The following is a 71,233-nucleotide window of genomic DNA, read 5'->3' as shown; positions in this document are numbered from 1 at the left end:
TTTTTAAATGTCTTCTTCAATTTCTTTCATAAGCTTTCTATATAGTTTTCAGTGTATAGATTTTTCACCTATTTGGTTAGGTATTTTCCTAGGTATTTTATGGGTTTTAGTACAATTGTAAATGAGATTGGTTCCTTGATTTCTCTTTCTGATGCTCATTATTGGTGTATAGAAATACAACCAATTTCTGTGCATTGATTTTATATCCCATGAGTTTGCTGAATTCATGGATCAGTTCTAGCAGGTTTTGGTGGAATCTTTTGGGTTTTCCATATAGAGTATCATGTTGTCTGCAAAGGTGTCTGAAAGTTTGACTTCCTCCCTGCCGATTTGGATGCCTTTTATTTCTTTGTGTTGAATGATTGCTGAGGCTAGGACTTCCAATACTGTGTTGAATTACAGTGGCTAGAGTGGTCATCCCTATCGTGTTCCTGACCTTAGAGGAAAAGCTCTCAGCTTTTCCCCATTGAGTATGATATAGCAGTGGATCTCTTGCATATGGCTTTTATGATCTTCACATATGATCCTTCTAGCCCTACTTTCTTGAGTGTTTTTATCAAGAAATGATGCTGTATTTTGTCAAATGATTTCTCTGCATCTATTGAGAGGATCATGTGGTTCTTGTCCTTTCTTTTATTAACGTGATGTCACATTGATTGATTTGAGGATATTGAACCAGCCTTGCATCCCAGGTATAAATCACACTTGATCATGGTGGATTATTCTTTTAATGTATCATCGGATCCAGTTGGATAGTATCTTGTTGAGAATTTTTGCATCCATGTTCATCAGGGAAATTGGTCTATAGTTCTCCTTTTTAGTGGGGTCTTTGTCTGGTTCTGGAATCAATGTAATGCTGGCCTCATAGAATGAGTTTGGAAGTTTTCCTTCCAATTCTATTTTTTTGGAACAGCTTCAAAAGAATAGTGTTAACTCTTCTTTAAATGTTTGGTAGAATTCCCCTAGAAAGCCATCTGGCCCTGGACTCTTGTTTTTTGGGAGATTTTTGATTACTAATTCGATTCCCTTACTGGTTAGGGGTCTGTTAAAATTTTCTATTTCCTACTTGTTTCAGTTTTGGTAGTGTATATGTTTCTAGGAATTTGTCCATTTCTTCCAGATTGCCCATTTTATTGGCATATAATTTCTCATAATATTCTCTTATTATTGTTTTTATTTCTGTTGGTTGTGATCTCTCCTCTTTCATTTGTGATTTTATTTATTTGATTCCTTTACTTTTTCTTGTTGATCATACTGGCTAGGTGTTTATCATTTTTGTTAATTCTTTCAAAGAACCAGCCCCTGGTTTCATTTATCTGTTCTACCTTTTTTTAAAAAAAATTTCCATAGCATTGATTTCTGCTTTAATCTTTATTATTTCCTGCCTTCTGCAGGTTTGGGGTTTTATTTGCTGTCCTTTTTCCAGCTCTTTAAGGTGTAAGGTTAGGTTGTGTCTCAGAGACATTTCTTCCTTCTATAGGAAGGCCTGGATTGCTATATACTTCTCTCTTATGACCGCCTTTGCTGCATCCCAGAGGTTTTGGGCTATTGTGTTATCATTTTCATTGGTTTCCATGTACTTTTTTATTTCCTTTTTAACTTCTTGGTTAAAGAATTACTAAGAACTTCATTTTTTAGTGGGGTGTTCTTTAATTTTCATGTATTCATGGTCTTTCCAAATTTTTTCTTGTGGTTGATTTTGAGTTTTCTAGTGTTGTGGTCTAAAAATATGCGTGGTATGATCTTGATCTTTCTGTACTTGTTGAGGGCTGATTTGTGTCCCAGTATGAGATCTATTCTGGAGAATGTTCCATGTGCACTTGAGAAGAATGTGTATTCCACTGCTTTAGGATGAAATGTTCTGAATATATCTGTTAAGTTCATCTGGTCCAGTGTGTAATTCAAAGCCATTGTTTCCTTGTTGATTTTCTGCTTAGATGATCTGTCCATTGTTGTAAGTGGGTGTTGAAGTCGCCTCCTATTATGGTATTATTATAAACGAGTTTCTTTATGTTTGTGATTAATTGGTTTATATATTTGGGTTCCCTTGCATTGGGGGCATAAATGTTTACAATTGTTAGTCTTCTTGGTGGATAGACCCCTTAATTATGATATAATGCCCTTCTTCATCTCTTGTTTCAGTCTTTATTTTAAAATCTATATTGTCTGATATAAGTATGGCTACTCCAGGTTTCTTTTGGCAGCCATTAGCACGATACATGATTCTCCATCCCCTTACTTTCAATCTGAAGGTGTCTTTAGGTCTAAAGTGGGTCTCTTGTAAACAGCATATAGATGGATCTCATTTTCTTATCCATTCTATTACCCTGTGTCATTTGATTGTAACGTTTAGTCCATTGAAATTTAGAGTACTGAAAGATATGAATTTATTGCCATTGTGTTACCTGTAGAATTGGGAGTTTTTTGTGGTATCCTCTGGTCCTTTCAAAAATCTTTGTTGCTTTTGGTCTTTTTTGCTTTGTTTTGTTTTGTTTTGTCTTTTTTTCCCCTCAGAGAGTCCCCCTTAAAATTTTTTGCAGGGCTAGTTTAGTGGTCATGAACTCCTTTAGTTTTTGTTTGTCTGGGAAACTCTATCTCTCCTATTTTGAATGACAGCCTTGCTGGACAAAGAATTCTTAGCTGCATATTTTTCTGATTCAGCACGTTGAATATATCCTGTCACTCCTTTTTGGCCTGCCAAGTTTCTGTGGATAGGTTTGCTGTGAACCTGATCTGTCTTCCTTTAATCTTAAGGACTTTTTTCCCTTGCTGCTTTCATAATTCTTTCCTTGTCTGTGTATTTTGTGAATTTAACAATGATATGCGTTGTTGATGGTCAGTTTTTGTTGAATCTAATGGGAGTTTTCTGTTCTTGGATTTTGATGTCTGTGTCTTTCCCTAGGGTAAGAAAGATTTCTGCTATGATTTTCTCACATAAACCTTCTACCCCTTTTTCTCTTTCTCATTTTCTGGGACTCCTATGATTTGGATGTTATTCCTTTTTAACTAGTCACTACGTTCTCTAATTCTTGTGCTCTTTTCCTTAGTTTCCTTTTTTTTCTGCTTCATTATTCTCCATAATTTTGTCTTCTATATTGTTGATTCATTGCTCTGCTTCATGCATCCATGCTGCCATGGCGTCTATTTGAGATTGCATCTCAGTTATGGCATTTTTAGTTTCATCCTGATTAGACTTTACTACTTTTATCTCTACAGAAAGGGATTCTATGGTTTTTTCCACCCCAGCTAATATTCTTCTTATCCTGATTCTAAATTCTAGTTAAGACATCTTGCTTATATCTATGTCGACTAAATCCCTGGCTGTCATTTCTTTTGGGGTGGTTCCTTCATTTTGTCATTTTAGAGGAAGAAAAAGAATTAATAAAATAAAAAATTAAAAAATTAAAAACAACATGAAAAATCATAAATGTAGCTAGATTCTAGGTGTGTTTTGGTCTGGTTGTTGAAAGAAGCTTGATAGAATGAAGAGAAATGGAAAAGAAAATAAAAAAGTAAGAAAATGTTTAAAAAATTAAAAAATGTATACAACAAAATAGAATAAAATGAAGAAAGTAAAATAGAATAAAAAATTTTCAAAAAATAAAAAATATAGTAAAAAAATTAAAAAAATTTACAGGGAAAAGAAAAATAAATTTTTCTCTCTCTGTATCCAAGAATAAGAAAAGAAGAAAAGAAAAACAGAAAAAAAAAACCCAGAAAACAAACAAACAAAAAGAAAAAAAACAAAAAATGAATAGATTGACCAATGAGCAGAATGAAATCTGAATGAAATTACATCCAGTTTTCCCTAGAAGTCTATCTATGAGGCAGTTTATAGTCTGTACACTAAGCAGGAGACTTGTGGTGATTCTCTAGCCTGAGCTTGGTTGGCACAGTTGGACAGGGCTTGGTGCAACAGCTCTATTCTCCACTAGGTGGTGCTGCTGAGCTTACTGGGGTGGATTGGTGTGGCATGTGCCATGTATGTGCAGGTGCAGGAGAGGTGAAAATGGTGTCACCCAGCTTCCCAGTCTCTGGCACGAGGGTTACCAGCAATCAAGCACCTCTCCTTTGCCTCTAGCTTCCATCCATTCCCTGCTTCTGCACTGTCCACATCCAAGTATCAGCCTGCCAGGTGGTACCTCCCTCCTGAATTATATCTCATACAGGGCTGTGTTTCCAAACCCCTCACTTCTGAGATCCCTGCAGCTTAGACCCACTCTGACCCTCTGGGAGGGCCTCACCGAGCAATGGCTAGTTGCTGACTTGCCCCTGGGAACATTTGTACAGTTGTGCTGTTGCAGAGCTTCAGAGATTATGGCAAAACACAAACAGCCAGCGCCAGGTTTCACCATACCCTAGCGTCTTTGTTCCAATGCCAGCAAATGTTGCTGGTCTCTGGGGCCCACTGTGATCTTTGCCTGTGGGGAGGCTGTAGGGCCTCTACCAAATGCCCTCTTAGCAGAGGAACCGCTTGTCCCCATGTGGACCCCGGCCCACTTGGACCATGTTGCCTGCTCCTGGGTCTTTGCTCTTCCTACAGAGCACCACCAGGTATCAATCTGTAGAATTTCTGACTCTGCTCTCCCTGTTTATAGAGTCCTAATGGTATTGAAACCCACTCCTTTCTCCCTTCTCCCTTTCTTGTTTAGTCACTTGTGCATTTCCACTTTTTCTCTTTCTCTCCAGCTACTTTCAGGGGGAGTGCTTTTTTCTGTACTCTCCCCCCTTTCTCTGTTCTCTTTCTGCAAAAACAGCCCCCTACCCTCCACAGCTTCTCTCTCCCCCAGCTCACCTCTCCATGCCACTACCTGCTGAGTTCTGTGGCTCAAGTTATGCAGATTGTCGTGTTAATCTTCAGATCAATTTTCTACGTGTGCAAAATGGGTTTGGTGCTGATATAGCTGCATTTCAGGGATGAGAGAAGCGGAGAACTTCCATGCTGCTCTGCCGTCTTGGCCCCTCCCCTAGTTTTACATTTTTTTGAGGTCCGTCCATACCCACACATGTAGCTGCAAATCTGGTACAGTCCAGTAATCCCCCATCACAAACTCTCATTGCCAGCTGTATCATTGTGTGTTTCAGAATTTTTGGATTTGAAATGGTGTGTTCTGCTGTGTATGACTGTCCTAGCTGGTTTTGACACCAAACACACAACATCTTGCAACAGAATGAATGAATATCCACACCATGTGGGACTAGTAAAGACTACTAGTATCATCCTTTCAAGTCACACCAGGTGTTGTGAGCTTGCTGTAAGCTTTTGAAGCCTTTGAAAACCTTTATGTTACTGGAGCTTTTGGGATGTCGGAAGTGCAGATGTCATGGTATTTAGTGGTATTTCTTCTGTATGTTTAAGACTATTTTTTTTAAGTTTATTTTTTATTTATTTTGAGAGAGAGACAGAGAACAAGTCGGGGAGAGGCAAAGAGAGAGGGAGACAGAATCCCAAGCAGGCTCCATGCTGACAGCACAGAGTCCAATACTGGGCTCGAACTCACAAACGTGAGATCATGACCTGAGCTGAAGTCAAGAGCTGGATGTTGAACCGACTGGGCCATCCAGGTGCCCCTAGGACTATTTTTTAAAATCAGTGAAATGTAAGATACTTAGAGAAAACTGCACAGAATGTAAATACGTTGCCCGGTGAACTATTATGGAGCAAACACCTGTGAATCATTTCCCACATCAAGAAGTAGAAGTTCTCCTGCTCTCTGCCAATCACTGCCCTTTTTCCTCCAGGTCAAATAACCACGTTTTCCTAACATTTTGTTATAGTTTTGCCTGGTGATGAACTTTATATAAATAGTATCACATACTCTATTTTTTTTTTTTTTGTCTGATTTCTCTTGCTGAACATCTGGACATTTGTGAGCTTCATCTAGGTTGCCGTGTGCAGCTGTGGTTTGCTAATTTTCATCATTGTAAGATGTTCTATTGTATGTGGATATTAGGCATTGCTCCATCTGCTGTCGAAGGAATATCCAGGCTTTGGCTATTAGGAATAATGATCATTGTCATGTGCCTTCCTTTCTTTTCTCTAAAAACTGCACAATAAAATCGACCATGGTAACCACTTTTTAATTGTATATTTCAGTATTGTTGAGTATACTCACACTGTTGTGCAACAGATTTCTAGAACTTTTTCATCTTGCAAAACTGAAACTCTATACCCACTGTACAAGTGCCCATTTCCCCCACCCCTAGCACCCAGTCTATGAATTTGACTACTTTAGATACCTCATATAAGTAGATTCACACAGTATTTATGTTTTGGTAACTTAGTATAGTCTTAACTTTCATCCATGTTGTAGCATGTGGCAGTATTTCCTTCCTTTCAAGGCTGAATTATAGTCTATTTTATGTGTATGTCACATTTTATTTATCCATTTATCTGTGACTGGACATGTAGGTTGCTTCCATCTCTTGGCTATTGCGAACAATGCTGCTGTCAACACACGAGTGGAGTTATCTCTTCGAGATCCTGATTTCAATTCTCTTGGATATATACCCTGAAGTATAAGATGTTTAGTCATTTTTTTTGTATTTTGGAGAGTGCCTACTTTTTTTTTGTTTGTTTGATTTTTCTGTTGGCTCATTCTTGGTTTTTCTCCATGACTCATTTAACTCTTTAAATATTCTGTATATATAAGTTCCTTATTGATTGTTTGTGTTAAAATTTTTTTCCAGCCTGTTTTCACTCATTTTTAAATCATATTTTAAAAATAATACATGTTTTCCATTTTAATTTGATTGAATTCACCAATATTTTTCTTTTTGTTAGTGCTTATTTCATTTCTGGTTTAAGAAATTCTTTTAAAAAAAATGTTTGTTTATTTATTTATTTTGAGAGGGAGAGAGAGAGCATGAGCAGAGGAGGGGCAGAGAGAAAAGGAGAGAAGGAATCCCAAACAAGCTCTGTGCTGTCAGTGCAGAGCCCAACGTGGGGCTCGATCCCACAAACCATGAGATCATGACCCTGAGCTGAAACCAAAAGGCAGATGCTTAGCTGACTGAGCCACCCAGGCACGCCAAGAATTACTTTCTATCCAAGATCAGGAAGATCTTTTCCAGTGTTCTCTCTTAAAAGCTTTCTCATTTTGCCTTTCACATTTAGGCTTCATCTGGAATTGATTCATCTGGAATTGATTTTTGTGTTGTAAAGTAAGTGTCTAAGTATTTTTTATGTCTAGACGCCAAATTGTCCCAGTATCCATTTGCCAATTCCACACTGTCTTGTAAACTATAGCTTGATACTAAGCCTTTATATCTGGCAGAGAAATTCTTCCCACTTTGTTCTTCTTCAAAAATTTCTTGGCTGTTCCTTTTTTCATTTTATTTCATATGTTTATGCGTGTTTCTTTCCAAACACATATACACACAGACACACAGATACACATACACTTGTTGAATTTTTAAGATGGAACTGAATTTGATGGGGTTTTGGAGTGATGGTGGGGGTCTGGATCTGACCACCAAGGAAGAATTCTTGAGACACTTTTGGTGCAAAAGGGTGATTTTATTAAATCACGGGGACAGGACCCATGGGCTTGCACTGAAATAGCTGCACTGGGGTTGTGAAGGGTGACTGATTATATACTATGGAGTTGGGGGAGGTAAAGGGGAAAGGGAGGCTTCCAGAAGGGCTTTCATATGCTAAAGGGGACTCTTAACATACCCAAGGCCTTGCTAAGATTGTTTTCCCTCTAGTAAGGCATTAACAATAACACAGTAGGGGGTTCCTGGAGAAATATTATACTCTGTATGTATTTGCCTCAAGTATTTGTCAGTGGGCTTCATATTATAAGGAAATTTAATTTTACCTCCCATTTCCTTCTTGCCTTTGTTCCCCATATCACTATGGAGGAGAGGGTGATGTTGGGGCTCCAGGAAACAGAGTCTACAGGTTTCTAGAGATCAGGCTATTGATAAGGTTGCCTTTTTCTTGTGATTTACTAAGACATTTGTCAACTGCTGGTGACTCACGCCCTGTGTGACTGTGATCTCTATCAGTTAACCATTTGTTTTCTCTTTACCTCAGTGCTTCCTGAGGGATGTCACAGGTATCCTACCTGGGGAAAGGGGGGTTTGCTGGGTGTTAGTTTGCCTTATCAAATTGAATCAGATGGATTCAAACAATTTAGAGGGGATGCTCTCATAATTATAGAGATTTCCAATTCATGACCGTTGTATGTCAGTTTATGAAGATCTTTAATAAATGTCAATAATGTTTTATTCATTTATTTTATTTTATTTAAAAATACTTATTTTTGGGAGAGCACAAGTGGGGGAGGGACAGAGGATCTGAAGAGAGAGGGGGACAGAGGATCTGAAGTGGGCTCTGCACTAATAGGCTGACAGCAGCCAGCCCGATGCGGGGCTCGAACCCACGAATCATGAGATCATGACCTGAGCTGAAGTCAGACACTCAGCTGACTGAGCCACCCAGGCGTCTCAATACTGGTTTATTCATTTTTATGTAGTAGTCTTGTATGTATTTTGATGGATTCATTTCTGGGTACTTGGTGTTTTTAAACTATATTTGAAGCAGGAGCTCATAAATACCTTATTTCTTTTTGTTCCTGGTGCATAGACACATATTTAGTTAAGCATAGATTTTGTATTTAGCTGTTTTGCTAATGTTTAAGTCTAACATCGGTAGAAGTTTTTGGAATTTTGATTATACAATCATGCCATCCATAAACCAAAGGAAATTTTGTTTCTCCCTTTATTTCCTTTTGTTACTTCTTTTATCTTTTATTTATTTTTATTTCTTTTCTGCACTGCCTGTGACTTCCAGCACAATGTTAAATAGCAGTGCTAAGAGCTGCTACTTTTGTGTTGTTCCCATTTAGAAAGCAAAGGTTCTAGTGTTTCTTTTGTCTCCATTTGGCTAAGAGAGCTTTACTCTGATTGAATACTTTATTACAGCAAATGCTTTTTCTTCTATCTGTTGAGGTAATCACATGATCTTTGTCCTTTGTTTTGTAAATATGGAGAATTACTCTGATGAATTTTTAGAAGTAGAATCAAAATAGATTTTTCATTAGAGAACAAAGCATTATTTAAAAAAAAATTTGCTTTCTGACTCAGCCTATGCCATCAGCACTTTGCAATGATTTTTTTTTTTGCTCCCCAGTAAGTACTATCAACTGAGTTGTGTACCACCCCCCCTCCCAATTTATATATTGAAGCCCTAACCTCCAATGGGATTGTATCTGGAGACAGGGTCTTTAGGAGGTAATTAAAGTAATATGAGGTTTTAAGAGTGGGGCTCTAGGGGAGCCTGGGTGGCTCAGTTGGTTAAAAGTCCCAACTCTTGATTTCGGCTCAGGTCATGACCTCATGGTGCATGAGTTCAAGCTCTGTGTCAGGCTCTGTGCTGGCAGCACTCTCTCTCCCTTTCTCTCTCTCTCTCTCCCTTTTTTTTTCTCTCTCTCTCCCTTTCTCTCTCTCTCTCTCTCTCTCTCTCTCCCTTTCTCTCTCTCTCTCTCCCTTTCTCTCTCTCTCTCTCCCTTTCTCTCTCTCTCTCTCTCCCTTTCTCTCTCTCTCCCTTTCTCTCTCTCTCCCTTTCTCTCTCTCTCTCTCTTTTTCTCTCTCTCTCTCTCCCTTTCTCTCTCTCTCTCCCTTTCTCTCTCTCTCCCTTTCTTTCTCTCTCCCTTTCTTTCTCTCTCCCTTTCTTTCTCTCTCTGTCCTCTTTCTCTCCTGCTCTCTCCCTCTTTTTCAAAATAAATAAATAAACTTAAAAAAAAAAGAGTGTGGTCTCTAATCCTATAGAAACAAAATCTTGTTCTCTGTCTGCCATGTGAAGGAAGACACAGAAGGTGGCTGCGTGCAAGCCAGGAAAAGAGTTCTTACCAGAAACTGACAGTGCTGGCACCCTGATCCCAGACTTCCAGCCTCCAGAGCAGTGAGAAAAGAAATTTCTGTCGTTTAAGCCACCCAGTCTATGGTATTTTGTTGTGGCAGCCTGAGTTGGCTAAGACTATAAGGAAAGCATTTTTGATCCTGAAACAGACAATTTGGCACACATGGACACACCATAGTTTCTGCTGACCTGTGTGTGTGTGTGCACAGCTTTATAAGAACTTAAGGTCTCATAGAATGACTCAAACCCGGCCTGGCCACATGCCACACGTGGTGCTTTTTCAACCTTCATTGATATAAAGGCAAGTCTATTATAAGGGATTTGGGGCAGTCTAGTTTTGTTAGAGGCTCTACTGTTAGGTAACCTAGATCAATACCTCAAATGCTGAAACCATGTTGAATGCCTCTAGATCTAATCTCTGGAAGAGAAAAATTCTTTGATTAATTATTGAAGTTCAGCCAACCTTGAGTTACTGAGAAAATCCAATGTGGTCATGAAAAATGATCTTTTCTTATGCATTGTTTGATTTGTTTTGTTAATATTTTGTCTGAATGTGAATCTGTATTCATTAAAGGTACCTGATTGCAACTGTCCTTTTGTATGAGGATGGTCAGCTTTTAATATCAAGGTTTGCTCACTTCATAAAGGGGTCTTGTGAATGTCTCTTATTTTTTATTACTTGGAGGAGTTTTTGTAAGGTATAAATTAATTCTTTCTTGGAAGCAATTTTTCACATGAACCCTGTTTTAATCATTTGGTCCAGGAATTTTCTTTTCTTTTCTTTTCTTTTCTTTTCTTTTCTTTTCTTTTCTTTTCTTTTTTCTTTTCTCTTTCTCTTTCTTTCTTTCTTTCCTTCTTTCTTTCTTTCAGTTTATTTATTTTGAGAGAGAAAGAGAGAGAGTGAGAGCGAGCAGGGATGGGACAGAGAGAAAGGGAGAGAGAGGATCCCAAGCAGGCTCCACTCTGCCAGCACAGAGCCCTATGTGGGGCTCGAACTCATGAACCTTGAGATCATGACTTGAGTCAAAACCAAGAGTGAACTCTTAACTGACTGAGCCACCCAGGCCCCTGGGCCAGGAATTTTTTTTTGAGGAAAGACTTTAATGGTTATAGATCTATTCAGATTTTAAATTTCTTCTCATGTCAGGTTTTAGTAAGTTGTATATTTATAGGAGTTTGTCTATTTAATCTAAAATTTCAAATTTATTAGCATGTTATTCATAACATCCTCTTATATTATTGTAATATCTGAAGAGATGTCATTCTGTTTTCCCTGTTATTGGTAATTGGTGAGCTTTTTTTTTCTCAATTAGTTTCATTAGAGGGATATGAATTTTATTGATATTTTCAAAGATTAATCTTTCAGCTTTTGAACTTATCAGTTGTATTTTCTTTCTATTTCAGTATTTTTTGCTCTTTCTTTTACTCTCCTTGCATTGATTTTGCTGTTCTTTTTCTAACTTTTCATGATGGGTGCTTAGCTAATAGTTTGCAGCTTTCTCTGCTTCTTAACCTCTGCATGTAGCATGTATGGCTACAAATTTTCCCTAAATATTTTAAGTGTTTCCCACATGCTCCCAAATACAACATGTTGGTTTTTGTTTGCACGTATTTTTAAATATCCATCACTTTTTATATTTTACTACTAGATTATTTCTAAGTATGCTCCTCAATTCCTAATTATATGGGGAGTAGTCAGGTTATCTTTTTGTTGCTGATGTTTAGTTTAGTTGCATTTGTGGTTTCTATGATTTCGGTCCTTTGAAATTTGGAGATTTGCTTTGTGGCTTAGCTATGGTCAAGTTTTTAAAATATTCCTTGTATACATGAAAAGAATGTGTTCTCCACAAGTATGGGACACAGTGTTTTATACATGTGCATTAGGTTAATATTGTTAATTGTGTTTTCCAAACCTTTCATACATTTACTGATCTCTTTTTGCCTACTTGTTCTATCAATTATTAAGAGAAGTATATTAAAATCTTCCACTGAGTGTGTTTTTGTCTAGTTCTCTTTGTTCTATCAATTTAAAATGCCTATTTAGGGGCACCTGGGTGGCTCAGTCGGTTGAGCGTCCGACTTCAGCTCAGGTCACGATCTCACGGTTCGTGAGTTCGAGCCCCGCGTCAGGCTCTGGGCTGATGGCTCAGAGCCTGGAGCCTGCTTCCGATTCTGTGTCTCCCTCTCTCTCTGCCCCTCCCCCATTCATGCTCTGTCTCTCTCTCTGTCTCAAAAATAAATAAACATTAAAAAAAATTTAAAAAAAAAAAATAAAATGCCTATTTATAGCAATTGTTTTGCTAAAACATTTTAGAACAGTTATATCTTCCTGGTGAGTGAAAGATCTCAGGCTTATAGCATGAACCTTGTATCTGTAATAATGCTCTTTGTCTTAAAGTCTAGTTGTTTGATAATGATATAGCTACATATATATTTTTTTATAGTGTATGTATTTTCAACTTTATATTTTCTTTTTTTTAAATTAAAAAAAAATCTAAGTAAACTCTACTCCACAGATGGGACTCGAACTCACAACCCCAAGAACAAGAGTCACATGCTCTACCAACTGAGCCAATCAGGTGCTCAACTTTCTGTTTTCAATCTTTATGCATTTTTAAGTTTTCAAGTAAATATTTAATTGAGGAATTATTGAAGTATATAGAAAAGTGTACAACACAATAGATGTATGGGTTGATTAATTTTTCCAAAATGCACACACGCACTGAGCCAGCCCTTAGGTCATGAAACAGAACCTGAACAGTAGCCCGGAAACCTCTTGGGTGTCCTTTATTATTATTATTTTTTAAAGTCTGTTTGTTTATTTATTTATTTATTTATTTATTTATTTATTTATTTATGAGAGGGAGGGAGAGAGAGAGAGAGAGTGAATGAGTGGGTAGGAGTAGAGAGAGAGGGAAAGAGAGAGGATCCCAAGCAGGGATTCTCACTGACAGTGGGGGGCCCAGTGGGGGAATGGAACTTACAAATTGGGAGATCACAACCTGAGCCAAACTCACGTGATTAATGGAGTGAGCCACCCGCATGCCCCTTTGGGTGTCCTTTAAATTATCAGTCTTCTCCCTCCTTCCCAAACAACTCAAGTTTTAACTACATTGACTAGTTTTGCCTGCTTTTAAACTTTACACACAAGGAAGCTTCCAGTGTGTACTTTTTTGTCTCAGATTAATCCTACCCAACACTGTGCGAGATGTGTCCATATATTTACATTTAACAGTACTTTATTCATTTTCATTGCTATGTGCCCTCATGAATATCCTAGAATTTATTAGCTGATGTTACCATTGATGGATTTTTGAGTTGTTTCCAGCTTCTGGCTATGACAACACTGCTATGAACATTTTTGTACCTGCCTTTTGATTCCTCTTGGGTATATTGTTACAAATGAAGTTTCTGGCTCATAGGATAATGCATATGTCAACTTTAGTAGATACTGTGAGATAATTCTGTTGTACAAATTTACATTTTTCACTAGCAATGTCTGAAAGATATGACTGCTGCCTATCCTGCCTTTACTTGTCATTTGTCTGTGTTTTCAATTGTAGTCGTCCTGGTAGCTGTTTGCTGGTATTGCACTGTGGCTTTAATGGGCATTTCCCTGATGACTGGTTATATCGAGAACCTTTTTATATTGATTGACCCTCCATCTGTACATTTTTTTTGGTGGCACATCTAGTCTAGCCTTTTGTCCATTTCTTTATGAGCTGCTTTTTTATGTGTATAGATTTGGGGAATTGAGCTTTGAGTTAGAAAGACCTACTTGCCACACTCTGTGTTCAGCTAAGGTCTCGTGCTTGGAGTTGTCTGTGAAGTTGGCACCCAGTCTTGATTGGGTGATAGATACCATCCAAAAGGAGTTATTGTAGTGCTCTGGTAGGTCCCAATTGACATTCGAGAACTACTGGGTGGGGCTCTGAATACATTCTGTGTTTGTTTCTGCATTTCCTGCCATGGTGGGTCTGCTTTTATATTTGCTGTCCTTGGTGACCAGGAAGAAAATACTCACCACTGACCTAGCTTTGCTGCAGTATTTGACATATCTGGATATTTCAGACTCTGTCATTCTATACAGGAAGGACTGAACATTGGTTAATCAACTAATCAACTAACAACTAACAATCAACTAAAAATGGTCCTGCCTGCATAGTTTAACTCCTAAATGTCTCAACAGCTTTAATAAGAAGATGCAAATTACTGGAGCGATCCTTCCCTCCTGATCTCTGTGGCAACAGGACCAGCTACAGGTTGGAGAGGAGGGGGGTCTTTGTTGGCCTGGAGAAAGAGAAGGCACCACAGAGAGGAAAAGCCATGGGGAAAGACGCTGGGGTGGAATGAACCAGGTGTATGTGAGAGAACTAAGCTAAGAGACATTCAGCATTTCTATGTGTTAATAATTGTGTGAAACAAACAACCAAAACCCCAAATCAAAAGAAAAAGAGGAGGGGGAAACTCTTACAGAAAGCAAGAGGAATATGTTCAGAAAGAACTTCTTGAACTATTTGATTTCTTTCTAAATAATATGTAAAAATCATGTACCATGAGAATATGAAAGTGTTACTATTCATATGAACTCTGCACAGAGAATATTTTTCTATTATGTCTCCAAAAGAAGAGCCACCAAGAGGGAAAACTGTCATATGATAATACACAAATTCAAAGTTTGTTTACATAAAAAAGGTCATGAAATTTTAAAAGATGAAGAGTTAACTGGGAATATCAGAAAATCAAAGTAGACAAGGGTATAACATTACAAAATGGTTTTTTTATGTTTATTTATTTTTGAGAGAGCATGAGCAGGAGAGGGGCAAAGAGAGAGGGAGACACAGAATTCAAAGCAGGCTCCGGGTTCTGAGCTGTCAGCTTAGAGTCTGACACGGGGCTCAAACCCTCGAACCATGAGTTCATGACCTGGGCTGAAGTTGGATGCTTAACCGACTGAGCCACCCCGGCGCCCCGAGTATAACATTTTTAATATACAAAAAGATGCTCTCCTGAGACTGTTAGATTCTCATAAGGGAAACTCACTGCTCCCTGTCCCCTGCCCCAGCCATCCCAAGTGCTATGTTCCCAGTGAGCGGCACCTTCTCTCCCAGGGAAACACATCTACCTGTGCTCCCCTCTTCTGGGGCTGACAGAGTTCTCATGGATGAAGAACATATCCTGTTCTGCTCTACCCAGCTTTCCTGTTAATTTCTCTCCCACTGACACCATACCTATATTTTTATGATTACCTTCCTCCTCAAATAAGCTTCCTTTCCTCAGAGTTTTTCTCGGGAAAAGAGCAATCATATTGCCTAATGTTCCCTCAGTATTACTGCACACACACACAAAAAGATATATGGAAGTCAAAGGGAGACAACTCATGTTATAAGTTAAGTAAAAAAGAATGTATATTGTACATACAGCATTTCCTCATAAAAGCAGAAACAAGATCATTTTGAAAAAGAAAGTAATGATGTACAATATTAGTATTGGTGGGTTTTAAATGAAGGGATGGTGGGTGATTTCTTCTTTTCTCCTACTACTTTATGTTTTATATTCTTATTATAGTGTTTATTGCGAAAAACATATTCTTTTGCTTGGAGGGAAACAAAATAAATTAGAGATTAAAAACTAAGGAATTGGGGTGCCTGGGTGGCTCAGTTGATTAAGTGTTTGACTCCTGATTTTGGCCTGGGTCATGATCTCATGGTTCCTAGGTTCAAGCCCCCCATCAGGCTCTGCCCAGTCAGAGGCATTCTTTCTCCCTCTCTCTCTCTCTCTCTCTTTGCCTCCTCTCTCTGCCCCTCCCCAGCTCCGTCATTCATGCGCACGTGCTCTCTCTCAAATAAATAAACATTTAAAAACCCCAAAGAATCACGAACTTGTCCCATTAAATAATAACCACTCAGTTATTGGAGTCTTAAATCCAGTCTCCGTTGTGTGATTTGGGGCCAGGCTTCTGATGTATCTGTGCCTAGTTTCTTCTTTTAGGATTATTCTTGTCCTCTTAGTCCCAGCGAATTCTTTCTCTGCTTCTTTGAGATGTAAATCTTTGAAAAAGCCTCTTGCAGTTTTACAACTCAGGAATGTCCCAACTCAATAGATGGGAGCCATGCCTTTGAAATGCAATGAACAAGAAAGGAAGCCACCATTTCCCCCTCTTTGTGAGAGGGTAGAATCCTCCCTCCTGTGGACAAAGCTTGTTTCAAGTTACAAATCTACCTCTTATCATAGAGGTGTGAGAGGTTTGTTTTTCCTTTGGGTGAATACAGTTAGGAAACATGGGTGGCCTGTGTTTTTTCACTCACCCCAGAATTTAGGAATGCTCTCATCATTTATCCCAGCAGACTTGGGTTCAGAGTGAGCTCCGCTTTCTCCCCCTATTGCAAGAGCCTTGAATAAAGTCTTCCCTGCCTGTTTAACTTTGTCGGTGCCATTTCTGCTTTGAAACCCTGCAGGAATTGACGGCCACTCCCTGTCTCCAGGCAGGAGTGCTGTCCTTGGCCCCTTGGTTCTATTCCTCTCCTGTCAGGTCAGGTATCATTTGTTCCTTAACCTGCTTGTGATGCTGAGCATTAATCCTACCTTAGACTTGAGCTTCTCAAAATTGTAATAGAGAAGTCCAATGAGGAAGGAATTCCAAAAAGCCTGGTCTTCTTTTCTGGTCTCTTTATGGGATGGAACATCTTCCCCAGACAAGGAGTTTCCATAAAGCCCTCTTCATGTCCCTGTTCCTCAGGCTGTAGATAAAGGGGTTCAGCATGGGGGTGACCATTGTGTATACCACAGATGCCACCATACCTGTGTCTGCTGAATAGGAGGAAGAAGGCTGGAAATACACCAGAAAGACAGTTCCATAGAAGAGAATGACCACTGTAAGGTGAGAGCCACAGGTTGAGAAGACCTTGTGCTTCCCCCAGCAGAGGGGACCCTGAGGATGGTGTGGATGATGTGGGCATAAGAGAGCAGGACACAGGTGAGAGGGACCACACCTGAGAGGGCTGCTTCAGCAAACATCATGACCTGAAAGATCTGGGTGTCTGAACAGGCAAGTTTGAGGAGAGGGAGAAGATCACAGAAAAAGTGTGGGATGGCATGAGAGGCACAGAAGGAGAACTGAGACATGAGGAGGGTGAGCGAGGAGGCCAGGAGGTGGGAGCAGAGCCAGGATGCGGCGACCAGCAGCAGGCAGCGCTGGGGACACATGATCGTGGTATAGTGGAGAGGAAGGCAGATGGCCACGTAGCGGTCATATGCCATCACGGCCAGCAGGAAGTCATCCAGTAGAGCCAACACCATGAAGAAGTACATCTGCACAAGGCACCCAGTGTAGATGATTGCATGGCGCTGTGTCAGGATGTTTGCCAGCACCTTGGGGACAGTGGTGCAGGTGAAGCAGGTCTCGATGAAGGACAGGTTGGCCAGGAAGAAGTACATGGGGGTGTGGAGGTGCTGGTCAGAAACTATGGCCATGATGATGAGCAGATTCCCCAACACGCTGACCAGGTACATGCCCAGGAAGAGTCCGAACAGGAGAGGCTGCTGCTCAGGGTGTGCAGAGAAGCCCAGGAGCAGGAAGTCAGAGATGCTGGTTTGGTTGCTGATTTCCTTCAAGGAGAGAAATTGGAGGAGAATCTTGTTTAAATTAAAATTAGCTCTGACTAGTACAGGCTGAGTACAGACCGAGGGGACTGAGAGGGACCTGTGCTTTTTTATTTCATAGGTGCTATGTGAACATCACAGGTGGGGCTTGGGGAAGGGTGGTCTGAAGACCATTCTCTTCAGTGACTTCAGAGAGGACCATCAGGGACATGAAGGACACCAGAGAAGGTGATCAGAAGAGCCAGAAATCGATTGGCAGATACAGGTATAGGATAGAGAGGAAAAAAGCAAAAGGAGAAGCCGAATTGCTACGCACGTGTGTGTGTGTGTGTGTGTGCGCGTGCGCGTGTGTGTGTGTGCATGCTCAAGCATGCTTACAAGGGGCCTTAGGTGGACCGTTCATTCCCCATCCATATGCCTCAGTTCTTACCTGGACATGCTGGCCAGCCTCAGTCTCTGACACTTCCAGGAAGGAGATTGGGTTTGCTCTCCCACTGACTCTTTGAGAAGACATGGCTAGAGTCACTGAGCCCTTCCCTGTCTGTAGGAACAGCACGGACTGGAGACTCAGGTCCTTGGTGACATGTCAGGCACAGGAGCCAGGAGGGGCTGCTGACTTTTCACAGGTAGTGTCTCCTGGGACCCATTCCCAGATCTCCTAGTTAGAGCCTAGGTGGGGCGATTGTCCAACCTCCCAGCTGGCCCTTCTGCTTCGTGGCCCCCTGAGTCCCAGCAGTGTCAGTGATAAGACCATTCAGATGACCAGATGGCCTTCCTGGTTTTCCCTGGGGTGACGTGCTGCTCGGATCCATCCTCGTAGCCCTGATTCTGACCGGGGCCTGGCTCTATCATGGAGTCATACTTTTCTAATTGGAGCCCAGTCCCCATGGATGGAATGCAGTATGTCCTAGAAAACAAGGGGAAAAATGTAGATAAAATAGCACAATCAACACCTTCAATTGTCATATAGTAGAAATAGTAGCAGGAATATTCCTATTTTCTCTGACTCCAGAGAACAGAGATACAAGCACTATGTGGTCTCTACATCAGGCTTGGGATACAGTTTCTGAATATATTTATCTTTTGTTGTAATTTTACCTTACATAAAAAAGCTTATAAAACGTGTATGTGCTGTTGAAGGAGTGATAATAAAATTACTGACCACTCTCCCACCACTCAGCTTCAGTGGTATATAGTTCAATCTTGTAGAAGCCCTGTGTGTACGTGTGTTTAATCATATCCTTTCTTCCCCTTTTTGAGGAAATAACCATTGTGAATATGTGTACTATTTCTTTCTGTTCTTTATAGCTTTGCCACATGTGCGTTGTTGAAGAGTTCATGGAGAAGATATGACCACCATTGGATCCATAAGTTGTCCCCAGGTAACGGGAGGCTCCTCACCTCTCCTCTCCTCGGAATGTAGCTCTGCCCTTGTTCCCACAGTGGGAGCCGGTGTGAAGGTCACAGCCCTGAGAGAGCAAGGTGCTGTTGAGACCTTCTGGAGGGCGAAGTGACTGAACCCCTATGAGGCCTCTCTCTGTATAAGCTTTTAGGATTCTGGCAGGAAGGTGTGGGTATCAACTTGTCTTGGGGTGCCCAAGACACATGCCTTGTGCGTAAGTTCCCTTGCTTATTACCACTGCTCCCTGCCAATCCAGAGTGGCCTGCCTCTTTCCTTGTTCTGTCCCTGCCCTCTGTGTACTGTGGCCAGTTTGAGGACCAACACGCATAGATGTCTAAACTGTATGGTTTACTCTAAATTTGCCTGTTCTTGTCATTTATGCGAATGGAATTATACTTTTTATATTCTTCCGTAGATTGCTTATATTGCCCTGCATTATTCTTCCACATTTGTTCATGGGACGCCTGTAACCGCAGGGCGTTCCTGTTCGGTGTCGTCTCATACACCCCTCACTGTACACCCTTGCTGCCTGCTGACGTTTCAGTTTCAGAACTTCTGGCATGGGAATTACTGTGTGTTATGTTGTCTGTGATTCTCTCAGCGGATTCTGGGGTAGCATTCCATAATCAAACACATGGCACTTCCACAACAGAATGAATGCATATTCACACTGAGTACAACCAGTTGAGAATGTAAATACTCTTGTATAAATTCGGATCATGTTTTGTTGCTCAATGAGTTCACTGAGAACATACAGAAAATCCTTCTCTCATGAGAGATTTTTTATGATAGAAATGTAGGTAGATTTTCTGGTGCCTATGTATGTATGTACGTATGTATGTATTTTCTGTGCCATTGCATGTATGTATGTATGTACGTATGTATGTATTTATATGTAGAGTTTTTTAGTTTTAATTCTTTTTTTAATATAGTTTATTGTCAAATTGCCTTCCATACAGCACCTGGTGCTCATCCCAACAAGTGCCCTCCTCAATGCCCGTCGTCCACTCTCCCCTCTCCCCCACCCTCCCATTAACCCTCACTTTGTTCTGTGTATTTAAGAGTCTCTTATGGTTTGCCTCCCTCCCTCTCTGTTTGTAACTTTTTTCCCCTTCCCTTCCCCCATGGTCTTCTGTTAAGTTTCTCAAGATCCACATATGAGTGAAAACATATGGTATCTGTCTTTCTCTGACTGACTTATTTCACTTAGCATAATACCCTCCAGTTCTATCCATGTTGCTTCAAATGGCAGGATTTCATTCTTTCTCATTGCCAAGTAGTATTCCATTGCATATATAAACCACAACTTCTTTATCCATTTATCAGTTGATGGACGTTTAGTCTCTGTCCATAATTTGGCTATTGTTGAAAGTGCTGCTGTGAACATTGGGGTACATGTGGCCCTATGCATCAGCAGTCCTGTATCCCTTGGGTAAATTCCTAGTAGTGCTATTGTTGGGTCATAAGTTAGTTCTATTTTTAATTTTTTGAGGAACCTCCACACTGTTTTCCAGAGCAGCTGTACCAGTTTGCAGTCCCACCAACAGTGCAAGAGGGTTGCCTTTTCTCCACATTCTCTCCAGCATCTATAGTCTCCTGATTTGTTCATTTTAGCCACTCTGACATGCATGAGGTGATATCTGAGTGTGGCTTTGATTTGTATTTCCCTGATGAAGAATGATGTTGAGCATCTTTTCATGTGTCTATTGGCCATCTGGATGTCTTCTTTGGAAAAGTCTCTATTCATGTCTTCTGCCCATTTCTTCACTGGATTATTTGTTTTTTAGGTGTGGAGTATGGAGAGGTTTTTTATAGATTTTGGATACTAGCTCTTTATCTGATATGTCATTTGCAAATATCTTTTCCCATTCCATCGGTTGCGTTTTAGTTTTGCTGATTGTTTCCTTTGCAGTGCAGAAGCTTTTTATCTTCATAAGGTCCCAATAGTTCATTTTTGCTTTTAATTCCCTTGCCTTTGGAGATGTGTCGAGTAAGAAATTGCTGAGAGCGAGGTGAGAGAGGTTGTTGCCCGCTTTCTCCTCTAGGGTTTTGATAGTTTCCTGTCTCACATTCAGGTCTTTCATCCATTTTGAGTTTATTTTTATGTATAGTGTAAGAAAGTGGTCTAGTTTCAACCTTCTGCATGTTGCTGTCCATTTCTCCCAGCACCATTTGTTAAAGAAAGTCTCTTTTTTCCACTGGATACTCTTTCCTGCTTTGTCAAAGATTAGTTGCCCATATATTTGTGGGTCCATTTCTGGGTTCTCTATTCTATTCCATTGATCTGAGTGTCTGTTCTTGTGCCAGTACCATACTGTCTTGATGATTACAGCTTTGTAGTATAGCTTGAAGTCTGGGATTGTGATTCCTCCTGCTTTGGTTTTCTTTTTCAAGATCGCTTTGGCTATTTGGGGTCTCTTCTGGTTCCATACAAGTTTTAGGATTATTTGTTCTAGCTCTGTGAAGAATGCTGCTGTTACTTTGATAGGGATTGCATTGAATATGTAGATTGCTTTGGGTAGTATTGACATTTTAACAATATTTGTTCTTCCTATCCAGGAACATGGAATCTTTTTCCATTTTTTTGTGTCTTCTTCAATTTGTTTCATAAGCTTTCTATAATATTCAGTGTATAGATTTTTCACCTCTTTGGTTAGATTTATTCCTAGGTATTTTATGTTTTTTTTGTGCAACTGTAAGTGGGGTTGATTCCTTGATTTCTCTTTCTGTCACTTCATTGTTGGTGTATAGGAATGCAACCAGTTTCTGTGCGTTGATTTTATATCCTGCAACTTTGCTGAATTCATGAATAAATTCTAGCAGCTTTTTGGTGGATTCTTTTGGGTTTTCCATATAGAGTATCATGTCATCTGCAAAGAGTGAAAGTTTGACCTCCTCTTGGCCAATTTGGATGCCTTTTATTTCTTTGTCTTGTCTGATTGCAGAGGCCAAGACTTCCAATACTATGTTGAATAACAGTGGCAAGAGTGGACATCCTGTCTTGTTCCTGACCTTAGGGGGAAAGCTCTCAGTTTTCCCCATTGAGGATGATATTAGTGTTGGGTTGTTCATATATGGCTTTTATTATCTTGAGATATGCTCCTTCTATTCCTACCTTCTTGAGGGTTTTTATCAAGAAAGGATGCTATATTTTGTCGAATGCTTTCTCTGCATCTATTGAAAGGATCATATGGTTCTTGTCTTTTCTTTTATTAATGTGATATATCACATTGATTGTTTTGCGGATGCTGAACCAGTCCTGTATCCCAGGTATAAATCCCACTTGGTGGTGGTGAATAATTTTTTTAATGTGTTGTTGGATCTGGTTGGCTAATATCTTTTTGAGGATTTTTGCATCCATGTTCATCAGGGAAATTGGTCTATAGTTCTCCTTTTTAGTGGGGTCTTTGTCTGGTTCTGGAATCAAGGTAATGCTGGCTTCATAGAAAGAGTTTGGAAGTTTTCCTTCCATTTCTATGTTTTGGAACAGCTTCAAGAGAATAGGTGTTAACTCTTCCTTAAATGTTTGGTAGAATTCCTCTGGAAAGCCATCTGGCCCTGGACTCTTGTTTTCTGGCAGGTTTTTGATTATTAATTTGATTTCCTTACTGGTTATGGGTCTGTTCAAATTTTCTATTTCTTCCTGTTTCAGTTTTGGTAGTTTATATGTTTCTAGGAATTTGTCCATTTCTTCCAGATTGCCCATTTTATTGGCATATAATTGCTCGTAATATTCTCTTATTATTGTTTTTATTTCTGCTGTGTTGGTTGTGATCTCTCCTCTTTCATTCTGGATTTTATTTATTTGGTTCTTTTACTTTTTCTTGTTGATCAAACTGGCTAGTGGTTTATCAATTTTGTTAATTCTTTCAAGGAACCAGCTTCTGGTTTCATTAATCTGTTCTACTGGTTTTTTTTGGTTTTGATAGCATTAATTTCTGCTCTAATCTTTATTATTTCCTGTCTTCTTCTGGTTTTGGGTTTCATTTGCTGTTCTTTTTCCAGGTCCTTAAAGCGTAAGGTTAGGTAGTGTATCTGAGATCTTTCTTCCTTCTTTAGGAAGGCCTGGAGTGCTATATACTTTCCTCTTAGACCGCCTTTGCTGTGTCCCAGAGATTTTGGGTCGTGGTGCTATCATTTTCATTGACTTCCATATACTTTTTAATTTCCTCTTTAACTTCTTGGTTAGCCCATTCATTCTTTAGTAGGATGTTCTTCAGTCTGCAAGTATTTGCTACCTTTCCAAATTTTTTCTTGTTGTTGATTTTGAGTTTCATAGTGTTGTGGTCTGAAAATATGCACGGTATGACCTTGATCTTTTTGTACTTACTTAGGGCTGATTTGTGTCCCAGTATATGGTCTATTCTGCAGAACGTTCCATGTGCACTGGAGAAGAATATATATTCTGCTGCTTTAGGATGAAATGTTGTGAATATATCTGTTAAGTCCATCTGGTCCAGTGTGTCATTCAAAGTCATTGTTTCCTTGTTGATTTTTTGATTAGATGATCTGTCCATTGCTGTGAGTGGGGTGTTGAAGTCTCCTACCATTATGGTGTTACTCTCGATGGGTTTCTTTATGTTTGTGATTAATTGATTTATATATTTGGGTGCTTTCACATTTGGTGCATAAATGTTTACAATTGTTAGGTCTTCTTGCTGGATATACCCCTTGATTATGATATAATGCCCTTCTGCATCTCTTGATACAGTCCTTATTTTAAAGTCTAGATTGTCTGATATAAGTATGGCTACTCCGGCTTTATTTTGTTGACCATTAGCATGATAGATGGTTCTCCATCCCCTTATTTTCAATCTGAAGGTGTCTTTAGGTCTAAAGTGGGTCTCTTGTAAACAGCATATAGATGGTTCTTGTTTTCTTATCCATTCTGTGGATACACAGGGTTACCCTGTGTCTTTTGATTGAAGCATTGAGCCCATTGACGTTTAGAGTGAGTACTGAAAAATATGAATTTATTGCCGTTTTGAGGCTTGTAGAGTTGGAGTTTCTGGTGGTGTTCTCTGGTCCTTTCTAATATTTGTTACTTCATATATATATATATGTATATATTTTTTTCCATCTTTTTTCCCCTCAGAGATTTCCCCTTAAAATTTCTTGTAGGACTGGTTTAGTGGTCACAAACTCCTTTAATTTTTGTTTGTCTGGGAAACTTTTTATCTCTCCTTCTATTTTGAATGACAGCCTTGCTGGATAAAGAACTCTTGGCTGCATATTTTTGTGATTCAGCACATTGAATATATTCTGCCACTCCTTTCTGGCCTGCCAAGTTTCTGTGGATAGGTCTGCTGCAAACCTGATCTGTCTTCCCTTGTGTGTTAGGGACTTTTTTTCCCTTGCTGCTTTCATGATATTCTCCTTGCATGAGTATTTTGTGAATTTGACTATGATATGCCTTGTTGATGGTCGGTTTTTGTTGAATCTAATGGGGGTCCTCTGTGCTTCCTGGGTTTTGATGTCTGTGTCTTTCCCCAGGTTAGGAAAGTTTTCTGCTATGATTTGCTCACATAACCCTTCTACCCCTATTTCTCTCTCTTCCTCTTCTGGGACCCCTATGATTCTGATGTTGTTCCTTTTAAATGAGTCACTGATTTCTCTAATTCTTAGATCGTGCTCTTTTGTCTTAATCTCCCTCTTTTTTTCTGCTTCATTATTCTCTATAAGTTTGTCCTCTATATCGCTGATTCTCTGTTCTGCCTCATCCATCCTTGCTGCTGCTGCATCCATCCATGATTGCAGCTCAGTTATAGCATTTTTAATTTCATTGAGACTATTTTTTACTTCTTTTATCTTTGCAGAAAGGGATTCTAATCTATTTTTGACTCCAGCTAGTATTCTTATTGTCATGATTCTAAATTCTGGTTCAGACATCTAGCTTGTATCTGGGTTGTTTAAATCCCTGGCTGTCGTTTCTTTGTGCTGTTTCTTTTGGAGTGAATTCATTCGTTTTGTCATTTTGAAGGGAAAAAAGGAATTAAGGAGGTAGAAAAATTAAAATAAAAAGTATTAAAATTAAAATATTAAAAACACACACACACACACACACACACACACAGAAAATCTATTAAATGATGCTAAATCCTAGGTGTGTTTTTTGTGGGTGTTGAAAGTGGTTTGACAGATTAGAGGAAAAAAAAGGGGAAAAGGAAATTGTTTGAGAATTTGAAAACATGAATACACTGAAATAGACTAAAATAAGATGATGGGAGTAAAAATAGAATTTGAAAAAAATTACACAAAAGCAAATAATATAGTAGAAAAAAAACGAAGAAAATATTTTTAATAAAAATTAAAAATAAAAGAATTTTTCTCTTTCTGTATTCAAGAAAAAGAAACTAAAAAAAATGAGAAAAAAATAAATCGTTTGAAAATTTGAAAAAGTGAATACACTGTAGTAGCCTAAAATAAAATGATAGATGTAAAATAGAATTTGAAAAAATTTACATAAAAGCAAAAAATATAGTAAAAAATTAAAGAAAAATATTTTTGATAGAAATTAAATGTAAAAATGAAGTTTTTCTCTTTCTGCATTCAAGAAAAAGAAAAGAAATGAAAAGGAGAAAAAAAAGAAAAAAAGGAAATTGTTTGAAAATTTGAAAAATTGAATACACTGAAGTAGACTAAAATAAAATGATGGTAGTAAGATAGAATTTGAAAAAACTTACACAAAAGTAAAATATAGTAAAAAAAATAAGGAAAAATATTTTTAATAAAAATTGAAAATAAAAATGAATTTTTTCTTTTTCTGTATTCAAGAAAAAGAAAAGTAGTGTAAAAGAGAAAAATAAAAGAATGTTGAATAGTTGGACCTGCTAACAGATTGAAATCGGACTGAAATTACTTCGTTTTCCCCTAGAAGTCAGACTCTGTAGTGCTCTGTAGTCCATAAACTAAGCAGGCGGTGAGACTTGTGTTCTTAAAGAGTGAGGTTGGCCCAGTTGGGCGTGGCTCAGTGTAATGGCTCTGTTCTCCACTAGATGGCACTGCTAGCCTGCTGGGGTAGGTTGTTGTGGCGCTCCTAGGTGTGTATGCATATGCACTGGAGCGGTGAAAATGGCATCCCCTAGCTACCCAGTGTGTAGTATGGGTACTGTTCTCTCCGATCAGCAATCGTGCACCCGTCCTCTGTCTTCAGCTTTCGTCCACTCCCTGCTTTTACACTGTCCGTGATCAGGCCCCAGGCAGTACCTCTCTCCCGAGTTTTGTCTCAGATGCGGCTGTTTTCCCCAGCCCCTTACTTCTGAAGGACTGTGGCTTTGACCTGTTCATCCCCTCTGCGAGAGGATCTCACTGAGCAATGGCCAAACAATGGCCGAATGTCAGCTGTACCCAGGAACGCTTGCTGGACCCTGCTGCTGCCGGAGCCCCGAGACTGTGGCCAGGTGCCAGCCCGCCCCAGAAGAAGTTTGCGAGATAGTGTAGCAGCAGCTTTTCACGGGTTATAGAAAATCACAACACACATCTGGCACCAGGCTTCATCCTTAACACCAGTACCAGCTAATGTGGCCGCCTTCTGGGGTCTGCTGGGACCAGGTGGCTTCAACAGTCTCTACCAAATGTCCTTCCAGCAGTGGAACCGCTTTTCCCCATCTGGCCTCAGAACCTCCCAGACCCCACTCTGTTCCTGGGGATTCACCCTTCCCACCAGAGCACCGCCAGGTATTGAGCTGTGGAGTTGCAGACTTTGCACTCCCCTTGTTTACAGTCTTAATGAAATTTAAACCCTCTCCTTTCTCCTTTCTCCCGTTTTAGTTTAGTCCCTGTGGCTGTTTCCAATTTTCCACTTTCTCTCCAGCTGCTTTTGGGGAGGGGTGCTTTTCCCGTATTCTCCCCCCACCCAGTCTCAGTCCTCTCTCCACCTGCAAAAGCAGCTCCCTGCCTGCCACCGGCTTCTCTTTCCCCAAGTTTACCTCTCCATGCCACATACCTGCTGAAGTCTGTAGTTCAGGTTGTGCAGGTTGTTAATTCTCCAATCAGTTTACTAGGTGTGTAGGATGGTTTAGTGTTGATCTGGCTGTATTTCATGGATGCGAGACACACACACACACAGACACACACACACAAAATATTTTTATTTTAACTGATTGAAGTCATCAATATATATTTTATCTTGTAAGCACTTTACTTGTGTCTGTTTGTAAAAGTCCTTTCTTCCCTGAGTTCAGGGAGACATTTTCCAACATTCTCTTTTAAAAACTTTATAATTTGGCTCTTCCCAATCAGTTCTTTAGAGAATTGTTTTTTTTTTTTTGTGTGTGTATCTTGTGATGTGTGTGTGTGTGTGTGTGTGTGTGTAGGGGGGGGGTCTATATTTTATTTATTTTTACATCAAAAAACTAATTATTAAACAAATGGTTCTCCATAGACTCTTCTGAATTGCAATTATATGGAAATATCATCTGTAATTGAAATGCAACCTTGTTTCCTCCTTTAGAGGGTTTAAATATTTTATTTTTTTCTCCCTCTACTGCAGTGGGTGGGACCTCAGGTAAAATGTGGGCTAGCTGTGGTGAGAGCTGGTATTCTGTCTTTTTTTTTTTTTAATCTTTATTTTTGAGAGAGAGAGACAGAGCGTGAGTGGGGGAGGGGCAGAGAGAGAGGGAGACACAGAATCTGAAGCAGGCTCCAGGCCCTGAGCTGTCAGCACAGAGCCCAACGCGGGGCTTGAACCCACAAACTGTGAGATCATGACCTGAGTCAAAGTCAGACGCTCAACTGACTGAGCCACCCAGGCACCCCCCTACACCTAAAGGTAATATCATTCTACTATCTGTCAAGTATACTTCTGTCTGTGCTTCATTTTTTCTGGAGATATTAAAAAGTTTTTTTTAAGTTTATTTATTTTGAGAGAGGCAGATACGGCATGAGTTGGGGAGGGGGAGAGAGAGAGGAAGAGACAAATCCCAAACAGGTTCTGTGCTGTCAGTGCAGAGCCCAATGCAGTGCTCGAACTCATGAACTGTTAGATCATGACCTGAGCCGAAACCAAGAGTCAGATGCTTAACTGACTGAGCCACCCGGGCATCCCTTTTCTGAAGATTTTACTTTTTTTTTTTTTATGGATATAATTTACTGTCAGATTGGCTTACATACAACACCCAGTGCTCATCCCTACAAGTGCCCTCCTCAATGCCCATCACTCATTTTCACTCTCCCCCACCCCCCATCTACCCTTAGTTTGTTCTCTGTATTTAACAGTCTCTTGTGGTTTGACTCCCCCCTCTCTGTGTAGATTTTACTTTTAAAGCAAAAGTAAAAGGGCGCCAGGGTGGCATGGTTCGTTGAGCGTTGGACTCTTGATTTCAGCTCAGGTCATGATCTATTGGTTCATGAGGTAAAACCCTGCATCAGGCTTTGTGCTGATAGCATGGAGCCTACTTGGGCATCTCTCTCTCCCTTTCTCTCTCTGCCTTTACCCTGCCTGTGCTTTCTCCCTCTCTCTCAAATAAATAAATAAGATTTAAAAATGTATGTTATAAAGTAATATCTGTACAAAATGTGAGGCTCAGACTTAGAATCCGAAGATTAAGATTTGCATTGCCCTTGTCAACTACACTTCAGTTAAAAAAACAATAGGGATGCCTGAGTGGCTCAGTTGGTTAAGCATCTGACTCTTGAATTTGCCTCAGGTGATGATCTCAGGGTTTGTGAGATCAAGCACCACATCAGGTTCTGTGCTGGCAGTGTGGAGCCTGCTTGGGATTCTCTCTCTCCCTCTCTCTCTGCCCCTCTCCTGTTTGCACTCATGCTTTCTCTCTCTCTCAAAAAATAAAAAAATAATAAAAATAAAAGAATGAAATGGAAGAAAATGGTTAACAGACTGTGGAAAACAGTGCCTTCACCAACAATCAAAGAAATTAAAAGTAAAGCAAGGAGATACCATTTAGTTATATCATTTATAATTAAGGGTACAGTGTGAACATCAAAATATGGAGAAGATGTAGACAAAAGGGCACCCTCATTTGGGAATTTTTGCAGAATGGATAAAGGGTCCTATAAAGGTTAGATATTCTACTTTTAAAAATATTAAATATAACAGATTATGAACACATGAAAATATTTTTCAGAGATGTTCTTTGCATCATTACTTGTAATAGTGAAAGCTTAGAAACCCTCTAATCATTCAACAATGGTGAAATACCGTACATGTTATGGATATTTATTCTGATGTACTTTCAGAGAGCCAAATGTCCAGGAAGAGACAATAATATGGAGATAACTCATGAGATTAAGCAAAAAAGTATATATATTTGTACCAGCAGTATTTTCTCAACAAAGGAAAGACAAAAAGTCATTAGAAAAAGACAGGCAGAAAATATTGTAAAATATTACCAGTGGTTTTCTTTATATGGAGGAATAGTGAGTGTTTTCTTTTTTCTTTTTTCCTATTTCTTATAGTTTACAAATTTACTATAGTAAGCATGGATTATTCTGTAGGTGAGACATATGAAATAAACCAGAGTTTAAAAGCCAAAGAATCAAGGACTTGTCCATAACTAATAATTACTCTCTGTCAGAATCTTAGATCTGATTCCTGATGTGTGATTTGGGCCCAGTCCTCTGAAGTGTCGGTGCCTAGTTTCTTCTCCTCAAATGATTCTTGTCTTCTTAGTTCTAGCAAATAGCGTGTCTTCTTGGTGCAGCCTTCTCCATGGGTAGGTTAGTCCCTATCAGTGAGTTGTTTCCAAAGTTGGGCTTGGAAATGGTCCCTGAAACTCCGAGCACTTGAGCCTTCCTGATTGTGAGCATTTCTTGTAGCTAAGTGGGACCTGTTAGTCCCAGGCTGAACTGGTGCTACCTGGCTTCCTCCCAGCACCCGAATTCTGTCTGGTGTCATTCTTGGTGATTCCTACTCTCTGGCTTGGATCTGCTTGGACACCTATATCACTAGTCAAGTCACCCTGCAGGGATTACTGGCCACTCATCTTCCAGGGGTGCAGCTCTGTCCCTTTCCAGTATCTCTGATTGTAATTCTGGCCAGTGAGGCATTCTCTGTTTGTTAAACCTGGTTGTGATGTTGAGCATCCATCTTGCTTGAACTTGAGTTTTCAAAATTACAATGGGGAAGTGCAGGGAGAAGGCATTTCAGAGAGCCTGAGCTTCCAGTCTGAGGAAGGACCCTCTACTGAGTAGAGCATCTTTCTGAGTCAAAGAGTCCCAACAGGGCCCCTTTCATGTCCCTGTTCCTCAGGCTGTAGATAAAGGGGTTCAGCAAGGGGGTGACCATTGTATATACTACAGATGCCACCATTCCTATTTCTGCTGAATAGGTGGATGAGGGCTGGAAATACACCAGAAAGAGCGTCCCGTAGAAGAGAGTAACCACTGACAGGTGAGAGCCACAGGTCGAGAAGACCTTGTGCTTCCCCCCAGCAGAGGGGACCCTGAGGATGGTGTGGATGATGTGGGCATAAGAGAGCAGGACACAGGTGAGAGGGACCACACCTGAGAGGGCTGCTTCAGCAAACATCATGACCTGAAAGATCTGGGTGTCTGAACAGGCAAGTTTGAGGAGAGGGAGAAGATCACAGAAAAAGTGTGGGATGGCATGAGAGGCACAGAAGGAGAACTGAGACATGAGGAGGGTGAGCGAGGAGGCCAGGAGGTGGGAGCAGAGCCAGGATGCGGCGACCAGCAGCAGGCAGCGCTGGGGACACATGATCGTGGTGTAGTGGAGAGGAAGGCAGATGGCCACGTAGCGGTCATATGCCATCACGGCCAGCAGGAAGTCATCCAGCAGGGTCAGCGCCATGAAGAAGTACATCTGCACGAGGCACCCAGTGTGGGAGATGGCGTGGCGCTGTGTCAGGATGTTCGCCAGCACCTTGGGGACAATGGTGCAGGTGAAGCAGGTATCGACGAAGGACAGGTTGGCCAGGAAGAAGTACATGGGGGTGTGGAGGTGCTGGTCAGAACCAATGGCCATGATGATGAGCAGGTTCCCCAACACGGTGACCAGGTACATGCCCAGGAAGAGTCCGAACAGGAGAGGCTGCTGCTCAGGGTGTGCAGAGAAGCCCAGAAGCAGGAAGTCAGAGACGCTGGTTTGGTTTCTGATTTCCTTCAAGGGGAGAAATTGGAGCAGAATCTTGCTTAAATGAAATTAAGCTCTGACTAGTACAGTTTGCTACTGGTCTGTTTTCTCTATACTTTGAAAGGTCACTGAGATTCACTAGCAGCTATAAGTGCAGGTTTGCAGATATGAGGACTGTGGTCTATGGTAGTGAGGTGTCAGAGTGGGGCCGTAGTCTGCATTCTAGATTCCTATAATGTGGCAAGTTTTTGCCATGGATTGTCTGAATGATACTGAATGGGGATTCACTGGAAAGAACTGCTTCACATTTAATTCCTTTTATAGTAAACATAGAGCAACACTTTGGATTATCTCTTTTTTGGAGCTACTTTTGGGATCATGCATCTACTAGGATTTCATGGACTCATGGAGTGCCTGTGTGCATGCATGTGTGCAAGTGTGCGGGGGCATATTGAGGGAGATGGAAGAGGAATAGCTTCTCCAGAGAGGAGCCAGCTGAGTCCAGGGGTCTCCAGGTGTATGGAGTGCTCTGGAGCCCTTTGTCTTTGAAGATCATTCCAATGGGTCACCGTGGACGTGAGAACATTGGAAACTGGGAAGCACTCTATCATTCAGGGCATATCATTTTCATTCTCCTCACCACCCTCACCATCAACACCTTTCTTTTTATCTTCTGCGCTTTGGCATCCTGGAGATGGGATGGGAATCTATTCTCTGTTTCTTATTCTTGGTCTGACCCTGGTTGGCCACTTAACGCTGAATGTGTGTTACCTCATTTGGACTATGTGCAACACTTTCATGGAGTCATTGAAGTTATGACTGAGGTGATATGTATGGAGGGCAGGTTACTATTGAGGGTGGTGATGCCCCTGTCTCTGTTAGTAGCAGTTGCTGAAATGTGAAGTGGAGACATAGGATGTCACGGAAAAGCATAGCATGCTGTGCTTTATGGCTCTGTTCCCCACATGCCTTTTAACTTTGGGGGCTATTTTCTCCCTTTGAGCCTTCCTTCCTTCCTCTGTAAGATAGATACTAGCCCTACCTGAGAGGTCTGTTGAAGGGACCAAAGGCTGGAATCTGTTGAAGTTTCTTTATCAATCATGATGTGCAATCAAGATGAGAAATTCCCATGTTCCCGTTTGATGGTGTGGAGAAAGAAATGTGATGAACAGTCAGTGGCAGCACGGGTTAATGTCATGTTTATTTAGTGCTGTGATAAAAACATAATATACCCTCAGGAATCGGAATGCATTCTCCAATCTGTACTCTTGATGTGACTTTGAGAAGGTCATGGAACCTTATTTGGCTTTAGTTTCAACATCTGTTTAAATGCAGTAACAATTGAGTTTACTGAATATAGTGGTTATGAGGATTAAGTTGGATTAAAATTATGGTATACTATTTAAACCAAGGGTGGCACATAGCAAGTGCTCAGTAAATAGGATTTAGCATTGTTACTGCTGTTTTTAATAAAACAGCAGTCATCTTGTACAAGGTGAGCCAAGCCGTACAGGGTGTTTTGTGGTTGTTGTGTTCTGGTCAATGTCTGCAGATTGGGTTTGTCAATTGTGAGATGTCAACACCCAGTGTCACCACCACCGTCACCACCTTTAACATCAGCAGAAGCACTACCACCTTTGAAGGGTTATACCTCAGAACTGTCAATGCAAAGCATTTGTTTTAGCATCTGAAAGCCATGTGTAAACTTGGTTAAATAACTGAATCATCAGAGCCCCTCAAATTATTAGTGGAAGAATGGGTATAAATGAGTGTATCTAAAATAGTTATTTGCTGGCTCAACATTTTAGAAAGAGAAGGGTTGTGAAGAAGTGATTTGGGGTGGTGGCCGAGAGAGATTCTGGACCCACACCTGCTGAGTGGACTGAGAGGGAAGTGTGCTTATTGTTACCTAGGTGCTATGTGAACGTCACAGGTGGGGCTTGGGGAAGGGTGGTCTGAAGACCATTCTCTTTAGTGACTTCAGAGAGGACCATCAGGGACATGAAGGACACCAGAGAAGGTGATCAGAAGAGCCAGAAATCGATTGGCAGATACAGGTATAGGATAGAGAGGAAAAAAGCAAAAGGAGAAGCCGAATTGCTACGCACGTGTGTGTGTGTGTGTGTGTTTGTGTGTGTGCGCGCGCGTATGTGTGTGTGCATGCTCAAGCATGCTTACAAGGGGCCTTAGGTGGACCGTTCATTCCCCATCCATATGCCTCAGTTCTTACCTGGACATGCTGGCCAGCCTCAGTCTCTGACACTTCCAGGAAGGAGATTGGGTTTGCTCTCCCACTGACTCTTTGAGAAGACATGGCTAGAGTCACTGAGCCCTTCCCTGTCTGTAGGAACAGCACGGACTGGAGACTCAGGTCCTTGGTGACATGTCAGGCACAGGAGCCAGGAGGGGCTGCTGACTTTTCACAGGTAGTGTCTCCTGGGACCCATTCCCAGATCTCCTAGTTAGAGCCTAGGTGGGGCGATTGTCCAACCTCCCAGCTGGCCCTTCTGCTTCGTGGCCCCCTGAGTCCCAGCAGTGTCAGTGATAAGACCGTTCAGATGACCAGATGGCCTTCCTGGTTTTCCCTGGGGTGACGTGCTGCTCGGATCCATCCTCGTAGCCCTGATCCTGACCGGGGCCTGGCTCTATCATGGAGTCATACTTTTCTAATTGGAGCCCAGTCCCCATGGATGGAATGCAGTATGTCCTAGAAAACAAGGGGAAAAATGTAGATAAAATAGCACAATCAACACCTTCAATTGTCATATAGTAGAAATAGTAGCAGGAGTATTCCTATTTTCTCTGATTCCAGAGAACAGAGATACAAGCACTATGTGGTCTCTACATCAGGCTTGGGATACAGTTTCTGAATATATTTATCTTTTGTTGTAATTTTACCTTACATAAAAAAGCTTATAGAACGTGTATGTGCTGTTGAAGGAGTGATAATAAAATTACTGACCACTCTCCCACCACTCAGCTTCAGTGGTATATAGTTCAATCTTGTAGAAGCCCTGTGTGTACGTGTGTTTAATCATATCCTTTCTTCCCCTTTTTGAGGAAATAACCATTGTGAATATGTGTACTATTTCTTTCTGTTCTTTATAGCTTTGCCACATGTGCGTTGTTGAAGAGTTCATGGAGAAGATGTGACCACCATTGGATCCATAAGTTGTCCCCAGGTAACGGGAGGCTCCTCACCTCTCCTCTCCTCGGAATGTAGCTCTGCCTTTTTCCCACAGTGGGAGCCGGTGTGAAGGTCACAGCCCTGAGAGAGCAAGGTGCTGTTGAGACCTTCTGGAGGGCGAAGTGACTGAACCCCTATGAGGCCTCTCTCTGTATAAACTTTTAGGATTCTGGCAGGCAGGTGTGGGTATCAACTTGTCTTGGGGTGCCCAAGACACATGCCTTGTGCGTAGGTTCCCTTGCTTATTAGCACTGCTCCCTGCCAATCCAGAGTGGCCTGCCTCTTTCCTTGTTCTGTCCCTGCCCTCTGTGTACTGTGGCCAGTTTGAGGACCAACACGCATAGATGTCTAAACTGTATGGTTTACTCTAAATTTGCCTGTTCTTGTCATTTATGCGAATGGAATTATACTTTTATATTCTTCTGTAGATCGCTTATATTGCCCTGCATTATTCTTCCACATTTGTTCATGGGACGCCTGTAACCGCAGGGCGTTCCTGTTCGGTGTCGTCTCATACACCCCTCACTGTACACCCTTGCTGCCTGCTGACGTTTCAGTTTCAGAACTTCTGGCTTGGGAATTACTGTGTCTGTATGTTGTCTGTGATTCTCTCAGCGGATTCTGGGGTAGCATTCCATAATCAGACACATGGCACTTCCACGACAGAATGAATGCATATTCACACTGAGTACAACTAGTTGAGAATGTAAATACTCTTGTGTAAATTCGGATCATGTTTTGTTGCTCAATGAGTTCACTGAGAACATGCAGATAATCCTTCTCTCATGAGAGATTTTTTATGATAGAAATGTAGATAGATATTCTGGTGCCTATGTAGTAGTAATTGTTGTATTTAAAAAAGTTAATCGGGTGCCTGGGTGGGTGTGTTGGTTGAGGCTCCAACTCTTTATTTCAGCTCGGGTCATGATCCCAGGGTCATTTGATCAGGCTTCATGTCAGGCTTTGTGCTGTGTGGAGCCTGGTTAGGATTCTCTCTCCCTCTCTCTCTCTCTCTCTGTCCTTCCCCAGTCACTCTCCCTCTAAAAAAATAAATAATAAAAAATAATAAAATAAAGATGGATAGACCTAAAAAAATTATCAGCGTAGAGTAACACATACAGAAAACTGCAGAAAACAGAAACCTTGCACCCGGGAAATTATTAGAAAGCAGTCATCTATGTATCACTTCCCAGATTTAGAAGTAAAACATTGCCAGCACATCTGAAGCTCGTTTTGTGTATCTTGCTAAATCATTACTTTTCTCTCCTTCTCAGAGAAAAATAATCCCTATCCTCTTTCTAACAGTTTATTTTATCTTTGCCTGTTTCTGAACTTCAGTAAACACACTCACTCATTATGTATTCTGGTTTCTGGCTTCTTTTGTTCGAAAGTTTACTCGTGTGAGATTCATCTAGATAGGTGTATGTAGTGGCAGTCTGCTCATTACCATCGAGGTGAGTTGCTCCACTGTAACCGTGTGTGTTACTCACACACTCTAAGGTTGAAGGAATAGTTGGCTTTGTGGCTGTTAGGAATGATATTAGGATGATCATTCTTGTACATGTTTCTTGGTGTGCACACGCATTCCTTTCTGTTGTGGACATGCCTAGGAGTGGCACTGCTGGGATCTGAGATGTCCATATCCCCCCATTTAGTGCACACATCAAGTTGACTTCCAAAGAAATTGTGTCAAGTTGCACTTGTACCAGCAGTGTGTGCGAGTGCTGGCTGCACCACATCCTTGATAACTCTTGGTGGTTTCAGCCTTTTCCGTTGTGGTCATCATGTTGGGTGTGCATTGGGGGACATTCCTGATGCTTTGATTTTATGTTTCAGTGATTAATCATGAGATAGAGGACCCTGTAAATACTTATTAGTATTTTCATTTCCTTATTTTGAAACTGCTTGTTTAAAGTTTTGTTCATTTTTCCGTTTAGTTATTTGTTATATTCTAATGTATTTGTAGAACTATTTAGAGCTATTTATCCTAGATACTAGCCTTTTGTTGATTTATGCATTATAAATATTTCTTATATCTTGGTGGTTTGTCTTTTCACTCATTATAGTGCTGTTTGCTAAATAAATATTTTTACTTTAACTGATTGAATTCAAGTGTGTGTGTGTGTGTGTGTGTGTGTGTGTGTGTGTGTAATTATTTTCCCTTAGCGTTTTATTTGTGTCTAGTTGAAGAAGCCCTTTCTTTCCTGAGTTGAGGCAGACATTTTCCACCATTCTCTTTTAAAAACTTTATAATAATGCTCTTCCCAATCAGTTCTTTAGTACACTTGGAATTGATTTTTGTGTATGTTATGAAGTGTGTGTGTATGTGTGTGTAGGTGTCTATATTTATTTGTTTTTACATCAATATAGCTAATTATTAAACAAATCGTTGCTCCATAGACTCTTCTGAATTGCAATTATATGGAAATATCATCTGTAAACAAAATGCTGCCTTGTTTCCTCCTTTACAGAGTTTAAATCTTATTTTTTTTTCCTCTCCTGCAGTGGGTGGGACCTCAGGTGAAGTGTGGGCTAGCTGTGGTGAGAGCTGGTATTCTGTCTTGTTCCCCATTTAGACAGCAGAGATTTAAATGTATAAGCTTTATATATTATATGTGCTGTGTGTTTGCAAAAAGGCAATTTTTTTTTGAGATTAAGAAAGTTTTCTTCTATCCACATTTTGCTAGGAGGACTTTCAGTGAGTGGATGTTGAATTGTATGACATGTTTTTTCTTTTTTCTTCCATCTATTGAGATGTTCTTGCATCTAATGATTTTTGTCCTTTGCTTTTTAAATATGGTGACTTACTTTGATTGACTTTTGAGTGTTAAATCAACCATACCTTCCTAGGAAAACTCAACTTGGTAATGATATATCTTATTGTCTCTGCATTGTTGTGATCGTATTGCTAATATTTTAGTTTGAATTGGTATGTTTATTTTATAAAATTTTTGATGCATTTATCTTCATGGAGATCAGCTTGTAATGGTAATTTTTTTTGCAATGTTCCTGTCACTTTTTGGTATGAATGTTGTGCTAATCTCATAAAGGGAATTGAGTGAATATTCCTCATTTTCTTTTTTTTTAAATTTTAATATAATATATCTTTTTAAATTTTAATTAAGCTCCACACCCAACATGAGCCAGCCTGGTGCCTCTCTAAATTTTTGAAAGGGTTTGGAAGCCTGAAATATTTTCCTGGTTGGATTGTGTATAGACACTCACTCTTACAGCCATTTGGGCCTGAAACTTTCTTTGAGGAAAGCCTACACATTCAGCTTCTGATATGTCTATTCCAGTTTTCTATTTCTTTATTTTTGAGACAGAGAGAGACAGAGCATGAACGGGGGAGGGGCAGAGAGAGAGGGAGACACAGAATTGGAAACAGGCTCCAGGCTCCGAGCCATCAGCCCAGAGCCCGACGCGGGGCTCGAACTCACGGACCGCGAGATCGTGACCTGGCTGAAGTCGGACGCTTAACCGACTGCGCCACCCAGGCGCCCCCCAGTTTTCTATTTCTTACTAAATTAGTTTTGATGAGTTATATTTTTCTAGAAATGTGTGTTTAACCTAAAATTTAAAATTTATATATCATTGTGGGGCACCTGGGTGGCTCAGTCGGTTAACTGTCTGGCTCTTGATTTTGGCCCAGGTCATCATCTTGTGCTTCGTTGGATTGAGCCCCATGTCAGGCTCTGCGCTGACAGCATGGAGCCCATTTGGGATTCCGCCCCCCCCCCCCCCCCCGGAGTAAATAAACTTTAACATTGTTCATAGTATCCTCTTTATTTAATATCAGAGGTAATGTCACTTTCTTCATTCTTGTTACTGATGATTGGTGTTTTCCCCATCTGACCATTTTCATCAGAGGAATATAAGTGATCTTTTCAAAAAATAATCTTTTAGCTTTGTTGGTCTTCTCTATCGTGTGTTTTTTTTTTCTATTTTGTTGTATTTTTCTGTCATCTGTTTTCTTCCTTGGACTGATTTTATTGTTCTTTTTAAGATGGATTCTAAGCTTATTTTGCAGCCTTTTCTTTTCTAATATTTGCATCTAACTGTAAGAACTGTAAGTTTCCTGTGAAGAATTTCCTGTAAATAGTGTTTCGTAATTGTTTTTTTTAATTTCAGTTAGTTAACATACAGTGCAATATTGGTTTCAGTAGAATTCAGTGATTCATCACTTACATACAACATCCAGTGCTCATCACAAGTGCCCTCAATACCCATTACCCATCTAGCCCATCTCCCAACCACCTCCTTGCCTCAATCCTCAGTTTGTTCTCTGTCGTTCAGAATCTTCTATGGTCTTTTCCCCTCTCTTCACTCCCCCTTGCCCCATATGTTCATCTGTCTTGTTTCTTAAATTCCACATGTGTTTGAAATCATATATTTGTCTTTCACTGATTTACTATTTCGCTTAGCATAATACAGTCTAGCTCCATCCATGTCATTGCAAATGACAAGACTTCATTCTCTTTGATGGCTGAGTAATATTTCATTATATATGTGTATATATATACATATATATGTGAATATATATATGTATATATATTTATGTATGTATGTCACATCTTCTTTATCTATTCATCAGTTGATGGATATTTGGGCTCTTTCCATCATAATTGGTTTTCATTCATATAAAAAATTTTCTAATAGCCATTATGATGTCTTTTACTCCTAAGATTATTTCTAGCTGAGTTTCCTAACACCCAAATATACACTTATTGTGGGGAGCATATTGTGATATATATAATTGTCAAATCTCTATGTTGTACACCTGAAAGCAATATTATTATATTACATGTCAAGTGTACTTCTATCTATGCTCATTTTTTCTTTCTGAAGATTTTACTTAAAAGCAAAAGGGTATGGGAGTGACTCAGTCGGTTGAGCATCTGACTCCTGATTTCGGCTCAGATCATGATTTCATGATTCATGAGATCAAACCCCTCATCAGGCTTTGTGCTGATAGCACAGAGCCTGCTTGGCATTCTCTCTCTGTGTCTCTTTCTTTCTGTCCCTGTTCCTGCTCTCTCTCTGTCTCAAATAAATAAAGATTTACAAATGTATATCCTAAAGTAATTCTATACACTACATGGATCTCGAACTTATGACCCCAAGATCATGAGTTGCATGCTCCACCCACTGAGCCAGCCAGGCGCCCCAGTCAACTACACTTCAGTTAAAAAAGGAATAGGGGCGCCTGGGTGGCTCAGTTAGTTAAGCATCTGACTCTTGAATTTGGCTCAGGTCATGAAATCAGGGTTCCTGAGTTCAAGTCCCACATCAGTTTCTGTGCTGGAAGGTTGGAGCCTACTTGTGATTCTCTCTCTCTCCCTCTGTCTCTGCCCCCTGCTCACAATCAGACTCACTCTTTCTCAAAAAAAAAGATGGGGCACCTGGGTGGCTCAGTTGGTTATGTGTCTGACTTAGGCTCAGGGCATGATCTCATCGTTCATGAGTTTGAGCCCCGTGTCAGGCTCTGTGCTGACAGTTCGGAGCCTGGAGCCTGCTTCAGATTCTGTGTCTCCCTTTCTCTCTGCCCCTCCCCTGCTCATGCTCGCTCTCTCTCTCTCTCTCTCTCTGTCTCTCAAAAATAAATAAACATTGAAAACAATTTTTTAAAAAGAAAAAAAAAGAAAAAGAAAAGAGTGAAATGGAAAAAAATGGTTAACAGACTGAGGAAAATAGTGCTTTCACCAACAATCAAAGAAATTAAAAGTAAAGCAAGGAGATACCATTTTGGCTATCCTATCATTTGTAATTAAGGATACAATGTGAACATCAAAATATGGAGAAGATGTAGACAAAAGGGCACTCTCATTTGGGAATTTTGGCTGGCTGGATAAATGGTCCTGTAAACGTACTACTTAGATATCCTACTAACTTTATCTATTATCTATCTATCTATCTATCTATCTATTTTTTTTTGAGAGAGAGAGAGCATGAGCAGTGGAGAGGGGCAGAGGGAGAGATAGAGAATCTTTAAACATTTTTTAAATGTTTATTTTTGAGAGAGAGGGAGGGAGGGAGAGAGAGAGAGACAGATAGAGGGAGAGAGCTAGAGTGAGGGAGGGGAGGAGGAGAGAGAGAGGGAGACACAGAATCCGAAGCAGGCTCCAGGGTCTGAGCTGTCAGCACAGATGTGGGTCTCGAACTCATGAACTGTGAGATTATGACCTGAGTTGAAGTCAGACACTCAACTGACTTGACCCACCGAGGTGTCCCATAGATATTCTACTTTTAAAAATATTAAATATGATATATGAAAATAATTTCTTTTTCGAGACTTTCTTTGCATCGTTATTTGTAATAGTGAAAGCTTAGAAACTTTCATCCCCCTAATCATCCAACAATGGTGAAATGCCATATACATCATGGGCATTTTTTATAATGTATTCTCAGAGAGCCAAGTGTTCAGGAAGAGATAATAATATGGAGACAATTCATGTTATAAGATTAAGCAAAAAAGTATATATAATTGTACCAGCAGTATTTTCTCAACAAAGTAAAGACAAAAAGTCATTAGAAAAAGATAGGTGAGAAATACTGTGAAATCTTATCAGTGGCTTTCTTTATATGGAGGGATAGTGAGTGTTTTCTTTTTTCCTATTCATGTTTTACAAATTTACTATAATGAGCATGGATTATTCTGTATTTGAGACAAATGAAATAAACTAGAATTTAAATACCAAAGAATCAAGGACTTGTCCATAACTAATAATTACTCTCTGTCAGAATCTTAGATCTGATCCCTGATGTGTGATTTGGGCCCAGTCCTCTGAAGTGTCGGTGCCTAGTTTCTTCTCCTCAAATGTTTCTTGTCCTCTTAGTCCCAGCAAATAGCGTGTCTTCTTGGTGCAGCCTTCTCTATGGGTAGGTTAGTCCCTATCAGTGAGTTGTTTCCAAAGCTGGGCTTGGAAATGGTCCCTGAAACTCTGAGCACTTGAGCCTTCCTGGTTGTGAGCATTTCTTGTAGCTGAGTGGGACCTGTTAGTCCCAGGCTGAGCTGCTTCTACCCGGCTTCCTCCTAGCACCCAAATTCTGTCTGATGTCGTTCTTGGTGATTCCTACTCTCTGGCTTGGATCTGCTTGGACGCCTATACCACTAGTCAAGTCACCCTGTAGGGATTGCTGGCCACTCATCTTCCAGGGGTGCAGCTCTGTCCCTTTCCAGTATCTCTGATTGTAATTCTGGCCAGTAAGGCATTCTCTGTTTGTTAAACCTGGTTGTGATGTTGAGCATCCATCTTGCTTGAACTTGAGTTTTCAAAATTACAATGGGGAAGTGCAGGGAAAAGGCATTTCAGAGAGCCTGAGCTCCCAGTCTGAGGAAGGACCCTTTACTGAGGAGAACATCTTCCCCAGCCAAAGAGTCTCCACAGAGCCCCCTTCATGTCCCTGTTCCTCAGGCTGTAGATAAAGGGGTTCAGCATGGGGGTGACCATCGTATATATCACAGATACAACCATTCCGGTGTCTGCGGAGTAGGAGGATGAGGGTTGGAAATACACCAGAAAGAGTGTCGCATAGAAGAGAGTAACCACTGACAGGTGAGAGCCACAGGTAGAGAAGGCTTTGTGTTTCCCCCCAGCAGAGGGAATCCTGAGAACCGTGTGCATGATGTGGGCATAAGAGACCAGGACACAGGTGAGTGGAATCATGCCGGAGAGAACTGCTTCAGTTAACATCGTGACTTCAAAGATCTGGGTGTCTGAACATGCAAGTTTGAGGAGTGGGGGTACATCACAGAAAAAGTGTGGGATGGCATGAGAGGCACAGAAGGAGAACTGAGACATGAGGAGGGTGAGCGAGGAGGCCAGGAGGTGGGAGCAGAGCCAGGATGCGGCGACCAGCAGCAGGCAGCGCTGGGGACACATGATCGTGGTGTAGTGGAGAGGAAGGCAGATGGCCACGTAGCGGTCATATGCCATCACGGCCAGCAGGAAGTCATCCAGCAGGGTCAGCGCCATGAAGAAGTACATCTGCACGAGGCACCCAGTGTGGGAGATGGCGTGGCGCTGTGTCAGGATGTTTGCCAGCACCTTGGGGACAATGGTGCAGGTGAAGCAGGTCTCGACGAAGGACAGGTTGGCCAGGAAGAAGTACATGGGGGTGTGGAGGTGCTGGTCAGAGCCAATGGCCATGATGATGAGCAGGTTCCCCAACACGCTGACCAGGTACATGCCCAGGAAGAGTCCGAACAGGAGAGGCTGCTGCTCAGGGTGTGCAGAGAAGCCCAGGAGCAGGAAGTCAGAGACGCTGGTTTGGTTTTTAATTGCCATTTAAAGTAGAACAGGTGCAGGAAAATCTTGCTTAAAATACATAGACTCCAAAAGGTTATATCATTCAAAGCCTTTCCTCTGTTTTCTGTGTTCTTTTCAAAGGTCACAAGAATGCACTCCTGTCTGTCATGGTGGGTTGTAAGCACGTACAGGGCCGAGAAGTGTGGACAGCGACAGTGGGTGATCTTGGGAATGAACTTTGCATTTTAGTGGTCTCAGAGTTGTCTTGTAGACCTCCTGGATGAGGTTGAACTGGAGCTTAGCTAAGAAGAAGCTTCCTAGGTTTTAGTCCACTCTCCACCTTTTTTTTTTTTTTTTTTTTTATTTTTTTTTTTTTCCACCTTTTTAAAAAAATGAAAATAGCAGTCTCATATGCTTGTGAGGCCTGAATAGGATCTCTTGAGGATCTGCATTTACTACACAGTTGTTAAGGAGAGTCATCTCTCTCTCAACCCTCATTGCTTTTTATATTTTGGGTAAATTATTTGTAACCTTTGAGTCTCATTTTCTTCACCTGTAAGATGTGGACATAAACCTATCATATAAGAGTGTTGAAAGCATGAAAATACCAGAATCAGTTAAAGGTTTCTTCAGGACCTTTGGATGGAAAATCCCAAAGAGAGATTTTATGTTGTGCATTTGGATGGTATGGAAGGATGAACACACACAGAGTCAGCGCCAGCCTGTGCGAGTGTCATGATGTGGTGATGAGATACGTTGCCTCTGGGTCTGACAAAGCTTCATTGGGCCACCAGCCTCCTTGTGCGCTGTGATGTTGAACAGGTCTACACGGTTTTCTGGCCTCAGTTTCTGCATCTGCTTAATGAAAGTAATAATGCTGAAATCAGAACTTTGTTGACGTTTAAATTAGGTAAGGATTGTAAAGAGCTAGAACAGTGACTGACTTATATCAACTGCTTGTCAAATAGTAGATTTTCCTGATATTATTGTTTACTCCTGATGGATTTAACAGAAGAAAGGTGCCTTCTGGAGTGACCAACTAGTCCTCTGTGTTTATCCAGGACTTTTCTGCTTTCAAAACTGAACACCTCACTTCCAGGAAACTCCCTCAGTCCTGAGAAAATTGGACTTTTCTTGGTCCCTGTCTGTGGGAAGTTGAGCTCTGAAAACTGTAAAGTTTCATAGAGTTGTAAATACCATAGTCACCAATATCATCATTGTGACCTTGGATGGCAATGGTTCTGACCTAGTAGTATCATGACAGAGCATTCATTTGGACTTGTGACATGTATAGGCCCAGGTTTGAATCCCCAGGCATACCATCTCGGTCAAATCATTTACCTTCTAGAACCTGAATTGTAAAATGAGCCTAAATAAATCTAAATAGCATATACTTCTGAGTCTTAAATTAAAAAAAAAAAAAAAAGAGATAGGACTTGTTGACCTGTTAATTGTTGTGGAGATTATTTCACTCCTTGGATGGTGGTATAGACTGATTCCAGAAGCCATTCACAATCCAGTGGGTTGGGAGTGAATTGTCTATGCACAATCCAGGGGTTCTCAGCATTGTTATTGCACAGCTGCCATGTCTTGGCCACTGCCGGGGGCTTGGGGACCACTTGCACTAACTTCAGGCTGGACACTCAGGGAATTCATGGATATCAAATCAAAGCAAAGCTTTTCTCATGGTGGTTACGAGAGCCAGGTTCTATTTGGCTGAGAGTGAGGAAGGGACAGGAAAGGAGGAAGGAATAGGGGAGGAGGTGTTTGTGTGTGACCAATGCCTCCCACCTCTACCCCCTCAGGTCTTACCTGGAAATTCTGATCATCCTCACATTTTGTCACCATCACTAGATATTTTTTTTTTTAAATTTTTTTTAAATGTTTTTTATTTATTTTTGAGACAGAGAGAGACAGAGCATGAACGGGGGAGGGGCAGAGAGAGAGGGAGACACAGAATCGGAAGCAGGCTCCAGGCTCTGAGCCATCAGCCCAGAGCCCGACACGGGGCTCGAACTCACGGACTGCAAGATCGTGACCTGAGCCGAAGTCGGACGCTTAACCGACTGAGCCACCCAGGCGCCCCATAGATATTTTTTTTTTGACAATTTAACGTTAATTTATTTTTGAGACAGAGAGAGACAGAGCATGAACGGGGGAGGGTCAGAGAGAGGGAGACACAGAATCCGAAACAGGCTCCAGGCTCTGAGCTGTCAGCACAGAGCCCGACGCGGGGCTCGAACTCACAGACCGCGAGATCATGACCTGAGCCGAAGTTGGCCGCTTAACCAGCTGAGCCACCCAGGCACCCTGTCCCCATCACTAGATGTTTTGTGTGCCTTGCCAGTTTGGTTTGCCTTTCCTTCTTCTCTTCAAGAGGACTTGCTACAACCTCAGTTTGTTTCCTTCTCTGTAACAGCAGCATGGACTAAAGATTTGGGGCTGGAGCAACCTGTCCTCAGGAACAGGAACCAGGAGGAGCTGTGGGCTTTTCACATGGAGTATCTCCTGGGACCTAATCCCCAACCTCCTAGTTAGAGACAAAATGGGGCAAATGTCCAACCTCCGAGCTGGCCCTTCTGGGCCTTGGATTTGTGAGTCCCAGTAGTGTCAGGAGCACTTTCTCAGAGTGACCAGGTCTGTGACTCCTGAGAGTACTACACCTGGTACCCTTGCCCTGGGCACAAGCGGGGGAGGGGTTGCCTTCTCCCCCCACCCTAATCTGCCAAGGAGTGTGTACTCTAATCAGATTCTAATCCTCTTAAAGAAACCCTATTATTTCTCAGAAAATAATAATAATAAGTGAATTGGACAGGTTTGATGTAGGGTGGGCTACACATTGTCTTCACATTCTTACTGTTCTATGAACAGATGTGTTTCCTGTGACTCTAGAAGGCAGAGAGATGGCTCATCTATAAAAATCTACTGAAGTAATAGAGGCTTCTGCACGCAAAATTCCTTTAAATTTTATAAATTGCAAAATAAATCATATATAAAAATGAGTATATAAAACACATGGGACACTTTTCTTATGGTTTTACCAGTTATGTCTATGTGTGAAAATCATGTATTGTTTATATTTGCCTCTTCTTGTCTTTTACATGAATGGAATCATTTAGCTTCTTTCACTCAATTTTATGTTTTTTTAAACAATTTTTATTTGAATATAGTTGGCACATGATGTTACATTAGTTTCAGGGGTACAGCACAGTGATTCAGCAAATCTATATGTCATGCCGTGGTCACCACAAGTGAAGCTAGCATCTGTCACCATACAATGCTGTTACAATACCACACATTCCCTACACTGTACCTTTTATTCATTCCATGACTTTCGGAAGCCTATACCTCCTACTTGCCTTCACCCATTTTGCCCACTCCTCAGTCTCCTCCCCCTGACAGCCATCAGTTTGTTTTCTGTATTTACAGTCTGATTCTGCTTTTCCTTTGTTTATTCATTTGTTTTGCTTTTTAGATTCCACACATAAGTGAAATCATATGGTATTTGTCTTTCCCTGTCTGACTTATTTCCCTTAGCGTAATGCTCTCTAGGTCCATCCATATTCAATTTTATGTTGTCGCCATTCATTCATATGGAAAGTTGTAGCTACAGGTCATTCTTTTTCACCAGTGTGTAAGAAAGGTTCACAGTGTCCTACGTAACATCATTGGGGCTTTTCATTTTGGAAATCAGAATCTTTCTAGTTTTAGACTTATAGAATTGTACATATTTATGGTGATTTGATATGCATATGCTTTGTGGAATGATGACCACAATAAACACATCCATCAATTCAGAGTTACCATTTCTGTTTTGTGGTGAGAACGCTTAAGATTATTTACTCTCTCAGCAAATTGCAAGTATATAATTCGATATTGTTAATGGTCATCACCAGGCTGTATGTTAGATCCCAGAACTTACTTATCTTATAGCTGAGAGAGAGAGAGTGAGGGAGCACAAGCAGGGAAGGGACAGAGAGAGAGAGAGAGAGAGAGAGAGAGAGAGAAAGCGGGAGACACAGAATCTGAAACAGGCTCCAGGCTCTGAGTTGTCAGCACAGAGCCCGACGCAGGGCTCAAACTCACTAATTGTGAGATCATGACCTGAGCTGAAGTCAACGCTTAAATGACTGAGCCACCCAGGAGCCCCTGAAAGCTTGTACTCTTTGGAGAGCAATGTAATCATCTACCATAACTTCTCTTTTCCTCTGCAGGAAGGTTCCTACATTTCCCCCCTCCCTTTTTTGTATCCAGTCCCCTTAGTTCCTCCTGGGTAAAGTTATATTTTTGTCCCCCATCTTTTCTTCACTTGTCTCCTTCATATCTCACAGCTTTAGATTGTATTTCAGAACTTTGAAGTGCTGAACAGCATTCCTCATGAAGGTTCTATTTGATAGAGGAATTATTTGAACGTTATTGGAAATGAAGATGGGATGGAGGGAGGAGGGAGGGAAAAAGGAGCCTGGGGGACATTTTGTTATTGTGGGTATTGGGGAGGCCTTCTCTGTACCCACTGGAATTCTTAAAAATATTGACAACATAGTTATAAGGTCCTAAGGACAGGATCATTTATAGTGAAACACTTGGAAATACTGAAATAGTTTCAGGAGACACTTAGACTGAACTCACTTGGAGGATGTATGACAATATGACTATTTCCCACTTCACTACAAAACTTCGAATGTTATTTGGGAAGGGTCTACAGACACACTTTCATATACTTTTGATGTAATGGCTGAAATTTATTTGGAGCTTGCTATGTGCAAGACACTATTCCAAATACTTAAAACATAAATAGTATATGTCTTAGGACACTTGTTATATCATTCAATCCTCACAACAATCCACTTTGCATATGACAACTGAGGGACAGAGAGGTTAATGTACTTGCCCAAGATCACAGTTGGTGATGGTGGATTTGGACCTCCAGTACAAGCAGTAAAATTTCAGAACTAGGGAACAGAAGCTCAGAGGGGTTAAGTAAATAATCAAAAGTTGCTAAATTTGGAATTTTTCCTTTGACACCCACAACCACACGGTGAGATTACTTTTTGTATCCATTATGTAGGTGAAGAAAAGTCTACTTCAGTAGACTTTGTGGCTTGATTATGGTCACAATTTGTGGGACTGAGTTGTAACTTAAGTGCTTGACCTCATAATCTTAGGGCCTTATTACCATACTGGTGAAGCTGCCTTCTCTGAAAAATATGTGAACAGCTTTGGGGAAGTTATGAGCTATTCTAAAAGTAACAAGAAAATCTACTAGCTAGACCCAAGGGGATTGTGCCTAAGATGATTAACTCATATGATGAGAACATTGACTTACTGAGGCTTCTTAGGAGCTGACCCATATCCTAATGGATTAAAAAAAATCACTACAGAAGTTTTTCCTGATTTTCATCAGGATATTTTACACAACATTGGTAATATCTGTGACAAACATGAGACAGAGACTGCAAGAGAAAAAAGTAAACTATGTGTCTAATACAGTAAGGCATCAACATCTGTGTCTCATTTTATTTTTACCAAGAAGTATAATAACCTTCTATTGTAATTGTCTCATTCCCCCTCACTGGACTGTGATTAACTTTGAAGACAGAGCTATGATTGAGGTATCTTTGTAATATTTTAATAAGTAAGTACAGTTCCTGGCACATAGCAGGTGTTTCATGGGTTCTTATTGAACGAATGAATGCTGAGAAGTACCATATATGGGTTTTGCTATTCTACTCTCCTGATCAGCTTTTTCAAGGCCTGCTTCATGTCCTTATTCCTAAAACTATAAATAAAAGGATTCAGCATGGGGGTAACCACTGTGTAGATGACAGTGATCACACGATCCTTTGTCACTGAGTAGGTGGATGAGGGACGAATGTACACGAATATTATGGTCCCATAGAAGAGTGCCACAACTGTGAGGTGGGACCCACAGGTGGAGAAGACCTTGTGCCTGCCTCCTCGAGAAGGGACCCTCAGAACGGCACGGGTGATGTGGATGTAAGAGACAATGATCAAGATGAAGGGACTCATGATCACCAAGGAGCCCTCTGTGAAGGCCAAAAGCTCATTGACAGAGGTGTCAGAGCAGGAGAGCGTCAGCAGTGGCTGGACGTCACAGAAGAAGTGGTGGGTGATGTTGGGCCCACAGAAGGAGAGGCGGGCCATGAGAATCGTGTGGGTGAGTGAGTGAAGGTGGGACAGCACCCAGGACACCGTCACCAGCAGGAGACAGCGCTGGGGGCTCATAGTCGTGGTGTAATGCAGTGGGTTACAGATGGCCATGTAGCGGTCAATAGCCATGGCAGCCAGGAGGAAGCTGTCCGTGATCCCAAAGGCCACAAAGAAATACATCTGTGTGAGGCATTGGGCAAAGGGGATCTTCTTGGTCTTGCTCAACATGTTTGCCAGCATCCGTGGCACGATGACGGTTGTAAAGCAGACATCCACCAGGGACAGATTGGAGAGGAAGAAGTACATGGGGGTGTGGAGGTGGGTGTCCCCCCGGATGGCTGCAATGATGACTGAGTTGCCAGCCACGTTGACCAGATACATGACTAGGAAGCTGGTAAAGAGCCACTCCTGATATTTGGGGTCACTGGTCAGTCCCAGAAGGAGGAATTCAGGAATATGGCTCTGGTTTCCCCTCAGCATTGATTTCCTGTAAATAAAAAATATGAAGGAATGTTAGGTGTGTGTCCTGGCTTGGGGTCTTCAGTCTGGTAGAGGGGATATCTTAAAACTTGTTCCAGCTTATGTGCTGCAGAAGGAGAGTCATCATGCAGCCCACCATGTATTCTATGATAGAACTCCATAACTTCATAGAATTGGTGTTGGCTCTCTTGATTTGATTTCATTTCATTTTTATTTTTATTTTTTTGAGAGAGAGAGCAGAGTGGCAGAGGGAGGGAGAAGATCTTTAGCAGATTCAACACCCAGCATAGAGCCTAACATGGGGCTCGATCTCATGACTGTGAGATCATGACCTGAGCCAAAATCAAGAGTTCGCTGGCCACTCAGGTACCTCTGGCTACCTTGATTTCAATTCCAACTTTGCATCTGACTAATTTTGTGAACTTGAACAAAGTACTTCATCTCTTGTTTTTGATCCAAAGACAAAACTTGTAATACTCATGTTCTTGGGCTATTCTAATGATATGTGGTAAAGATACTTGGAAAATTGTTCAGAAGGTAATCATTTTACTTCATTTCCCAAGTTGTATCTAAGATACATCTTTTTGCTCTGTCTGGCCTCAGTTTTTGATCAGCTGCCAGCCCCTCGTTGCTTACACCTGGTACTTCTGGCCTGGATTTCTCTCTTTCTGCTCCCCCTATATAAGAGAAGTAGGGTAACCTAAATTCTCCCTATAGAAATCACATAAATACTGTAGAGATTGTATTCTTCGACCCAACCCCTCTTGAAAAAAAGTGGTTTTGGAATGCATTTGAGAGTTTAATTATGGGCAAGAAGGTCAGACTAGGAATGGCTGGGACCTGGAAATTTGACATGTGCATTAAGGTGTGGAATTGTCAAGGGTAAGGGAGAAGTTGGAGAACTGACTCTGGCAGAGGAAGTTCAGTTACCCAACATTGAGCTTGGTGGTTTTGGGAGGTGGGTGGCATCAAGGAAGACACAGAGGAGCTAAATGTGGGAAGATGCAGTATTTTGGCAAAAGAATACTGAGAGGTATGCACAGAAAGGTGCCAAGGTTCAGAATGGGTTCTTTGTCCCCCAAAGGCAAGAGCCAAGGAGAATAAGCCAAGGCTCCAGTGTGGCAGGAGTTGAGGCATGAGTTATCTATCTACCAAGGTAGGGGTTCATTTGAAGTAGGACACAACAAGAAGCCATTTGGACATAGAATTAGAACCAGCCAGCAGCCACCTGGGTTGACAGTGAGATGCTGAGTCACAGAGCCATGCACTCCATATGCCCACCCCACCTTAGGACAGGATTGTTTTTAGAGAAAAGAGCAGAAAAGAGAGCCTATAAGTAGTGGTCAAATAATGTTTTTAGAGAAAAGAGCAGAAGAGAGAGCCTATAAGTAGTGGTCAAATAATGTTAGGTAAGGGAGGATACAGTTAGGGATACAGTTTGAATGAGAGAAGGCCACATCCTGTACTCCTTTGTGTCTTCATCATCTTTCTGGTACTTTTGACAATCAGAAACAAATCTTTTTTAATGCTTAGTGACCTTGAATGAAACTCATGGCCCTGCTTAGGAGAACTCAGGCTTTTGTTTCTCTTTTAACCTTTGAACAAGTGCATGCACACAGCAGCATTGTTTTCTGAAGTATTTCCTTCCTCTCTGATATACTTGGTGCTCGGAAGGCCCAAATTGGATCTTTCCACTAGGCAAGGGTCCTTTAAGGCATGGACAACATGTAGACAGGTCTGTGGTGAAAGTGCTACCTAGGCAGGGTCCAAGTTTGTTTTGCTTCTTACTGGTTTCCACCTGGCTCACAATTACTGGCTCACAGAAATGTTATCCCTGACCATCCCTTATAAGACTGTGGGTTTTACATTAGTAACTGGGAGACTAGACTCCTAGGAAAGTCAATGGGAAAAATTCATGATTTGGGAATTAGTTTTGGTTCAGATACTGGCTATTTCCCGTTGGGAATATTTGTTTTCATTTTTTTTTCTCATCTGAAAAATGGGGAAGATAAAATGTCATCTCTTGAAGTTTACTGTTAAGTTCAAGTAGGAGAACATATCTGAAAAGTGTTTGAGAACTACAATTTCTGTGTAAGTGTTGCTTATACTAATAATACTATTTCTTGTTAGTATTCCATACTTAATTGTGTACAGCTGAAAAATAACAGATGCGATTTGGAGGAAGTCAGGCAGAGGGTAAGGGTAGTACCTGCAATCTACGGTAAGCCAGGCTAGTGTATTTGAGGAGGGGAATAGAGTGGTCACTGGAAGGAGTGCTAAGCTACGTGTTAAGCTAGAGGGGACAGCAGAGTGACAGGGCACAGACCTAGGACAAAGTGGTCTTTCCCAGGAAAAGAGGTAAAGGAACAAAAGTCCTCAAGGATTTTCTATTCTTTAGGATAATTCTTATTGGAATGTGTGTTAATTTTCTATGCCTGCTATAACAAATTACCATTAACGTAGTAGCTTAAAACAACACAAAATTTTATTTTACAGTTCTGTAGGACAGAAGTCTGAAAAGTCAAGATGTCAACAAGGCTGTATTCCATCCCGGAGGCTCCACAGAAGAATCTAGTTCCTTGCCTTTTCCAGCTTCTAGAAACTGCCCACATCACCTGATGAGTGACTCCCTCACTCTGCCTTCAATGCCAGCAATGATGGGTGAGTCCTTGTGCTGCCACCTCTCTGGTTCTCTTCTGCCCCACTCTTCCACATTGAAGGACCCCATGATTACACTGGGCTTATTTGGGTAATTCGGGAGGATCTCTTTATTTTAAGGTTATGGATTTCTGGCTTCCATAACTGTGAAAGAATACATTTCTGTTGTTTTAAGCCACTAAGTTTGTGGTAATTTGTTACAGCAACCCTAGGAAACTAATACACAGATCTTATGATATATCAACGATATAGACCCCTTGGCAAGATTAATCATGGAAAAAAAGAATGCAAGAAAAAATAGTCAAGAAAGGAGAAGTTATTTCAGGCATGAGAGATAAAATCATAAGTCTTAAGAAATTGGAAATTTTATGAAAAGTTTAAATGAAATGGATAAATTCCCAGAAACATACAAAATCTATAGGAATTATTTGAATAGACTAATAAATTATAAAAAAATTATAAGTGGTAGTCAAGAACCTTCCGTCTCAAAAAATCTCAGGCTCCAATGGCTTTAAGGTAAATTCTACCAAATTTTTGATATCGCTAATTCGATTTTATGCAAGTTGTTCCAGAAAATAATACACAGAGGGGAGAAAGGGAACGTTCCAGCCCATTTTACAAGTTCAGTATGATACCGAGTCCAAAACCAGAAGAAAAACAAGAGAAGAAAATAAAATTATAGGCCCATTTTGTTTATGTACATAGATGCAGAATCTTAAATAAAGCAATAGTTAAATGAACCCAACATAGCACTGAAAATATTACATCATGAACAAGCGGAATTTGTCTCAGTAATGCAGATTTCAGAAAACTCCATCAATATACTTCTCCACATTAATAAAATAAAGGAGAATAATATTACATGGTAATTTTCATTGAAACAGAACAATCATTTGCAAGGTTCAACATCTGTCTACAGTGATCTCTGTTAGAAAACTAGGAACAGGAGGGGATATTCTTAATTTGGTGGAAGCTATCTACACCCAAGTCCTACAGCATATCTCACACTAAATAGATAAACCTTAGATGCATTATTTTAAAATGAGAAACAAGATTAGGATATCCATTATCTCCACAAATATTTAACATAGTATTAGAAATCCTGCCTAATGCTGTAAGAAAAGAAAAATGTGAAAGGAAAAGAAGGAAAAAAAAAAATAAAACTTTCATTATTTAAAGAAGATTGGCTCATCTCCTTGGAAAAAAGAATAGAATCCACTAATAAAACATTAGAACCAATAAGTAAGTTCAGCAGGGGTGCTGGAAACATGATCAACCTAAAAAATCAATAGCATCTCTCTAGAATAGAAAGAAATAACCAAGAGAATGGACTAGAAATAACCAGAATATGTAGTAATAAATGAGATGCTATCCACTGTCACAGTACAGACTCTAAATCTCTAGGAATTAATTTATCTAAGAATACACAAAATGGCTATGTAGAAGCAAAGTCTAATAAAGGGCATATGGATAATTAAAACGAATGGAGAGAAATCCATCTTCTTGGTTGGAATAAATAATATTACAAAGGTGTTATTTCCCACATTAATTTATAAGTTTAATTCAATCTTAATCAAAATATCTTGGATTTTTGAAGTCATTGATAACTTTATTCTCAAATTTACAAATAATAATAAAGATCAGGAAATAGCTAAGTCAAACTTGAAAATAAAAAGTAAAAAGATGGCATTTGTCTTAATAGAGATTAAGAATAAGAAAAGTTCATAATAATAAAGACAGCATGGTTTGGGTGCAAGAACAGATAAAAGACCAATGGAAAAAACTAGCTCAGAGGGAGACCTATATTTATACAAGGACTTAATACAGGAAAATGATGGTACTAAAAACCAATGGGGGAAAGGATGGAATGTTTGGAAATACTGGGAAAATCGACTCTTTATATTGAAAGATATCAGAAAGAATTGTTATCTAATATCATATATAAAGGTGGAATCAGGTGTATTATGAGCTTATCTGTGGTAACACGTAAATCTATAGAGTTAATAGGAAAAGACTAGGAGAATATCTATGAGCTAGAGGGGAAAGAACTTCTTAAATAAGATACTCTTAAAAAAAGGGCAAAAGTAAATTGTTTACATAAGTATGAATGAAGCTAACAGACATATGAAAGGCTAGGAGATGATATTTGCAAGTATAACAGGTGAGATAATAGTATGTAGAATATGCAATGATCACTTTCACATCAGAAAGAGAAATATATGAATCCCAGTACAAAAATGAGCAAGAAAGCCAAAAGGCTAATAAGCCTATGAAGAAATGCTCAAATCCATTGCTTATCAGAGAAATGACAAAATAAACCATGAGATTTCACTTGACGTTTGTTAGCTTGGCAGACATTAGAAAGGAGAATAAGGTCAACTCTTGCAAGGGGATGTGGCAATATAGGGATCCTTGGACACTGCTGGTTGGAAAATAAAACTGGTGCAAGACTCTACAGAACCAACTGGCATGATTCAGTCAAGTTAATAAATATCCCATGAGCTTACAACCCTGCTGCTAGATGGAAAGCCCAGAGACATTGGTACACAGGCAAATAGAAGCTTCTGGATGAGGATGTTTCCACAGTGTCAGCTGCAGTGATGGGGAATTTGTGGCAACCTCGGTGTCCCTCACTGGGCTGGTAAATGTGATAGGCGCCCGCCATGGGTACAGTGCAGCTGTCTAGAAACAACTGATTAGAATTACAGCAACTTTGATAGATTTTAAAAACATAATCTGGGGCGCCTGGGTGGCTCGGTCGGTTAAGCGTCTGACTTCGGCTCAGGTCATGATCTCACGGTCCGTGAGTTTGAGCCCCGCGTTGGGCTCTGTGCTGACAGCTCAGAGCCTGGAGCCTGTTTCAGATTCTGTGTCTCCCTCTCTCTCTGACCCTCCCCCGTTCATGCTCTGTCTCTCTCTGTCTCAAAAATAAATAAACGTTAAAAAAAAATAAAAAAAAACCCATAATCTGAGTGAGAAAGTAAGGGAATGAATGAGATCTATGACGCAAGATGTTTTATATAAATTAAAAATGCAACACAAATGGTAATATTTCATAACGTATGCATATCAATAAGTCACATTGTACACCTTAAAAATAACTTAAAAATGCAATAAAACAACAAGGATATCCATACACAAAGTTGAATGTTAAGCATATTAGAACGGGGGAGGAACAGTAGTGGGGAGTGGGTGAGGAAGCAAACAAGTAAGAGAAAAAAGGGTCCAGAGTTGGCAATATGCTATGAACTGGGGTATGTGATTAATTCAACCCTTTGCATCTGAAGTCTATGAATAAGAAAAAGAATATCAAGTCTTAAATAAAACTCAGAGATTTTTCTTCCTTTCTATTTGTCAGAGCATGAGCCCATCAGGAACACAGATGCCAGGTCATCCCACTAAAATATTGCCAGTAAATGGAGCCCACTGTCTCCTAAAATGTGCCCCTGTCCTTTTGCAGTCAAAATTGGAGAAGCCCGTTTATCTTGGACTGAAATGCAAAAGCCAAGCATTCTACTAAGCCCCCCAGTAGCAGCATCCTGTTAGCTGGCTTTCTCTTTGCTAGTGATGTTAGGTATGCCTTCCTTTCATGGGTTGATGGATTGATTTATGATTCACTTGACAAAGTTTCACCAAGTGCCAGGAAACAACCCAAGCATTGGGAATACAGAAGAATCAGATACCATGATAGCCATTCTGATGTTTGAAAACAATGCCCATGTCCCCAGGTTTGTTCTCTGGGTGAAATTCCCCCAGTTCCTTCCAATCCTTACCCAGCAAGACTTGGTATTAAGTAATCCCACAGTCACCTTTCGAAGCTTCTGGCTGGCATGGCTAAAGCTCCCTGTGTAATGGTCAAGTATTTCTTTTTAGAATGTAAATTCCTGTGAGACATTTGTACAATTCTAAGTTGTTGGAGATGGAAGTGATCTTAAAGTTTATCCATTTCATAAGTTTCCAAACTGCTCCCCTGGGGACTCAGGGGCCACCCCGAGAGGGATCAGGAAGCTGAGGGGAAGGCTGAATGAGAGGTACTTTGGGTCTCTTTCTCTTTAATTAGAGCAATTCTGCTATCAATGTGTTTTACAGAATGAATTACTCCATAAGAAATATTACGAACATGAGGATGAAATCAAGGTACTCATTTTATATAGGGAAAACTTGAGGCCCAATTTTTTACCCAGTACCACAGTCTCCTCTTACCACTTACATGTGTCAGCTCATGACTTAGGCTGTTCTGAAGATGTTCAGAGGTCAGGGTGAGGCCATAGTATCTGGAAGCTTCCTCAGCAGGCCTGGCTTTTGGGACAACCAGGGGCCAGGCTAGGTCTCCCCGTCAGGATCAGGGCAGCTACATCTGTTTCATTCCTAGTGCAGAACTTCTTTCCTTGGGGTCTGACCCACTAGAATAACAAATCCTTCCTGTATTATATAAATGGAGAAGGAGAAACAGAGGGATGTGGAGACCATGGCATTAGAAGCATGGATATATGACTTGGTTTGTGGTTTCAGCTATGCTGAATCTGAGCCTCAGATTTTGTCCTTGGAAAAGGGGATGATTTACAACATGATTTCTTAGTTTCTAATGCTCCAGGGTTTGTAGGACTTGGGTGTAACAATGGGTAGATGATAACAGCTACTTACTCAGAAAAGGGATCGTGACCTCCAGGGTGGTCATTCGAGAATCCAGGCATCTTCTCCTCAGCCTCACTGGCCTTGGTGATTAGGGAGAACATGGGGGCTGGGGAGATAGAACTCTCATATCAAGTGAGGAAGAAAAGATCCAGACTTGGTGTGGGAGCAGACAGGATTCACTACACTCTGACTGTTGTGTGTGTGATTGTCATCTCAGACACTTCTCTTCCTTTAGAGAAGTAATCTTTCAATGTAGCCTCAGCCATCTGGCACCCAAGGCTTTCTCTCATGCCCAGCTACCATCACTGGTCTCTGAAGATTTACTCAAATGATGAGGAAGGGTGAAGACCTGGAAGGAGGTGATTGCCTTTCACATGAATCATCCCAAGGAGGCAGACGGTATTTCCATCAACCGCCCCTGGAGAGCTCATTAAGAGGGGAGCCTTGGGGAGAACAGTAGAGACTGAGGAATCTCTGCATTCCAGGGTGGCAAGTTTCTTTGGATCTCGGATAATTAGTTTGTTACCATTGTGATTTTGAAGGAGATGGAGGTAGGTAAATAGAGAGGCTGTCCCTGGGATGTTGGGGAGTGATGTGTGGTGCCATGGAAAGGATCCTAAGGGTAAAGATTCTCTTCACTCACAATGAGTAGTTGTGATTTGATTAGCCTCTGTAAATTTTAGGCTTGTCATCTAAATTTTAGTACCTGTATGGCAGGGCAGGTTGCCTGGAGACTGAAATAAACTTAAGAATATGTTCATATAATAATCATTTATCAAATGCTTATGTGACATTTTCATATATCACTCTTCAAGTGCAGTGTTCTTGTTTTTGCAGATGAGGGAAATGAGGCTCAGTCTTATTAAAAAACTTGCCTAAGGGGACGCCTGGGTGGCTCAGTCGGTTGAGTGTCCGACCTCGGCTCAGGTCATGATCTCACAGTCCGTAAGTTCGAGCCCCATGTCGGGCTCTGTTCTGACAGCTCAGAGGCTGGATCCTGCTTCAGATTCTGTGTCTCCCTCTCTCTCTGCCCCTCCCTTGCTCATGCTCTGTCTTTCTCTGTCTCAAAAATAAATAAAAACATTAAAAAAGGAAACTATTAAAAAAAAAAACTTGCCTAGGGGCATCTGTGTGGCTCAGTTGGTGGAACTTCCAACTTCGGCTCAGGTCATGAGCTCACAGCTCGTGGTTCAAGCCCCATGTCAGGCTCTGTGCTGACAGCTCAGAGCCTGAATCCTGCTTCAGATTGTGTGTCTCTGGCTCTCTCCATCCCTTCCCCACTCACGATATGTGTCTCTGTCTCTGAAAGATAAATAAATATTCAAAAAATAAAACAAAAACTTGCCCAAATTCACATAACTAGAAAGTGCTGCAGCTAACTTCAAATTCAGGGTTGTCTCAGTCCTATATTTCACACTTATTCTGCTTTGTTATGTGGAGACTACACCTAGGAATGTCTTTGATGGCTCCCTCTTTTTTTCTCCTCCATGGTGCTAGGCCATCTTCAGATGTTCTACAAATTTATCTGCTTTTCCCCCTATTCTGATAATCCTGAGCAAGCTCTTGCTCCATTGGAGGAATGGCTCATTGAGGGTAGGGTCATGTCTACTTTTTACTTCACTGATGTGTCCTCTTGACGTCTAGCACAGACTCTGGCCCATAGCGGGCATTCAAAACCATTGGCTAAAGTAATAAATAATATATCAGCAGGGTATTTCTTTTTAAAATCTTTGTGAAAAATTTAAAAAGTTATTCCAAGCAAGAATACACTCTTACTGCTGTGCTACCAAAAACAATTATATTTATAAAGTGTTTTAAGACTTTAGGTGAGTACATCATGCCCAGGAACAGCAAACAGAGACTTAAAGATACTCCTACCATATCTGATGTAATGCAGCCATTGTATCATCAGCTTCTCAGAATGAGAAAGCCAGAAAATACTCTGAATGTGGCTTTGCCTTCAGTTATGTTGCTCCCTTGATCAAAACTTTCAGTTCATTTATTCATTCAGTACTATATTAGATGCTAGAAATAAAGAAGTCAGTCACACCAAGTAAGTCCTTATTCATACACTCTAGAAGGGAGAGTGACCTGTATTAGTGTAATTACATGGAGTGATCAATCTTATACAATAGGAGTATGTAGGAGTCTTAGGAGTATGGAAAAATGAGCATTGAATTCATGGTTGGGTGAGGCTGGGGATTAGGGATGGGTTGAGAAAATCATTTAGAGTATAAATGACACTTGAGCTGTTTCTTGAAAGTTTAGGTAAAAGATGGCCAGAGAGTCATGGTAGAAGGACACTGAAGGCAGAGGGACCACCTCATGGGCAGATATACCATGTCTGGAGATCTGAAAATAGCCATGTTACTCAAATTTAGAGTGAATATGTAGGAGTGATCAGAGATGAGGCTGGAATGTTAGGTTTACTATATTTATTGAAAATAATTAAAATTCCTTAGCTTGCCATTCATAGCATTCCATGGACAGGTCCTTTTTCTAGTTTTCATCACCTATCAGTACTTCCTGAGGCCATAGCCATCCTTGGCTTCTTGCCATTCTTAGCACCCAATTGCCATGTGGATCTGCACGTGCCATTTCATTGACATCACTGATTTACTGAGGCTCACCATCTTTGCTTGCCTGAAAAATTTTGTCTTCCAAGTCTAGCCTTCCTCTGCTGTGAAAGCTTACCATATTTGTTCTTCTTTAAATATGACTCATTTGGTACTTCCTTTGATTCATGTAGTGCTGGCCTTTCCACAGTCATACCGGGGGGACTCCCTTTCAATCTGGTATGCTTTTATTTGTGTTCGTTTCATTTTACCCGATATATTACCAACTCGTTGAGGACAGGACACATCAGAGTGGGGTGAAGCAGACACCATAGGTTGGTTCACCCGGTACCTGATCCAATCCCCTTCTCCTTTCCTACCTTTAGAATGCAGGCTGTAAAAGTTATACATTAGATTTTCAGCCACTATCTCAGCTGGAGGAGGCCCCCAACATAGTCTCGGTCAATGAAAAGATGTAAACATAAGTCATATATTGCTATCCCTTCCCTGTGTTTCTCACTCTCTTCTTTCTCTGTCTCTCTCTCTTTCACTTCCTTTAACTCTTTTAGTTGGAGCTGAAGCAGCCATCATAAGTAGAGTCAAGAGATTGAGACACATAGCATCTCTGACATCACAGAGGCATGGACCTAATGCAAGCAGCCATCTCTTCTGATATCTTAGGGGATAGGTAGGATATAAACACCCCCTTCCCAATTGATTAAACAATTGTGGTAACATTTTCCATTACTTTCAGCCAAATATGAGTCTAAATTATACAGAGAACTTTGTGAGAAACTCAGAGATTAGTAGAAAGATGGATCTAGACAGAGGAGATACACACTTGAGCAGAGTCCATGCTTGAGTGGACATACGGGGTGTGCTAATGGGAGGCCATCAGGGCAGATAACGTATTTAGAGGTGACAGGTAATGGGTGACAATTCAGGCAAGAGGTATTCTTAGGAAGGTCTAGTAACAGGGAGACTATGAACAGGCTATGTATTATGGCTCTTTTTTTCCGTTAGTGAATCTCAGCATAATCAGCCCTTGTTCTAGGCTAGAGTAGTAAAGCATTCATATCGGATGGGATCTTAAATATCACTGGTCACTCTTTCAACAACAATTAATCTTTTCCCATATCATCCATCATTTTCTGGTACACCTCCTGTGGTGGAAAGCTCACTTCTGCCCAGACCACCCTGTCCATCTTTAAGCAGCACTGGGACTTGTTCAGGTCCCTGGGGTTGTTCTAGTCTTATTCTTTTCCTTGTACCCTGTGATGGTGGGGACTGGGTTCCTCCACATTGTAAACATTCTCCTTCTCCTGGATTTTCAGGACTGGCTGCTCCATGCTTCCTTTGACCTCTCTCTCTCACTCATCTGGTTTACAACTCCTTTGCTGAGCAGAATGGTAGACACATCTAGGGTCTAACACATACTTTGACATTTATGAGCTAAAGTTTTCAATCCTCTGTCAGGTGTTCTAATTTACTTCAACTCAGAAAAATGACTTCAAACAATTCTTATTTCTCAGCTTTATTGAAGTATAATTGACAAATTAAATTTGTGTATATTTAAGGTATATGCTTGATGTTTTGATATACATATACACTGTGAAATGATCACCACAATCAAGCTACATAGTTATCATGTCCATCACCACACCCATCACCTCACGTAGTTACCATTTTTTTGAGTGTGTGGTGAGAAAACTTAGGATCTGCCCTCTTAGCACATCTCATGTATACAATACAGTACTGTTAACTGTAGTCACTAGGATCTAAATTCTATCTCAAGAATGTATTAATCCGGAGTAACTGAAACTTTATACCCTTGGGTCAGCTTTGCACAATTCTAACAGTTGTGATATTACCAGTCAAGGTATGTCTAATGATTATCAAGCACATGTTATTTTCTCAGTTTCAAGAACCCATTTCACTACCATTAATAACACGTATTGAGTGCATTCTAAAGTTCTGTGCTGATGACTGTGTATTCATCATTGCATCCAGTCTTTACAATAGCTCACTATTTACAATAGCCCGATAATAATATTATTATACCTATTTATTGTTGGCTTACACAATAAAAGTTTATTTTTTGCTGACCGAAAGTCCAACATGAATGTGATTTCCACATGTGATTTCCTTCAGGGTCCTGGAATTCTTCCTCCTGTGGCTGTACCCTACCCTAGTTCCTCAAAGTCCTTTCTATTCAGCCCATGGTTGGGTTAAGAGAGAGTGTAGCAGGTAGGAGACTTGAATTGGCCAGGCTGAAAAGTGACGCGCATTTTTCCTACCCACATGCTTTTGGCTGGAACTCAGTTCCATGGCCTCATTTAACTCTAAGAAAGGCTGGGAAGTGTGGGATAGCTGTGTTCACAGAAGGAAAATGCCGAGGATTTTGAGTGTTATTTGAGCAAGGTCTGAATTTAGAGAGAGCAGAAGTGTTGATATGTGTGAGTATCTGAGGGAAAAGCATTTAAGACAGTGGAAATGGTGAATTCAAAGGGCCTGAGGTGGAAGCAATCCATGTTTTTTTAAGGAACACCAGAGATCAGTGTTTCTGGAGGGGTGCAGGTAAAGACAGGACCAGCAGGGTGAGAAGGCAGAGGGGTGTGGGGGGACAAATTATGTAGAGTCTGGTAGGCTATTACAAGGACTTGGCTCTTTCTATGAGTCAGATGTGAGGCCACTGGGTCATTGTGAGGTTTTGAGCAGAGGGGGGATATGATTTGATTTATGTTTTTGCTTCCAAAGTTTTATGTGGAAAAATTTCAAAGTCACATAAAAATGGAAAGAATATTGTGACAAACATATATCCTTCATGCAGATACACCGGTTATTAACCTTTGGCCACATTTGTTTCATTCCTTTCTATAAATTTCCAATTTATTTTTTGCTGCCCTATTGAGAGTAAGTTGAAGACAATATACCACTGCCTCTTTGGGTGCATCAGGGCAGACTCGGTAATTCTCCTGCTGGTTCTGCCATGATTTGAGTTTGATTATGAGTCTGCAGACTCAGAGAGGTGATACAAGTTGGTCTTGAGAAGAATCAGCATTCCCCTGCAAGATGACTGCCCTAGGAGGAATTATTCTATCCGGTTAGTGCAAAGGGCAGATAACTCCCTCCGTGAGAAGTGGCAAAGGGGGCTCAGACATTTGGGTGTTCCAAGTACTCAGATTCATCACTGTCTATCAAAATTTTCCCATTCAAATTTTCAGGAAACCATTCTTTCCCAGTAAATGCCCTGACTTTAACATAAATGACAAGGCCATAAATCTGATTTGTGCTGTAATTCAGCCACTTACAGGGTGAGATTCTGGGTTTGCTTTTTATTTTATTTTTTTTAATTTTTTAAAAAAAGTTTATTTTATTTATTTTTAGAGAGAGAGTGTGTGAGCAGGGGAGAGACAGAGAGGGAGGGAGAGAGAGAGAGAGAGAATGAATGAATCCCAAGCAGGCTCCATGCTGCTCAAACTCACAAACCTGAGCCAAAACCAAGAGTTAGATGCTTAACTGACTGAGCCACCCAGGTGCCCCATAGGTTTGCTTTTTATTAATCTGGATCCTGTGACAGAAGTAAGAAGGGATTTTTTTTTCCATGGAATCATAAAAGCTTTTAGCTTTCTACTCATGTCTTGAGTTTGAAATGTAAATTGTTGAGCTTGCCATGTTCTTTCTCAAAGTTCTCTGCTATAATCTGAAGCAGCCAGTACACCCCACTCTTTTTATACTCTTTCTTTCTATTCTAGCATTCTATTGCTAAGGCTTCTTGGTCTCCCAAGTGATCATAACATTGTTTTTAGTGGATTCCATGGGTTAACAGTGTCCCATTTTCCACTAGCAAGGTCATTACTACTTTCAAATCTAAGCAGATTGGATTCTAGATTCTCGTATTTAATTAATTCTAGATTCTCTTATTTAAGTCTCTCTTTCTTTGGAGCCATCTTTGGTACTAAAATGTGTATCAACCAGTTAGAAAAACATGGTATTCTGTGTTCCTGATATAATAAGTTTAATATAGCATTTGGGACATATAGAATTCTTTAAAGAATGAGAGGAACAAAGGTCAGAGAAGCTTCTACTAGAGGTAAAGGAGACTGACACTGAAGATCTTGGCCAGAAGCACTTGTTAAAAATAAACTAAGACATATAAGTGAAATCATATGGTATTTGTCTTTCTGTGACTCATTTCACTTAGCATTATACTCTGTTCCATCCATGTCTTTGCAAATGGCAGGATTTCATTCTTTTTTATGGCTGAATTATTTCCATTACACACACACACACACACACACAGACACACACACACACCATATCTTCTTTATCCATTCATCAGTTGAAGGACACTTGGGCTGCTTCCATAATTTGGCTATTGTAGATAATGCTGCTATAAACATAGGGTTGCATGTATCCCTTTGAAATAGTATTTTTGTATTCTTTGGGTAAATACCTAGTGATGCAATTGCTGGATTGTAGGGTACTTCTATTTTTAACTTTCTGAGGAACCTCCATACTGTTTTCCAGAGTGGCTGCACCTATCTTAACTGGAATTTAAATAAAACTTAAAAATATAAACTGAGATATATTAAAAATTTAAATTTGAGCAAAAGTCAATTAAAATTGGGTAGCATTCAATCTAGCAGATGGAAAGAAGCTCTGAGGAGTTGTACAAAATGAAAGACTTTCATAGGCCAGAAGGGAGTGGGAATCAGGAAGTTATACTAGACAAAAAGGTGAAACTAATATAACATTTTATGTCAACTGTACTTCAGGAGAAAAGGATAAAAGTGGGTTGATTTTGCAAAGTCGCTTTCCTTTAGGGGATGGCAGGGATCTTTCTATAGGATTACTGACCTAGTGCTGATCAGGTGACTCCTGATTGATTGGTTTAAGATTCCATTTCCAGGAGAGCCAAAACCATAATGAAGTCAAACCCCAATTTGGTGGCACAGGGCTTAGAATAAACAGCTCCATTTTGGGCTTGTTATTTTGTTTTTGACATTCTAAAGCAAATGGTTCTCAAAGGCTTGCCTAGAAGATGCCATAACTCTTGAGAATATCTGAGAAGTTTCCACAAAGTGTCTTAGTTTGCAGTTGCAAAGCAGGTGGTTTCATGAATTTTTTTTCAGGAGCTATTATAAATTCTTACTCTGTCCACACATTTGGCTGCATCTGTCTCCAGGGGATAATGTCTTGCACTTCACTTCTGTGTTCCAAATATGATACAAGTTCCTTTATTGGAAAACTATCCCAGAACCATAGAGAGAAAGGAATTCTGGGAAATGTAGTTCTAGAGTGGTGGATTGACAGTAGTCAATCCAACACACTATGTAAATAAATAAATGATATTTTAAAATAACAGAAAGTTTGATTACTATACAAGGTAGTAGGATACAATAATTTGTTATAAAATATCTACCACACCTTTACTTCATGGAAATAAATTTTTATGACAGTGATAATTTGTATTTTAACATTTTTTAAAGTTTATTTATTTTGAAAGAGAGAGAGAGTGCAAGTGGGGGAAGGGGAGGAAAAGAGAGAGAGAGAGGGAGAGAAAGATAATCTCAAGCAGGCTCCACACTGTCAGCTTGGAGCCCGATGTGGGGTTCAATCTCATGAACTGTGAGATCATGACCTGAGCCAAAACCAAGAGTTGGATGCTTAACCAACTGAGCCACCAAGGCACTCCCATATTTCAATATTTCATTTTCTTCAGAAATGGTCACTAAGTGTGAGGTTCTTATGATATTGAAAGTATTTAGCAGCTTAAAGAATTCTTCAAGGCTGTAGCAACTTCTTACTAGATATGTCTCCTGAGGCAAGGGAAACAAAAGCAAAAATAAACTATTAGGAGTAAGTCAAAATAAAAAGCTTTTGTATAATGAAGGAACCATCAACAAAACAGACTATTGAATGGGAGAAGATATTTTCAAATGACATATCTGATAAAGGGTTAGTATCCAAAATATATAAAGAACTTATCAAACTCAACACCAAAAAACCAAACATTCCAGTTTAAAAATGGGCAGAAGACATGAATAGACATTTTTCCAAAGAAGACATACAGATGGCCAACAGACAAATGAAAAAGTGTGCAACATCACTCATCAGGGAAATGTAAATCAAAACTATAATGAGATATCACTTCACACCTGTCAGAATGGCTAAAATTAACGACACAGGAAACAACAGGTGTTGGCAAGGATGAGGAGAAAGGGGAATCTTCTTACACTATTGGTGGGAATGCAAACTGGTACAGCCACTCTGGAAAACAGTATGAAGATTCCTCCAAAAGTTAAAAGTAGAACTACCTTATGATCCACAGTTGTAATAGTAGGTATTTACCCAAAGGATAAAAAAATACTTATGAGAAGGAACACATATACTCCAGTGTTTATAGCAGCATTATCAACAATAGCCAAAGTATGGAAAGAGCCCAAATGTCCATAGATTGATAAATGGAAAGAGAAGAAATGGTGTGTATATATATATACACACACATACATATACACACACACATATATATGTATATATATACATACACACACAGTGGAATATTACTCAGTGATAAAAAAGAATGAAATCTTGCCATTTGCAATGATGTGGATAGAGCTAGAGAGTATTATGCTAAGCAAAATAAGTTAGTCAGAGAAAGACAAATATCACATGATTTCACTCATATGGAAAATTTAAGAAACAAAACAGATGAACATAGGAGAAAAAAAAAGAGATGCAAACCAGGAAACAGACTCTAATCTACAGAGAACAAACTGAGGGTTGATGGAGGGGTGGTGGGTGGGGGGGATGGGTTAAATAGATGATAGATATTAAGAAGGACACTTGTGATGAGCACTGGGTATTGTATGTAAGTGATGAATCACTAACTTCTACAGCTGAAACTAAAAAAAATTGTCTAAAATTTTGAAACAGTCTCCAGATTACAGAAAAATGCCATTATGGCACAAAACCTGACCTTTCTCCCTCAAATAGTTTAGTATGTATTTCCTACAAACAGAGACATTCTCCTCCATAGTCACAATAAAATTGAAATCAGGAAATTAACATTAATACATTACCATATCTACCATGTCAAGTTTCACTGCTTGTCCCAATAATGTCTCCATAGCAAAAGGAATAATAAAAATATCCAGTTCAGAATCCTATATTACATTTAACTTGTTTCCCCCAGGCTGGAATAATCCCACAAACTTTCCTTAACTTTCACACACTTGACATCTTTGAATATTATGGGGTACTTGTTTTCTAGAAAATCCCTCAATTTGGTTTATTTTTCACTTCCTTATGACTAGATTTGGGCTATCCATTGTTGGCAGGAATATCATAGAAGTGACACTTGATTCTTGTCATTGCACCCTATCAGGGGGTACAGGATTTTGATTTGTCTCATTACTATTGATATTCATTCTGATTACTGGATTAAAGTGGTTCTGCCAGACTTCTCTGTGAAGTTACTTTTCCTCTTTGTTAGAAATACATATTTTATGAAATGATGTAACTACCCCATTCCTCACCAAAATTCTTCCCATCTGTTCATTTACCTATATTGGTATAGACTCCCGTTTTTTTTACTTTATTCAGTGAGTTATATAATTTATTGCTTCTGTGTTCTTTTGATATGTTCCCACCATTCTCTAGGCACTTTCTTGCTTTCTATCTCAAGATGTTCCAGGATCATCTTATTCTTTCTCTGCCCCAGTCCTGTAATTAGCTGTGTCTCCAAAGATCCAGGCTCCCAACAGGGATGCCTTCTTCACTCTACTTGGACTCAGTACACACCAAATCACCCCTCCTTGAGGACACTCTTGTCACCCATTTCTGGATCTGACTCTCCTCTCCAGGATGTACTGCACACAGATGCTTATTTTTGTCATTGAGGAAAATGGGGCTTGGAGATAGTGACAGCCTTCTTCATAAAACTAGGAAGACCAAGTTGTGACCTAATTTCAAGTTTCTTGTCTTAGAATTCTATGACCTTTTTACCACTCCAGGTTAGTTTGTTACCCCCTTAAGCCCTTAAGTAGACAGCTATGGAGCAGTATGAGCTTTATTATATTGATATTTATGCTATATCTTACTAAGAAAATCTATATTGGTCCAAGGGAACCAAGTGTAGAATTAATGACTTATTTGGTAGGAACATTAAACCATATGCCTAAACTGTTGAAACTATTCTGAAACATTCAGAAGCTTTTCTTCCTTACTCTTTATGGTTAAACATATTGGTCTACACTGGTAATTTACATAATAAGATGCATGAACTAAAGAGTATAAAAAAGGGGCACCTGGGTGACTCAGTCGGTTAAACATCCAACTTCGGCTCAGGTCATGATCTCGTGGTTCGTGGGTTTGAGGCCCACATCAGGCTCTGTGCTGACAGCTCAGAGAATGGAGCCTGCTTTGGATTCTGTGTCTCCCTCTTTCTCTCTGCCTCTTTCCTCCTCTCATGCACTCTCTTTGTCAAAAATAAATAAACTAAAAAATTTTTAAAAAATATTATAAAAAAGAAGGGATAAAGTGAGGAAGAAGGGAGTTGGGGAGTTATTTTATAATTTATTGAGGTATTATCATTTTTAATTTTATGAAAAAGTATGACATTCTGATTACAGTAAGCTTTTAACAGTCTTTTCCTTTCTGCTAACTAGACTGTAAATACTTTTGGAGACAGAAGAGATGATTGATGTATTTTGCCTTCGTCACAGAATTAAACATAGTATCTGCAGGTAGTAGGTGCTTAACCTTTAATTGTTGAGTCAATGATTAAACTCCTAGAGGTAGCAGAATATGAGAATTCTATTCCTTTCTCCTAGTCAGCTTTCTCAAGGCTTGTTTCATGTCCTTGTTCCTAAGACTGTAGATAAAAGGGTTCAACATGGGGATTACCACAGTATAAATAACAGTGACCACACTGTCCTTTGTCACTGAGTAGGTGGATGAGGGGCGAATGTACACAGAGATGGCAGTCCCACAGAAGAGTGCCACAACTGTGAGGTGGGACCCACAGGTGGAGAAGACCTTGTGCCTGCCTCCTCGAGAAGGGACCCTCAGAACGGCACGGGTGATGTGGACGTAAGAGACAATGATCAAGATGAAGGGACTCATGATCACCAAGGAGCCCTCTGTGAAGGCCAAAAGCTCATTGACAGAGGTGTCAGAGCAGGAGAGTGTCAGCAGTGGCTGGACGTCACAGAAGAAGTGGTGGATGACGTTGGGCCCACAGAAGGAGAGGCGGGCCATGAGAATCGTGTGGGTGAGTGAGTGAAGGTGGGACAGCACCCAGGACACCGTCACCAGCAGGAGACAGCGCTGGGGGCTCATGGTCGTGGTGTAATGCAGTGGGTTACAGATGGCCATGTAGCGGTCAACAGCCATGGCAGCCAGGAGGAAGCTGTCAGTGATCACACAGGTCACAAAGAAATACATCTGTGTGAGGCACTGGGCAAAGGAGATCTTCTTGGTCTTGCTCAGCATGTTTGCCAGCATCCGTGGCACAATGACATTTGTAAAGCAGATGTCCACCAGGGACAGATTGGAGAGGAAGAAGTACATGGGGGTGTGGAGGCGGGTGTCCCCCCGGATGGCTGCAATGATGACTGAGTTGCCAGCCACGTTGACCAGATACATGGCCAGAAAGCTGGTAAAGAGCCACTCCTGATATTTGGGGTCACTGGTCAGTCCCAGAAGGAGGAATTCTGTGATGTGACTCTGGTTTCCCCTTGACATTTTTATCCTGCAAGTAGAAAATACAAAGGAATGTTAGGCATGTGTACTGGCTTGGAGTCTCCAGTTGTTATAACTTCCCGTGAAGGCTGGTATAATTGATGAGAGTATGCATTTTTGATGTGGCTTCAGGAACTGGATTCTTACCCTTGAAATGGGTACAATGAAGCAAGGTCCAGAAAGAACAAAGCAGGAACTCAGTTTGGCAGGAATTGTGGCTCTGCTTATCCACATAAAGACAGAGACTCGGCTGCAGTGAAACATAATCAGAAGTCAATTACCTGCTCTTGTGCTCAGGATGAAGTCATTCTGGCCAATAGCCAGACTTTAATCCTGGTCAGTCACTATGATCCTGGCCTTGGACTCCTAATGTCCACCTTGCCTAGGGTCAGGATTAGTTTGAGAGCAGAATTCAGGAAGAGATCTGCAGATGTCTGCCAGTGACTCCAGATAAAGGGAGAAACAGAGGTATAAGAAACATGGGTGAAATGAAGTCTACTCCCAAGGACACTGACTATCAGTGATTTTTTTTTTCAATGTTGAAAGCACTTAAATAAAATCCTTTGCAATGTTGGAAAAGATCCATCCTGTCTGCATGTTCCCTAAGATGCAGAAGCATGGGCTTCTGACGCATCTTTTTTTTTTCTCCCAAGTGCTTGGAACTATGGACCAATTTGATTTCTCTTACCAGGTAGAGCACAATGAGACACCATTGACACACAGAGGCCCAGGATATTACTTCGGCAAGGGCGGGGACCTGTCTGGCTGTTACACTGTATCCCCAGTTCAGCACTGTATCCTTGTAGCGGGTGGAGAATACAAATATCAAACACATCAAGAGTATTTACATGTGCTAGGCACTGTATGATTATTTAATCCATGTAATAACTCTGGCGGTATACAGATGAGGAAACTGAAGATCATGTGTGGTTTTTTTTAATTTAAATTCAAGTTAGTTAACACACAGTATAGTCTTGGCTTCAGGAGTAGAACTCAGTGATTCATCTCTTACGTATGACACCCAGTGCTCCTCTAGAAAAGTGCCCTCCTTCATGCCCGTCACCTATTTTACACATCTCCCCACCCACCTCCCTTCCAGCAACCTTCAGTTTATTCTCTGTATTTAAGAGTCTCTTACGGTTTGCCTCCCTCTCTGTTTTTATCTTATTTTTCCTTCCCTTCCCTTCCCTTCCCCTATATTCATCTGTTGACTTACACTACTAGGAATTTATCCAAAGGGTATAAAAATGCTCAAGATCATATTACTAGTAAGTGGCTATATTTCCAATGCAAGCAGTTTGGCCTCAGGGTCTTGTTTTTTGCCATTCTGCTATATTAACTCTCTGCCTGTTATATATTTGCTAACAGAATAAACTCAGAATGGGCAGCTTTGCCAGCACCTTGAATGACGGAGCATGTTGTATAAGTGGCCAGAATTAGATTCTTTGGATCAGGAGAATTAGTGTAAAAAGTCCAGGATTTGGTTTTAGTCCTGGTGTAGTTACTTACCAGTTGTTCCCCTTTGAATATCTTGTGCCTTGTTTATTTTTCTCATGGAAAAATGGGAGAAGTACAACACCATTTCCGTCAAAATGTTGTGGGCATCAAATGAAGGAACATATCTGAAAAGTGTTTTGTAAATGAGCAGGTGCTATATAAGTGATACTTATATAAATAATATATAACATAAAGTAATATATAATAATGGAAAATAATAATTCTCATATTTATACTTTTTTAATGTTTATTTATTTTTGAGAGAAAGAGAGGCAGAGCATGAGCAGGGGAGAGGAAGAGGAGACACAAAATCCAAAGCAGGCTCCAAGCTCTAAGCTGTCAGCATAGAGCCCGATGTGGGGCTCTAACTCATGAACCACAAGGTCTTGACCTGAGTCGAGGTTGGATGCCAACTAAGCCACTCAGGCACCCCAGTAATCCTCATATTTAATATATAGTACCTGGTTAAGACAAAAGAAAGTGAGAAAGTGTGTGTGTGTGTGTCTGTGTGTGTGTGTGTGTGTGTGTGTGTGTGTGTGTGTGTCTGTGTGTGTGTGTGTGTCTGTGTGTGAAATGGATGAGGAGGTCACTGAAAGGAGAGCAAGATCAAAGCTTCTGGAGAGGTGTGAAACAGGCAGCATTAGAATTCCTGGTCAGACCTCAGCCGTAGCAATTTCTTATTTGACACATCCCCAAAGGCAAGGGAATTAAAAGCAAAAATGAACTACTGAGACCTCATGAAGAGAAAAAGCTTCTGCACAGCAAAGGAAACAACCAACAAAACTAAAAGGCAACCAACGGAATGGGAAAAGATATTTGCAAATGACATATCGGACAAAGGGCTAGTATCCAAAATCTATAAAGAGCTCACCAAACTCCACACCCGAAAAACAAATAACCCAGTGAAGAAATGGGCGGAAAACATGAATAGACACTTCTCTAAAGAAGACATCTGGATGGCCAACAGGCACATGAAAAGATTCTCAACGTCGCTCCTCATCAGGGAAATACAAATCAAAACCACACTCAGATATCACCTGACGCCGGTCAGAGTGGCCAAAATGAACAAATCAGGAGACTATAGATGCTGGAGAGGATGTGGAGAAATGGGAACCCTCTTGCACTGTTGG

The 71,233-nt window shown here is 40.5% G+C and overlaps 5 protein-coding genes across 5 annotated transcripts; all 5 read right to left on the bottom strand.

Moving 5' to 3' along the window:
* Window positions 1–16,538: 16,538 nt before the first annotated feature.
* LOC122204604 (olfactory receptor 1G1-like) lies at window positions 16,539–17,984 on the bottom strand. The gene is given in 3 exon segments (XM_042912120.1): window positions 16,539–16,777; window positions 16,780–17,476; window positions 17,901–17,984. Coding segments are annotated over 3 exon segments (1,020 nt in total).
* A 224-nt stretch (window positions 17,985–18,208) lies between these two features.
* LOC122204603 (olfactory receptor 1G1-like) lies at window positions 18,209–33,238 on the bottom strand. Its single transcript, XM_042912118.1, has 5 exons — window positions 33,155–33,238; window positions 30,053–30,951; window positions 26,750–26,802; window positions 18,872–18,965; window positions 18,209–18,377 (listed from the first exon to the last, which is right to left on the bottom strand). Exons 1-5 carry the CDS (start codon window positions 33,236–33,238, stop codon window positions 18,209–18,211), a joined length of 1,299 nt encoding a protein of 432 aa, XP_042768052.1.
* An 822-nt stretch (window positions 33,239–34,060) lies between these two features.
* On the bottom strand, window positions 34,061–42,399 carry LOC122204602 (olfactory receptor 1G1-like). The gene is made up of 3 exons (XM_042912117.1): window positions 41,484–42,399; window positions 37,968–38,017; window positions 34,061–34,192 (listed from the first exon to the last, which is right to left on the bottom strand). The coding sequence occupies exons 1-3, from the start codon at window positions 42,397–42,399 to the stop codon at window positions 34,061–34,063; spliced, it is 1,098 nt and encodes a 365-aa protein (XP_042768051.1).
* Window positions 42,400–48,081: 5,682 nt separating this feature from the next.
* LOC122204936 (olfactory receptor 1L6-like) lies at window positions 48,082–49,011 on the bottom strand. Its single transcript, XM_042912791.1, has one exon. The coding sequence runs from the start codon at window positions 49,009–49,011 to the stop codon at window positions 48,082–48,084; it is 930 nt and encodes a 309-aa protein (XP_042768725.1).
* Window positions 49,012–67,679: 18,668 nt separating this feature from the next.
* LOC122204935 (olfactory receptor 1L6-like) lies at window positions 67,680–68,609 on the bottom strand. Its single transcript, XM_042912789.1, has one exon. It carries the CDS (start codon window positions 68,607–68,609, stop codon window positions 67,680–67,682), a length of 930 nt encoding a protein of 309 aa, XP_042768723.1.
* Between the last annotated feature and the right edge of the window lie 2,624 nt (window positions 68,610–71,233).

Source organism: Panthera leo, chromosome D4, assembly GCF_018350215.1.
Source record: "Panthera leo isolate Ple1 chromosome D4, P.leo_Ple1_pat1.1, whole genome shotgun sequence".
NCBI classification, from domain to species: Eukaryota; Metazoa; Chordata; class Mammalia; order Carnivora; family Felidae; genus Panthera; species Panthera leo.
The sequence above is the reverse complement of the archived record's forward strand: the minus strand, read 5'-3'. Positions and strand labels throughout refer to the sequence as shown.

Bases quoted from the DNA above. Each gene is read 5' to 3' on its own strand.
- LOC122204603 (XM_042912118.1), bottom strand. From the start codon at position 33,238: ATGTCTTCTCAAAGAGTCAGTGGGAGAGCAAACCCAATCTCCTTCCTG. The intron at 30,952-33,154 runs GTAAGAACTGAG...CTCCCCTTGAAG, and splicing joins AGGCTGGCCAGCATGTCCAG to GAAATCAGAAACCAAACCAG. The intron at 18,378-18,871 runs GTGAGGAGCCTC...CTTGTTTTCTAG, and splicing joins ACATTCCGAGGAGAGGAGAG to GACATACTGCATTCCATCCA.
- LOC122204602 (XM_042912117.1), bottom strand. From the start codon at position 42,399: ATGGCAATTAAAAACCAAACCAGCGTCTCTGACTTCCTGCTCCTGGGC. The intron at 38,018-41,483 runs GCTGGGGAAGAT...AGACCAACAAAG, and splicing joins GGCTCTGTGGAGACTCTTTG to CTAAAAGATTATTTTTTGAA. The intron at 34,193-37,967 runs GTCAGATGGGGA...TTGCTCTCTCAG, and splicing joins ATATTCCTCTGATGAAAATG to GGCTGTGACCTTCACACCGG.
- LOC122204936 (XM_042912791.1), bottom strand. From the start codon at position 49,011: ATGCTGAGGGGAAACCAGAGCCATATTCCTGAATTCCTCCTTCTGGGA.
- LOC122204935 (XM_042912789.1), bottom strand. From the start codon at position 68,609: ATGTCAAGGGGAAACCAGAGTCACATCACAGAATTCCTCCTTCTGGGA.